Source organism: Rhamphochromis sp. 'chilingali' (assembly GCF_963969265.1).
Source record: "Rhamphochromis sp. 'chilingali' genome assembly, chromosome: 4".
In the NCBI taxonomy this organism is placed as follows: domain Eukaryota; kingdom Metazoa; phylum Chordata; class Actinopteri; order Cichliformes; family Cichlidae; genus Rhamphochromis; species Rhamphochromis sp. 'chilingali'.
The window spans coordinates 40,343,932-40,416,020 of record NC_137948.1 but is presented as its reverse complement, the minus strand read 5'-3'; the positions used below and the strand labels follow the sequence as shown (position 1 = coordinate 40,416,020).

The 72,089-nt window shown below is 42.1% G+C and overlaps 1 protein-coding gene across 2 annotated transcripts; it reads right to left on the bottom strand.

The window, feature by feature from the left end:
- Window positions 1–19,385: 19,385 nt before the first annotated feature.
- LOC308396046 (heterogeneous nuclear ribonucleoprotein L-like) lies at window positions 19,386–66,937 on the bottom strand. 2 transcript variants are annotated; one of them, XM_080881106.1, is made up of 13 exons: window positions 66,405–66,937; window positions 37,110–37,228; window positions 34,982–35,219; window positions 34,400–34,485; window positions 33,981–34,077; window positions 33,818–33,890; window positions 29,333–29,392; window positions 28,969–29,204; window positions 27,039–27,160; window positions 24,458–24,656; window positions 23,802–23,859; window positions 23,566–23,664; window positions 19,386–20,906 (listed from the first exon to the last, which is right to left on the bottom strand). In XM_080881106.1, exons 1-13 carry the CDS (start codon window positions 66,576–66,578, stop codon window positions 20,851–20,853), a joined length of 1,617 nt encoding a protein of 538 aa, XP_080737232.1. In that variant the 5' UTR covers window positions 66,579–66,937; the 3' UTR covers window positions 19,386–20,850. The 2 variants fall into 2 exon arrangements, with proteins under 2 accessions (XP_080737232.1, XP_080737233.1); XM_080881107.1 differs by having other exon boundaries at window positions 29,336–29,392; window positions 66,405–66,935.
- Between the last annotated feature and the right edge of the window lie 5,152 nt (window positions 66,938–72,089).

Genomic DNA, 72,089 nt, shown 5'->3' with positions numbered 1-72,089 from the left:
CCGCTGTAATTACCCCCTTCGGCTTGTTCGAGTTTTTGCGCATGCCGTTTGGCCTGAAAGGTGCCGCCCAGACCTTTCAGCGGCTGATGGACTTTTGCGTGGGCTGCCATTCGTTTTTGTTTATCTAGACGATATATTGGTGGCCAGCTGCTCAGCGAACCAGCACGAGTCCCATCTGCGCCAGGTTTTCCAGCGTTTGGCAGCACATGGCCTGATCATCAACCCTTCCAAGTGCCAGTTTGGGTTGCCTGTTCTGGATTTCCTCGGGCACCGCATTTCCGCTGAAGGTGTGGTTCTGTTGCCCGACAGAGTCCAGGCCGTTTCGGCTTTTCCGCGTCCCACGTCGGTTAAAGCGTTGCAGGAGTTCTTGGGGATGATAAATTTTTACAACCGCTTTCTCCCCAGAGCTGCCCACCTGCTACAGCCACTCTATGCTGCCTTAAAAGGTAAAACAGCCAAAGATCCGGTTGACTGGCTGCCGGAACGCGTTCGTGCGTTTTCCGCAGCCAAGTCTGCGCTGGCTGACGCCGCCCTGCTGGCCCACCCGCTTCCGTCGGCGGAGATCGCGTTGACCACCGACGCCTCTGACGTGGCAGTGGGTGGGGTGTAGGAACAGCGGGTTTCAGGTCTCTGGCAACCGCTCGCCTTTTTCAGTCGTACGCTCCGGGATGCTGAACGCAAGTACAGTGTTTTTGACAGGGAGTTCCTGGCCCTGCACCTAGCGTTTTTTCCTCGAGGGTCGCAACTTTACTGCGTACGTTGACCACAAACCTTTGACGTTTGCGATGTCCAAGGTCTCTGACCCATGGAGTGCACGCCAGCAGCGCCAGTTGGTGGCCATTTCAGAGTTTACCACAGACATTCAGCATGTGGCTGGTAAGTCCAATCACGTTGCTGACTGTCTCTCACGTGTGTTGGTTTCTCCGGTGTATGTCGGCATCGACTACGCTGCCATGGCCGCCGAGCAACGTGCTGACCCGGACGTCCTTGCCCTTCAGTCAACAAAAACGGGCCTTGCGCTGGAGGACAGCCCGGTGTGGGACGGCGGTCCACACCTTCTTTGCGACGTTTCCACCAGCCGCCCGGTGGTTCCCCTTTCGTGGCGTCGTCGTGTTTTTGACTCGGTGCATGCCCTCTCTCATCCCGGCGTCCGGGCCTCAGTCAAGCTGGTCAGCGCCAGGTTTGTTTGGCCGGGTCTTCGCAAGACGGTGAAAGAATGGGCGGCGGTTTGTATCCCATGCCAACGCTCGAAAATCCACCGGCACACACAGGCACCCCTCGAACCTTTCCGTGTCCCGGGTAGGCGTTTTCGATCACGTGGACCTGGTTGGTCCCTTGCTGCAGTCACAGGGTTTCACGCACCTTTTGACTGTGGTGGACCGCACAACCAGGTGGCCGGAGGTGGTACCCCTGGCGTCCACGACAGCGGCGACGGTGGCCAGGGCATTTTTGTCAACGTGGGTTTCACATTTCGGCCCCCCTGCTGACATTACCTCGGACAGGGGCCCCCAGTTTGTTTCCGAGCTTTGGTCTGCTATGGCTGACGGCCTGGGAGTCAAGGTCCACCGCACCACAGCATACCACCCGCAAGCTAATGGGATGTGCAAACAGTTTCACCGGTCACTTAAGGCCGCGCTCCGGGCTTCCTTAACAAGTGGCGACTGGGTCGACCATCTTCCGTGGGTTTTGCTGGGATTGCGTAGCGCGGTTAAAGAAGACCTCGGGGTTTCCCCGGCTGAACTGGTCCTCGGCCAGCCTCTCCGGGTCCCCGGGGAATTCTTACCTGAGAGCCCTCCCCCATGTTTCGATACCTCTTTGTTGCCTTTTCGCCCCCGAAGAGACTCATTTCCTGTTCCTGGTCCTGTGCACCACTGCCTGCCTGACACTTTTGTTCCGAGTTCGTTGGACTCTGCTCGTTTCGTTTTCGTCAGGCACGATGCCCATAGGACTCTGCTGCGTCCACCATATGAGGGGCCATACAGGGTTCTTAAACCAGGCAACAAACATTTCATTTTGGACTTTGGCGGTCGGCAGGAAGTTGTCTCTGTTGACAGACTTAAGCCTGCACGTGTTATGCAAGAGGATCAGGTGGTCCCGGCCCAGGCCCCTCGCCGCGGCCGCCCACCTGCCACCGGGCTGATGGATTCTGTTTTTTCCCCCAGGAGCGACCCAAAATCAACGGAGTCCGAGTCGTCTGCAGCTTTTTCTGACCGCCAGTGCCAGCCTCGCTCCCGGGCTGGGTTGCCCTCTGTCAGTTCCCCACCCCCCCAGTTCAGCCGTTCCGGCCGTTTGCTTAAGCCCCAGGTCCTGGACTAGTTCTGCTGGGTGTTCGGGGGGGGGGGGGGGGGGGGGGCATGTGTGGTGGACCACTAGAGGGCTCCACTCACACCCAGTGTATAGGAAGTGTGTCCCTGTGTTTTGTGGCGCGATATGCGCAGTTGATGTTGGAGACAAATAAAGGAGTGAGGACTGAGAGCTCTGTGTCGTTGATGCTTACCGCCACAGTCTAAACAAAGCGCAAGCGAAAAGGGAGCGAAGGCACACACAACAGCCACCATTCATATTTGCTGTGTGGTCGGCTGCAGTGTTCGATCGCTCGACCGGCAAGAGAATAAGCTTGAAAAGGGTTTGTCTTTTCATTCTTTCCCAACCTGGAAGCAACATGAGGCAGCTTGTGTATCAATGTTACCAAACGAAGGCGTGTAGCCTGGATAGCAGCTGTGAGACGAGCTGATATCCAGTTCTCTTCCATCTCCAGATATCTGTTGGTGCTCCAGACATTTTCATTCCGGTAAGTTCTAAATATGTTCATATCACTCTTTATAGCCTATTCGTTTTATTTTCGATGCGCTCTGAGCTCATAGCAAATTAGAACAAACATCCTAATGAGTGATTTTGCAGAACTACCTTCTATTTATAGAGTTGCTAATTATTTGGCATTATTGCAGCAAACCAGCCTATGAAATGGATGAAACATCATGACTGGGTTCCAGCACTACACAAGGGACCTGCTTCAAACATACTACCATGCCAATCAGATTACTTCTTCCATGTAAGAGTGAAGAGGTGACCCTTCTGGATAAGATGGTGAAGGTTTGCTGCGTTTGGTGAACAGTGTGATAATAAAACCAGGGAAAATGAAACCTGCTCCTGTTAAATATTCTTAAGTCTTTTGCTGTATAAATAGCGATTTTTTTTCTCTCCAAAAGATACAGTAAATAAAGTAATGTTAGTAGTGGGTGATATCATGTAAACACTGTCATGATTTTATGTAAACATTTTGTCATTTGTAAACTATAAATGACATGGATTCTACACTGTAACGGATGTGATGTTCTATAAAGTGGTTTTAATAATAAAAAAAAAAAAAGAGGCAAAAATTAGTTTGTTTCTTTATTTAACTTTTGAACAGTGGGACTCAGTCAGTACATATTCAGTAAATGCAAATTATTTACACGGCAGTGCACTACAGGCATAAATCTAGACCCCTAGATAAAACATTATGTCATTATAGCAGTGACAACTCCTCCACAGTAGCAGGTGGGATTTTTCTGTTTTGAGGACGGCTCCTTTTACCTTTCATTATGGATGTTCTGTTTATGTTTTGATCAAAAGCTTTTTTTTTGGGTAGCTGAAGAGGAGAAGTCTATCTTATGGCCAACCACTGACTGTATCTTGGTCACATTACCCAGCAAAACCCAGTATGCAGGTTCATCTGTAACAGTCCTTGTGCCACGATCAACACTGTTGCTCCTACATTAAACCGAAGAGCAGGTACATGGGTGCAGGTCTCCGCGACTCCGGCCATACAGGTGCAGTGGGCGGCTTCAAACTTCCCTGTGATGCTCACCATGACCCAAGGCTGCAATGCTGGTTCATTCAGTCTTTGAGAGTGCAGGACCTGAAACACACACAGGCAAAGTGAATTTACAGACAAGAACTATGAGCCAAGGCCGACATAAATGTGTTTAATCGACTTTATCATAAATGTAACAAAGTGTTTAGAAAGTTAGCACATACATGTAATTTTTCATTTCTTTATGTGTCCATCTATAGAATGCTGCATGTTATAGTGTAAATCTGCCTGTTCTCTGTCATCACTTTAGAGATAGAGAAAGCATAAAGTGACAATTATGAATCACTTAATATGATAAGGAGATTCTGCAGGTCATTAATCATTGTATAAAACTAAAATAAAATGTCAAGCTCCTTTGACTATAATAAATATGAATAAATCATTGCAATTTCTTTAACCATAAAGAATAACTAAATCCTTCAGGACAAGGACGCGCTGACTCCACAGATAAGGTACAAAAATATGTCAGGCTACGTCAATAGCGGTTGGTCTTCAGGGTTTCTACTCCACGGCCGTATTTCATACGGGTCCACATTTCCAATGCACGCTATTTTCTGCAAGTACCGCCGCTTCGCCTCTGAACGAAATCGGTCTCTATGCAGTCCATTCTCTTTTGAGCTGCTTTTAAGCATCTTGTAATCGTCGTTCCAACACAGTGTGTTTGTTTTGATTCGTAGACCCCGAAAATGGTGCCGCGCTCCCACAATGCATTGCGGCGTGACGTCAACTCCAAAGCCCTAGCTCACGCTAGCTAACCAGCGAGCAGTTAAAAAGACAGCCGAAGCTGCACAAAACACCCACAAACTTATCTCACTACAACGTAGCGCGGAAAATATGACTCGCAGCTCGAGCTCTAGACAGCTGCTGTAACATAAGACTGACATCCAGCTAACCACAGCTAAAAAGATATTTAGAGAAAACTTACCGTTTCCTCAGGTTACACGAGCTGAGTTTTTTCACGCTGAAAAGTTGGTTTGTTTTGGCTCTCACTGAAGACACCGACGCTGAAGACATAGTTGTTCTTTTGTGCTGCTTTTAAGCGAAACATTCTTTGTATGTGAGGCCAAGGGTGTTCATCCTCTTCAGCTCTAGCGTAGACTCATGTTTTCATGTTCCTTCTTTCCGTGTGTCCGCTACTTTGAAACAGTGTTGCCAACTCCTCAGTAAGGAAAATCGCTATTGGTTGTCCTAAAAGTCGCTAGAAGTCGCTAAATGATGTCATCGCCTAATTTGCATAATTGGTCATGCTAATCTAATTGTAACTTATGTTGTTGGAGAGAGAAATAACATCGTGGAAGAGACATAAAGTGAGTTAAAAACGTCCTAAATGCATTTAGAGTTTATTTAGAACTACAAATTAAATTTCTTTTAGCAATTGTTTTTTTTTTTAATGTCACAATTCCAACCCTGCTCCTTTATCCGGGCTTGGACCGGTAAAAGTGACCCGAAATAGGCACTCTGGTGGAGTTACTTTGTGTGTGTGTGTTTATAAGTAGTTTTAAACCTTGTGATCCACAAAACAGCATAAGAGTAAAAGAGTAAAAGAAGAACTGACTGCGTTACAGCACCCGCTGCTTGTTGAGAGTAAAAGCGATACGCGCTATCACATCTTTTTTTAGCGACTTTTTTTAGAAAAAAAGTTGCTAAGGGGTCTGAAAACTCGCTAAATATAGCGACAAAGTCGCTAAGTTGGCAACACTGCTTTGAAACGCTTGGGCCGCTCTGCCCGCCACAGTTTCAAACTGGTCATGTGACTGCATGGCCACATCTGATTGGTAAAAAAGTTACCGGAAACTCCACTGGCGGCATGTTATCTAATGTGTTAAACTAATTATTTTTTAAAAAGTAATGAGTCAAATCTTCCAAATGTAGCGGAGTAAAAGTACCGTTTCTTCTTCACAAATGTACTCAAGTAAAAGTAAAAAGTATCGTGCAAAAAAGGTACTTTAAAAGTAAATTTTTTTCAAAAACTTACTCAAGTAAATGTAACGGAGTAAATGTAACTCGTTACTACCCACCTCTGTCCAAAAAGTGATCAAGCAACATTGAATGTCATTATTAGAAACTTAATAGCAAAAATTAACTTGTTTAGATCCTGATTTTTTTAATAGCTATCTTCAATTTTGAAGACCCTTTGAATGACATTCAGTTGTTGTTTCTTCTTGGTTAGCTGTTTAATTAAAATGTCTAAACTCTTTACAGGTTTTAAATTGTAATGCAGTGCTTTTCTGTTTTACGCGTACTATCAACCCTGTTTCTGAGTCTATGCTGCTACAGCATTCATTGAGGCCATTTTCTTTTTAAAGTGTTGTAATGCTTCGTATCTTGTCTTTTTAATATAAGCAAGCCCCTAAAAATAATCAGTGGTCACAGTCATCCTCTCTTTTTTGGGGCGGGGGGACTCACATGAACCAAAACATAACAAACTGGCGGGGACAGAAATACGTAGAAATGTACAGATTATGGACATTTTAATTTTAAAACTGTTTCAGAAGGTAGAGCTGATACAACTGAAGTCATTGCAAAGTTGAGTTTTCTTATCACTAGAGTACTTCAAATACGCCCAAATCATCCAAGCTTCAGCAGACTACATTGGATGCAGCTTGAAGAAGTGTACAAAAGCAGGACAAAGAACAACAAACCCCATAGTCAAGTGGATAGCTACAAACTGCATTGCTGAAGATGTCAGTGTGAGGAATGTTCTTAGAATAGTAACAAATGAAAGCATGTATGAGCCTCTCTCAAGACACACCATCACAATAAGAGTGTATACGTTGTATAAAAAGTGGAGCACTATGAAAGTGTCTGCTTTACAATGTGCACCAGCTGTTGCTCTCTCTGGAGATCAGTGGATGTTACTGGGTAACCATAATTACCCCGGAATTACAGTACAGTGGAACCCCGACTTACGAAAGGAAATCGTTCCAGAGGGTCTTTCATAAGTCAAAATTTTTGTAAATCAAAGCACCTTTTTCCATTTCCTTTTGAGTGAGGCGATGTTGGCTACATTATATTGATGAACAGTAGGGGTAAATGGACTGAATAAATGGACAACTGGTTTGGTGCTGGATAGCTCAGTAGGTAGAGTGGTGGCCCCATGATCGGAAGGTTGGGGTTCGAATCCACTGAACGGCTACTCTGAGGTACCCCTGAACAAGGTACCAACCCTACGCTCCACATTGACAGCCCATCCTCAACTTCTTTCACCGTGGCCTTAACTCCATTAATTTCAGCGTGCGCTGCTGCCGTGCTGTTAGTGATGTCATTTCTCACTTCTTGCACGTCAGCCCTAATCTTATCAAAATCTTCTTAAAGTGCATTTCTGAGTTCTTCTTTTAACACCGCACAGATATCCTCTTTGATGGATTGAAGAAGCTCCAATTTTAGGGCATCAGTATCCACAAAACGCCCATCGCTCTGCTGAGTCTGTTCCTCAGTGGCCTCAGAGCTGGGCGCTGCCCTTGGGTCATCATTGGTACTCTCGCCCGAGGGTGCGCCGGGCCTAGTTGCCGTTCCTCCTGTGTACTTATATTTTCTTAGGTTAGATGCCATTTTGTCTCGAATAAAGCTGTAATATGATATATAAAACTGTTAACTTCCCCTGTAACACAAAATAAGACTTTGTAGGTTGAAAAAAATCTATTTTTGAAACTCGGTTAGCGGTTAGCCTTCAGAAACACGTCTTACTCCAATGCTGGCTTCGAATTAATAAGTAAATTTAATATAACAAACTTGTTTTTAAAAACCTCTGACTTTTGGAGAAAATGCGTTTGCAAGTTCCCCTTGCCTCGCTCTGGATACTGTCTATTGGGAATCCTTTCTCTGTAAGTTATTTTATCTTCACTCAGTAGGGCTTTTACACTATAATCATGAAAGGTTGTGGTCAGGCACACTGCAGGCTCCCCCTGACCTGCTTTCATGTTTGTTGTGTGTCTTTAAAGTTGGTTTTGCTCACAATTTCCTCTGTCTTCACACCTGGATGGCAGTGTGGTTGACTCTTACATTATCTGATTTTCATTCTGTAAAAGAGAACAGGCTGAAATTAATGAGTTACAGTTGTCATACAAACAGACAGCTGCAACTGAAACCTGCCGCAAAACTGTTAACTGCCACTTACTTCCAGTTTTGAAATTAAGCTACATGTTTTCTTTGGTTTGCTGATCACATTATCGCCACTCAAAATTATAAAAAAAAAAAAAAAAAAGGAAATTAAGCATAATTGTACTCTCCATAAAGGGACCTGTTTTTACATTGAATTACAGCTCAGCTAAATGACAGTTCCACTGTAACTTATTATTTGCAGACAAAGAAAGGTAAAAATGTTTATCTTGTGTATGTGGATAGTCACAATTTTTACGGTCTGAATTACTGATGAAAACTTAATCAGCTTCAGAGTCTTGAGTGATCAAATTCAAATTCAAATTTTATTTGTCACGTACACAGTCATACACAGTACGATATGCAGTGAAATGCTTGGACAACTGCTCGTGACCTAAAGAAAACAAAAAAAGGAAAAGGCTATGAATAAGATAAATATGAAAAATTGAAAAGGGAAATAAATATGAAAAATTAAAAAGGGTAAATTTTACTAGGAAGGAATAAAATATAAATTAAGGTTAAAAAGGAAATAACTGTACAACACAAATTAGAATGAAGGGTAAATTTAACTGGGAAAGAATAAGATAAAATATATAAATTAAAGTTGAAAATAAAATAACTGTACAACAAAATACACAATATAGAACTATATAAGAATGTATGAAGAAATATAAATAAATATATACACAATAACAGCAGCTGTACAAGTATTAACTGGAAATGAAGAATATAATGTCCAGTGTTGTGCAATCCACATTATGTCTTCTGCAGTGCAAATATGCTTAAAGTGATTTAAGTGATGAAGTGAAAACAATGTCCAGAAAGTCCAGTGTGTGTGTAAGAACTGTATGTGTGGGTCAGTACTGTGTGGTGGTGTGATTGAGAGACCGTATCGCCTGCGGGAAGAAGCTCCTCCTCAGTCTCTCTGTGTTGGTCTTCAGGGAGCGGAATCGCTTTCCTGACCTCAACAGAGAGAACAGTCCGTTGTTGGGATGGCTGAGGTCCTTCACGATCTTCCTGGCCTTGGTCCAGCACCGCCTGCTGTAGATTGAGTGCAGGTCAGGGAGCTCGGAGCGGATGGTGCGCTCAGCTGATCGCACAACCCTCTGTAGAGCTCGTCTGTCCTGCATGGTGCTGTTCCCGAACCAGGTTAAGATGTTTCCCGCCAGGATGCTCTCTATGGTGCACGAGTAAAAGTTCCTGAGCACCTTGGAGGGCAGTTGGAAGTCTCTCAAGCGTCTGAGGTGGTAGAGACGCTGACAGGCCTTTTTCACCACGGTGTTGATGTGACAGGACCATGACAAGTCCTGCGTGATGTGAACTCCGAGGTATTTGAAGCTGTCCACTCTCTCCACTGGGCACTCGTTGATGACGGGGGTCTGGTAGTTCCTCTCCTGCTTAGTGCTGAAGTCCACTATCAGCTCCTTTGTCTTACTGACGTTTAGAAGGAGGTTGTTCCTCTGGCACCAGTTCTCCAGATTCCTAATCTCCTTCAGGTAGGCCGTCTCGTTGTTATCAGAGATCAGGCCCACCACGACGGTGTCGTCAGCAAACTTGATGATGGTGGTGGAGCTGGTAGTGGCCACACAGTCATATGTGTACAAAGAGTACAGCAGGGGGCTCAGAACACACCCCTGGGGGGCTCCAGTGCTGAGAGTGGTGGAGGCTGAGACGTGTCCGCCCATCCTTACTGCCTGTTGGAGATCCACTGACACATAGATGAGCTGAGTCCCAGATGCTCCAGCTTGGTGGTGAGTGTGGAGGGAATTATGGTGTTAAATGCAGAGCTGTAGTCTATGAAGAGCATTTTAACATAATTCCCCCTTCTAGTGTCCAAGTGAGTGAGTGATGTGTGGAGGAGATGAGAGATGGCATCGTCTGTGGAACGATTTGGACGGTAAGCAAACTGTAGTGGGTCCAGTGTGTCTGGTAGTGAAGAAATGATGAAGTCTCTGACCAGGCGTTCAAAGCACTTCATCACTACTGAGGTGAGGGCTACAGGGCGATAGTCATTGAGAGAAGCAGGGTGGGGTTTCTTCGGGACAGGAACAATGATGGACTCTTTGAAGCATGTGGGGATCACCGACTAAAGAGATGTTGAATATCTCAGTGAACACAGGAGCTAGCTGGTATGCGCAGTCTCTTAGGATACGACCTGGGATGCCGTCTGGTCCTGCTGCTTTCCTGGTGTTCACTCTTTTGAAGGCTCTCCTTACTTCGTGCTCGGAGATGACGAGCACGTTTCCGGTGCTGGCAGTATCTATCTGTCTGCAGCCGTTAGCGCCGCTAACACTGGCATTGTTGGAGTCCTTAGCTGCAGCCTCGAAGCGAGCATAGAAAGTGTTCAGCTCGTCTGCCAGAGTCACGGCCGCGTTCGTCATACCAGTTGTTGGTGCTTTATAGTCCGTTATTGTCCTTAGTCCCCGCCACAGGCTCCTAGAGTCACTCTGTTGGAGTTGTGACTCTAGTTTCCTCCCGTAGCGCTGCTTCGCCTCTTTCACCGCCCTCCGCACGTTATATGACGCGGCTTTGTACGGGTCCATGTCCCCCGTCATGAGTCCCGTGTTGTAGGCAGCGGTGCGGGATCTCAGAGCGTCGCGGATGGTTTTATCCACCCACGGCTTCTGGTTGGGAAACGTTGTGATAGTCTTTGTCTCCACGGTATCATCCGCTAGTTTCCCGATGAATCCCACAACCGCTTCCGTAAACACGTTGACATCATCATCGGAGCTGTTTCTGAACATGCCCCAGTCTGCGTCATCGAGTGCGTCCTTTAACACGGCCACCGATTGATCAGTCCAGCGCGCGATCTTCCTCTGAACCGGAACTTCCTGTTTCAGCCTTTGTTTGTATTTTGGCATGAGGAAGATGGCGGCGTGATCAGATTTGCCAAACGGGGGGCGGGGTTGTGCCTTGTAGCCGTCCTTGACCGTAGTGTAGCAGTGGTCCAGTGTCCTTTCACCTCTGGTGGGGCAGGTGATGTGTTGATAAAAGTTCGGCGCTGCGCGTTTGAGGTTGGCGCTATTAAAGTCCCCCGTCACAATAAGCGCAGCGTCCCGGTGTTGTCTGGTGCTGTGTGAGTGCCTCATGCAGCTCGCATAAGGCGGTGACCATGTCCGCTTGTGGTGGAATATAAACGGCACTTATAATGACCGATGTAAATTCCCAAGGTAGATAAAAAGGACGACACATGATGGACAGTAGTTCCAGATTTGGTGTGCAGGAGCGTGTGAGAGGAACAACGTTCGCACTGTTGCACCAGTTGTTGTTCACCATTAAACACACGCCGCCTCCCCTTGACTTCCCCGAGTCCCGTGTCCTGTCCATGCGGTGAACCGAGAAGAACTCGGCCGGCTGGATGGCGTGGTCCGGCACCGCTGGGTTCAGCCATGTCTCGGTGAAGCAGAGGAGATTGCAGTCCCGAATGTCTCTCTGGAACTTTATCCTGGCCCTGAGGTCGTCAAGCTTGTTCTCCAGTGACTGGACGTTGGCGAGCAGGATGCTAGGCAGAGGTGTGCGGTGTGCACAAGCTCTCAGCCTGTTCCTGACGCCGGCTCGCTTCCCTCTAGGCCGCCGCCGCTTCCCTTTGTTCTCCCTCAAGATCTCACTCGGCCAGCTCGGATCCGGAGTTAAAAACTTTGAATTGTGAGTATAATGTAGCACATCACCAATATGCAGCAGCATCCAGCTCACAGAAACTCTCAGGAGGTTCAAGTAGCCAGTCTGCTTGCACAACTCAATTGCTTATATATGATAAAAAAAAAAAATGAGGAAAACCTTTTTCATTCTGGATATAAATTTTTTCTCATTAGTGAATATTTTAGAAAATGTTGTGACGATTTTAACCAAAATTAACACTATTTCAGCAACTCTAACTGATGATGCAATTTGAAGAATTAAGAAAGCAAAAGAAAAAACAAAACAAACAACAACCATAGTTTTCATTAGGCCAGCTCTGTCATTGGCCTAATGAAAGCTGTGAGCCTTGTTTGTAAACTCTGTTTAATGTGTGGAATTTATTTGGGTAGTGTTTAGTCGTGTTACTGCCCGTGAGGCTAGCTTTAACATCTACTCATACATGAGCAAGTTATTTTCATATTGGTTATTTGCCTAGTGGTTCACTATCGCTTTCTGAGTTCTGAGTTTTTTCCTTTTTTCCTCCTTTTCCTTAACTGATCTCCCTTGTGAGCAATGTTCCCTCTAAGCTGCGCACGTGCGCAATTGTGCACTGCTGGCACGGTCTCTGCGCACAGAAAATCTGTGTTGCGCACAAAAAAAAAATCTAACCTGAATTGAAATTAAAATAAATACGTTAACAATTCTGTTTTGCAGTGTTAGTCAGTAAGTGACTGGCTGCTCCCGTATGGGATTAGAACGATGCCACCTTATCCCATAGCAATAATGCGATTCACATTTGTATATACGCAGCTAATCAACGTCGACAGGCTATGACAGCGTCCTTATGTGCCGACACCGGTGTTTTAGCTAGCAAAGCGGCGTGGCTGATGTGGAGTGAAGCCACGTTAATGACAACGTGTACAACCATTGAAGATGTGAGCAGGACAGACGGAACAATTGTGTTGCTAGGCCATGTAAAACCAGAGTTGTGATAAAAAATATATGCAATGTTTGTTTTTTTCCTGAATACTATCGTTGTTTATATTTACTGCGGGAAGAAATGGTAAAAACGGCATTTTATAAGGAAAACGCTCGAAAGCACTCTCCGCATGTGAGCAAACCCCCCCCAGCCTTTCCTATTGGTGGAAAAATGTACTATGTGGACCAATCAAAAAATGATATGGCAACATGGCATTTAGTTGTTTAGGAAGAGGGAAGTTTTAGGCGTTGCAGCAGTGTTTTGAGATGTGAGAGATTTGCGACGTTTAGCGCAAATCTTGTGTAGTGTGTAGTGTAGTCAATAGTTTTGTTGTGTGTGTCAGAACAATGAGGCGACTGCTGAATGTTACAGGTGTTACAGCAGTGATACATCTCCTGTTGTCAGGCCTGCAGGTATCATAATGGACAGAAATTACTTTTTGGAGTGGAACAAATAATTTGTGTGGCATCAAATTTGATGCAGAACAGCTGATTGTTCTGTAAATAGTTTGAAATGTTTATTTTAAAAAAATGCCTTTGCTGCATTTGTAGGTAAACAGCTGCAAAAAACTTTGTTGTTTGCATAACTCAGTTACTTTTTTGAAGAAGTAACTATATAATTAATTGCCCAACATTGGTCATTATATACTGTATTTTGCAGACAGAGTTACAGGACTCTCTCCCAGACCACAGACTCATACTCATAATACAAGTCAGAGCTTTATAAAATAAAAAGAAAGTTGTGTTTTCAAAATCGGAGTTCAAGTTATTTTTACTTCCAACAGTGTTAACATACTACACAGGTCATGAACAAGGTTTTTTTACATTTTCATTGTAAGTGGGATAAAGCAGTTAATTAAAAGTAGTCTAACATAAATGTAAATGCTGTAATTTGATTATTTTAATAAAACACGTAACCTGGATGGATTTGATGCTGGCGTGACCACAGTGCACACAACTGCTGTTGGTCCAAGGGACCGCTCAGGGAGTTTGTGTGTTCGCTCAGACACATGAAAAATTAGAGGGAACATTGCTTGTGAGGCTCTCGTTTATGTTACGTCCCATGTCCCCTGGCAGATCTGGGTCGTAACATAAGTGGGGGCTCGTCCAGGATACCTTTCGCAAAGTGATTCCCTGTTTCTAGAAATGTGAAAGTGTGTTTGCTTTAAAGTAGCCTTTTCCGTTAGAGGTTAAGCGCTATGTTGGCTGCATTTTGTTTGGAGCACTTAAGCACTAGTTGCTGCAAGTGTGATTTGCTGCAAATTGTAGACCACTTTAAGCTGCTGGTCCCAAAAACAGTTTGTAAAAGTGAGTTAAAAGCCCTAGTAGTAGATAAGTTGGTGGAAGCTGGCCTGATTCAAGTACCTGATCTGGCTGAGGTCTCTGTTGGGCTGAGCCAAGCTGCTTGAGGAGGATCATAAGGATGGTTCCAGTATGGATGGTGAGGGCATGAGTGGGGGTAGATGCCGTGCAAGCTTCCTCTCTATGATCCACTCTCTTCTGGGAGAGGCTTCTGGGAAGGCCCAGGCCAGCAGAAGGCTGGAGATAGAGGCAGAAAAAGCTGGTATAAGCTTGAGCTGGAGTCCCAGCTACAAGCCTTATCTGCCTCTGCTGACTTTCCAGGTTCCATCTCCACGTCTGCTATAGCATTCGATGTCAGTAAGTGTATTTCTCTAGTGCTCGCTTTTAGGGAAGCTGAAGTTGATTCATACTTTGCACCATTTGAACGCCTTGCTAGTGCTTTGCAGTGGCCTATTGATATTTGGCCCCTTTTGTTGCAGTGCAAACTGTCTGGCAAAGCTCAAGAGGTGGTGGCCGCACTTCCTTTAAAGGAAAGCCTAATCCGAGTGTTAAAGCAGCTTTCTTGCAAGCTTATGAATTGGTCCCTTATAGGCAGAAGTTTCGACAGCAGAGGAAACTTTCAAACCTATGTGGAGTTTGCCAGAGAGAAGGGGATTCTCTTTGATAACTGGTGTCTTGCGTCGAAAGCCAGTGATTATGACTGCCTGCGAGAGGTAGTGTTGCTGGAAGACTTTAGAAAGCATTCCTGAATGTGTAGTTTTGTATTTAAATGATGTGATGTGCTCACCTATAAGTCATCATTCCATGTCAATGAGAAGCACGTGTTAGCTCTGTGCAAGAGCTCCACGTGGCTAATACATCTGTAATTGTTTCAAGCATGTGGTAAGTGCTGATCAAGCCAGTAAAGAACAGCAAGCCTATTTTGTAGAACAGGATGTTTTAATGTCTCAGTGGTCTCCATCAAGTTTGGAAAGGGCAGACTGGAGTAAAGTTAGGCAGATTGTTATACCAACCATGTATAGACATAAAGTCCTGTCTCTTGCTCATGAAAGCCAGTGGTCTGGACACTTAGGTGTCACAAAAACATAACAGATTTTGTTAAAGCATTTGTGTGTGTGTGTGTGTGTGTGTGTTTATAATGTACAGGGCCTCAAATGGGTATTCTGCAATTGATACACCATTATTTTTACATATTCACTGGTATTTAGCCCACATGGGATGAATGTGCCACAGGGCTGTGGTACATCGAATAACCAGCAGATATCAGTACTTCCAAATCAGCTGTTGAACAGGGCTTCATGTAATCTGCCTTTTAGCAAAGCAATTAGCAAGGGCCCCTGGAGCATCGGTGAGGGGGTGGGGGAAAACGTTGGTGAGTCCTGAACAATTGCCTGGACGCCGAAACTCCTGGTAGCCAGGAGGATGCGATCCGTCTCTTCCGCAAGGGAGCGGTAATCCTTCGTGGCCAATAGCGGGGAGTTGGCAAGGCCAGCGCGCACTAGAGCCGGCAGCTGTCGGAGAAGGAGGTGGGTGAAGAGAAATCCTCCGTCAGCCGCGCCCGGGCCTGTTCGACGTGACCTGCATGGCACGTTTTACACTGCCATGCAGGTCACGTTTGTCCAATCTCGTCTTATTGTGGAGTTATGAACACTGACCTTAAGTAAGCAAGTAAGGCCTGCAGTTCTTTGGATGTTGTTCTGGGGTCTGTTGTGACCTCTTGGATGAGATGTCGCTGCACTCTTGGGGTAAGTTTGGTTGGCAGGCCACTCCTGCAAAGGTTCACCACTGTTTCTTGTTTTCGCCATTTTTATGGATCTTGTGCTCAGAGCTTGTTCTTGTGCTGCCATGATTAGTACCTCTGTGCTGTCTTTTAGTCCAGCTTTATCCAGCCACTGGTAGGACTTCTGGATGTCAGCCACTTCCTCTCTCTTCATTCTCTTGCTCCTCCTCCTGCTGCCCAAGGTATTCACTGAGGATGCGGTCCGTTCGGGCCATTTTCCTGATGTATTCGTTGATGTTTGTTGTCTCCTCCTGAACTGTGGTACTGACACTCACTACTCTCCGGCTTCCTTCCTTCCACTTAACATATTGTCTCAGGGTGCTGGACTTGGAGTGAAACCCTCCATACATGGTAAGGAGCTTCCTCGTCTTAGATTTCAGTGGCTTCGATCTCCTCCTTTGGCCAGCTTATTATTCCAGCAGGGTACATGATCACAGGCAGGGCATAGGGGCTGATAGCCTGGATCTTGTTCTTACCATTCAGCTGACTCCTCAGGACTTTCCTGACCTTCTGCAGGTCCTTGGTGGTTGCTGCTTTCCTGGCAGCCTCTTCATGGTTTCCATTTGCCTGTGTTGTTCGCCACAACACTAGTGTCGCTTCTGATGAAGGCTCTTAGGGTCCTGTTGATCTTGCACAGTTCTAAGCATTCATAGGCCTTCTTGTAATCCATCCAGCAGTGCACAGTCTTAGCTGGTATTCTTGCCATTTTTTTTGTAACCCCGCTCATGTATTGAGCCATGTGCATGCTCATCCTAGGTGATATGATGCCTGACAGGAGCTTCCATGTTCCAGCAGGTTATTGGGTGGATGGGACTGGTTCTATTCTGGCTGCTCGTGGAGTACAGTCAGCTTCTTCAGCCAGTAGGCATGAAACATGTTTTGGCCTGGTGATTTCCAACTCTTCATACTGGAGAATATCTCCCACTTGATGGTTACTGGAGCCTGTTCAGGGAGGTTGTTGTGGTCTGCACTTAGATCCACTAGCCACTAAGCATCCTGGGTTGCGTCCTTCTCAACCAGTTAGGGGGTTGCGTCCTTCTCCCATATGCTTCCAGTCCTTTTCCAGTCCAACCTTAGTGGTGCTGTTCTCATATTGTTCCCCACTGAGAGTACACCTTGGAACGATCATTGTTCTATCGCACTTGGGACTTGGTACCCAATCTCTGGTGGGCGTGATAAAATTTCCCCCCTGACCTGTAGTTCTGGCTGCTCGTTGCTGTAGCATTTGTGTTGTACCCCATCAATCTCTAGCCGTGAGAGCAGTTCCTTCTTCCGAATGTTGAAACACTGAGCTACTAGTTGTTGCGCCTTCAATCTGAATGTTTCAAAGATTCCATCGGGCCCTCATCCTATTCGTGTAACCCCTTCCGCTGGGGTTACTTGCGTAGCAGCTTCCAACAGAATGTTCAACAATATGATACAGCAGAAAGCAAAAATATTCAGTTCAACCACTAAGGGTTTACAAAATGCGTGTAAAAAAAAAAAAGCACACTCTATACAGATTTTAAAAAAAGAACAAAAAGACAAAAGATTAGAAAAAGAAAAAATATTAAAAAAATAGAAAAATAAATTGACCAATATTACAGGAAAATACTGGACAATAGCAAACACAATATTAAGGGAATATGGGTGTGGCGGGGCGTGGCCTGCGGTGCCGTGCAGAGGAGGCGGACGCACCTGCACGGCATCCGCAATCACGCCCCGCCGAATTAAATATTGTACTGGGTCTGCCGTGGTCGTTTACAGTGGTGCCGAAACCCAGGACGGGAGGCACGGCAGATCCAGGAGTGGGCCAGCAGAGGGAGGAGCTGGCGAGAATGGTGGCCGAGCTGGCGGCCACGCAGCAGGAGCAGGCGGCGGTGTGGCGCCGCAGGCAGGAAGAGCTGCAGGACCAGACCGAACGCCACCTGCAGAGGATGGAGAATCTGGCGGCGCTGATCCGGTCCTGCCCGACACCACCGCCACCCCCACCGGCGCTTCCCAAAGGCGCTGGAGTGGAGGAGATCCAGTCCGTGCAGGCGCCCGTGCCGGCCCCCGGGTTGCGACCAACTAGCACGCAGCCTGCCACAGCGCCTGTCCCCACACCTCGCGTGGGAGCCGCTGGGGCTCTGCAGGGCCCGGTGCCCGTTCCTGCGCCCCGGAAGAAGGCGGCGGAGCTGGCAGCGGTGGAGGCGGCGCCCGAGGAGCCGCTCCAGCCGGGAGAGACAGCGGCGATGGCGGCGCCCGAGGAGCCGCTCCAGCCGGGAGAGACAGCGGCGATGGCGGCGCCCGAGGAGCCGCTCCAGCCGGGAGAGACAACAGTGGAGGCGGCGCCCGAGGAGCCGCTCCAGCCGGTAGAGGGAGCGCCGGAGGCGCAGCGAGGGGAGCTGCTCCCACCGGGAGGGGCGGAGAAGCCGCGGGATAAGTCGGTGGTGCCCGTGCTAGGGGAGTCCGCGCCACCGAAGCCCGAGGTTAGCGGGGTGAGCAGAGCGGCCTCACCTCCACCAGAGGCCGGTGCCTGCCGGACATCTGCCCAGCCGCCTGCGAGCTGGGGCGCACGACCGTACCAACAGCGCTGCGTCCACCTGCCACGCGGCCGACCTCCGGACCAGCTTCGCCGACGCTGCTGGGTTCGCAGGCGGCCACCTGAACTCACAACTCCCCGTCGCTTGGCCAGGGCCCGGGGGCGCCGACGGTCCGGGCTGATCCCCTCTCCCGCTCGCGGTGGGGGGGAGTACGTTCGGCCGGATGGTTCCCCGGCCTCAGTCGGGCGATGGGGGTATGTGGCGGGGCGTGGCCTGCGGTGCCGTGCAGAGGAGGCGGACGCACCTGCACGGCATCCGCAATCACGCCCCGCCGAATTAAATATTGTACTGGGTCCTGTGGTTGGGTTGCTGGTGTTATGTTGAGCTGGAAGCGGGAGAGCTGCAGCTCTGAGTGCGAATGTACAGCAACCGTGTAGGGATTAATAAAAGCAGCAAAATGCCACTGGGTCTGCCGTGGTCGTTTACAATGGGGTATATTGAATATTATTATTAAACATATTTCTGCACAACAAAGTTATCCTCAGTATTTTATTGATAATGGCATCATAGAGGACAATGCTGCTGATGTAGTCAAGAGCTTCAACAGTTATTTTGTAAATGTTGGACCAAATCTGGCATAAAGAATTGCAGAGCCTCTGTTGACTCTATCTAAAGCCTGATTGATAGGAATCCTAACTCAATGTTCCTTACAGCATGGGAAGAATAAGAAATAACTCCTGTCATAAATAAGTGTAAATACAAATCCAAAATACTAAAATTCACTTATCTAGTTCATTTTCACACTGCACAAGTTGAATTGAAAGCCTTTCTTGTTATTATACATAGTATAACAAGATTTAAAACAGCTCTATAAAATTATGTTTAAAGCAATAACCAACCTACTTCCAGACAATATTCTAAAAGGGATGGGAAAATACAATCTGAGGAGGAAAATAAATGTAAAACATCCCTTTATCTGTACGGTTTTAAAAAGTTATTGCATCTTGTATGTGGAGTATACCTGTGGAAAAGACTGGGTAAAAAGATGAAGCAAAATCCCAGTATGACTGTTTAAAAAGAGCCACAAAAATATGTTTTTCACAAAGAAGAGGGAGTATGTAGGCTTGGACCTGGTGCTGTCACCCACTATTCGTGTGTGTGTGTGTGTGTGTGTGTGTGTGTAAACATATGTGTGTATACATATATGTATATATGAGCATGTATGTATTAAATATTTGTAAATATGCATAACTCTTAACAGTATATTGGGATAATAAAACCATGTAACAAATTGGAAGGATTTATGAAAGGATAGGGCATAAACAAGGAGAAAAAGGGATTGATTATTAGTAGAAATATTAGTGGGATTAAATAAGCTTATGCTTCTTCCTAGTCCTTTTTCAACATGTTATTTATTATGATTATCTTGTTTTCACTATGTTTTGTTTTGATTGTGTTCTTCATTGCTGTTATATTATTTTTTAACATGTACAAAAAAATCAGACATTTGGCTAAGTGGTAAAGTTAGCCTGATCCAGACATGTAGCAAAAATTATGTATGTATTTACATTGTGGGTTAGGTTTTTTAAAAACTTAGTTCATCAATCTTTAAATCTTCTGCCTGCTTTGGTGTCTTTGGTTTCAAACGATGCAGGAACGTAGAAACAAAATAAAAATTCATGTTCAACGCATTTTTAATGATTCTATCTTGCTGGTTGATTTCTGTTAGTTAACAGAAATCAATAGTTTTATTAACTCTGTTGCTGTTCAGCGTCCTTTCATAACACAAATACATCACAGCAAAAATTAATTAGTTTTGTTTAAGCAGTGTATTTAAGGTTTGATTCAAAAAGTTTGGAAGGCAGCATTAGACAACATTATCCAGGAAAAAGAAGGTATGCTATATAATCCAACAACTGGAAGTGCGAGCAGTACTCATCAACAACTATAAAGTGCATAAATGTTCCTGGGGTTAATGTTTTACTTATAGTGAACATAACACACAGTACTTTACAGCAGTTACACCCAGCACCTTCTTTACAAAATATTATTTACATTTTGATGATGGGAAGAGTAAATACAACATCAGGGCGCTCACAGTAATAGTAAAGCAGATATTTGTTTTTTTAAACAGACATGAATTTATTAGTTGAAGTTGCTGTTTAGCTTTAAAGAACTACCAAATGAGTTCAGCAGTGGTTTAGTGGTTTTGGAACAAACTGTATTTTTGATTTAATATAAGTTTATTAAAAGGCTTTTTTCATATTTTTAAGTTGAGGCAAAAGTTTGATGCAGGTGGGCTTTAATAATGATATAAGCTCTCTATATTTTCTCTTTAATTACACAAATAAAACAAGGTTGTTATCATCATTTGTCTTTGGACTGAACACAGAACTAAGACAAATGTTTCTAATTGCTTCCCATTAGATTTTTCCTAGTGTACTCCATTTTAAGCCCCTGTAAGGAATTTAACTAATTCAAACACTTTACATTCAAACAAATTACACCGAAACTATGAGATGAAATATTAACAAATGTTAACAAAGAAAAGTCTGGCTCGATTATCTAATTTTCAAGAGTGTCACTTATTTAGTTTATTGCTAAAATCTTTTTTTCTACATTGACCACACAGCAATCATCCATTGAAAAAGTAGAATTGTTTCAAGGAACAAATAAACTCTTTTCCAGTTTGTCCGGGCCATCTTGTTTCTGGGTCACAGATGGGAGGAGGTGGAGAAGCAGAGCTTCAGGGTGAAAGGGCTGGAGCTATCTGCAGGTTGGAGAAAAGATGTTGACTTTATTGTGAAAGACCACTCCTGACATTCAGTTTAACATCACAAACATATGAGACACTTTGTCCTGAAGTTTGAATAATGCTTATCTGTTTGATGGCGTTCTAATTTCTTTACTTAATTTTTTTTACCCAACCTATGTAAAGCCTCATATAATAGTGAACACAAGCTGTTGCTTGTCCAATCTCATATGAGAGGCTGCACTCTGCACTGACCATGCTGAAAGAAAGGGGAACTGAACAAAACATTATACCTTATGTTAGAGTGATTAGGACCTTGAAACCCATTCATCTTGTCTGTTAAAGTCATCCTTCGTTCTAGGTAACTAGTCTTAATTTGTCTTATCTATTTTTTCTAACTTGAAGACAAAATAATTAATTCTGATTGTTGTAATTATCCTATTTCAGTAATTATTTTATATTATATGTATGTATATATATATATATATATATATATATATATATATATAAATATATATATATATATATATGTGTATGTATGTATGTATGTATATATATATATATATATATATATATATATATATATATATATATTAGGGGTGCAACGATATTCGTATCGATATTGAACCGTTCGATACAGTGCTTTCGGTTCGGTACGCATATGTATCGAACAATACAACATTTGTAATTTATTTTATCAACTTTCCTTCTGACGATGCTGTCTGTGTTGAGCGCTCAGTGAATCTGCGTTCAACTACTCCGCCTAGGCTGCACTGTCGAGCGCAGATCCACTGAGCGCTCCACACAGACAGCATAGTCAGAAGGAAGAGCGCAGGGCACCTCCCCCACCCTCCCCCACCCTCATTCAGATCTGGCGTTTGGAATTATTTTGGTTTTCATGTGACGTATGACCCTGAAGGTAAGCGAGTCATGGACTAAAGTAAAACAGTATGTTGGCTGTGCCATGCAATGCTCAATTACATGGGTGGGAACTAGTGTGTTAGCGCAGTTAGCTCGTTAACGTGTTGGCCGTCTAGCCCCATGCACGGGGCGATCGGCGGTAGCTCGTTAACGGAGATTTGCCGTGTTGTGGCGTTAACGTCATTTCAACGAGATTAACCTGAAAGCACTAGTGGGAACACAACGAATATGACTGCACATTTACGCCGACATCATCCTAGTGCAAAGACAAAAACAACAAGCATGCTACTAACTTTAGCCGAGTCATTTAGACAGCTGTTAGCACATGATTCTCCTTATGCTGCTGAGAATATAGCCCAGAAGAAGCGGATAGTATAGCTTTTATTTTGGAAAGAGACATTTCTCTGTAATAAACTATTTTTTCCAAAGATGAGTGATTCCTCAATCAGATACAGGGCTTGCAATATCGCTAGCCCGACGTCCCGGAGCTAGCGATTTTTTTCAGTCGGGCTACCAAAATCTATCTCTGCCCTGCCCGTCGGGCTATTGTAGGAAAAATATATGTCAATGCTTTTGCATTCTTTCAGAAATGTAGCTGGGTAATTATGTCATTGGCATCGGTGAGCCACTGTCAATATGTGACATATTGAAATCGCGTTTGAATTTGCGCTTGTTTTTTTGCTTTCACTTTGCAATCGTGCGAACTGTGTATAGAGAGCGACAGCACTGATCTGTGAGTGATGATAATTTGTGCACCAATTCCTCTGACATCGTCTTATTAATCGTTAGCTTACTATGCAAACATGACAAGTGAAATCTCCCGCAGCAAGCTTAAACATGTGAGAGGTTGATCGCGCAGAGAATCGCTGAGCTTATGTGAGTGCGTGTGTAAAAGCAGCAGGATATATATTTGACTACGATGACCTGGATGACTGAGAACCTTCACAGACAGATATATATTTTAGTTCTGCTGAGCCAAATAAGACAGGTCAGGGTGAAGAAGTGACAGCCAAAGAAAAGCTTACCACAAAACGGAGAAGTTATGACAAATCAGACTATAAGGCAAAAAGAAAGTGCAGCTTTATGGTTTCATGGACAAAAGAATTTCTGTGGCTGCAATATGACGAGCTAAATAACCAGGGCTGCACATAAGTGGTCCGCAGGTGCGCATTCGCTGTCAAAATAAAAAACACGCACAAGGGTTAGGGTTAAATTTAAAAACTGTACTTTTGAGTTAAAATATATATTTATAATTTTAATAAATGACAAATTAAAAAGGCATGAACATTTTTTTTGTATCGAAAAAATATCGAACCGTGACACCAAAGTATCGAACCGTGAATTTTGTGTATCGTTGCACCCCTAATATATATATATATATATATATATATATATATATATATTTTTTTTTTTTTTTTACTATAATAAGCTGTGTCTTGTCATCCTCTTTCCCCTTGTCCTGTGTCACAACAGAGTGTGACACAGGACACTGACAGTGTGGTTTTCCTAGTAACTCTAGTGATCTTCCTTGTGGTTAATAATTTTCAGTTTACCCTTTTGAATTTATGTTTCTTCTTGATTATTGGTACCAGCCGATAAACATTCTGCTTTAAGTCTGACTCAGTCATCCTCTGCATGTCTTGGACCCTCTTTCTCACTTTCTGAAGCAATATCAGAACATGTCTTTAGCAACTGGTTTCACAGGGACTGCCAGCAACCTGCTGTCAGCAGTTCTGAGAATCATTTGAATACTTACTGGGTATTCGGATCTGGTGGTGGTTGAGGACTGTCAGAGCCTCCACAGCTTCAGTCTTACTGTCAAACTCCAACAGACCAGACAGAGTCTTTGAGCTGGCTGCTTAGAGGAAGAGGAAGATGGGGGAAAGACGGAAATGTTTATAACAACAAAAACCACACGTGTACACACTGAATGATATCTCCTGATACCTGGACCTGAGGAGTTATTATCGCTGCTTAATTGGTTAAACTTACGTTTGGCATCAAAAACCTTGAACTTAGAGAATGCTGAAATGTTGTATTCAGTACAGAGCTGTTGGCAAGAAAGATAGAAAAGCATTTTTAAAAGCAATTCCTGCATTTTCTTTTGTTAATATAAAACCAAACTAAAACTTGACAAAAAGTGTTGGTTTTCAATGTTGGTTGTCACTGCTAAAAATAAGTTTACAGTAGTGATCTTAAGACCACAGGCAAAACTGAGTAACTTGAAGATTAAATCTCCCTGAACAAGGTTATTATGATGGTATACTAGGTTTATTGACACCTTAAAATGTCAAGATGTACCGTGTGTAAAATCAAAACATTTACAAAGTTTAATTTACTGTTTATTTTATTTTATATAGTAACAAGTCTATTCCATCTATTTATTCCATAGTAATTATTTGTTGTCTATTCTGTTACGTACACTGAGCAGAAAGAAAATAACTTGAGCCCATTTCTTTCTATGTGTGAATAAAGATGCTTCCAAACAAACAACCAACATACCACTCCTTATCTTTGATCTACTTAGAAAGTTCAAGGCGTGCCACAGTGGAGCGCATACTTGTCTACTTAGAAAGCTCACTTGGAGTAGACATTCAGTCTAGCATTTCTCCATTGAAATAATAAGTCTCATGCAGGTGTGGCCTTGCCTTTTGCAACTGGTGTTGATTGAGGTTTGGTGGGGCATTGTAGAAGTGCAGCACAGTGGCGGGTGGCTGGATGATGTTCCTGCTGCTCTGTGCACTGCTGAAGCGGTTGTTCCTTGTTAGACTAAAGTCCTGGTAGCTGCAGGTGCCGTCACCCAGCTCAAAGACCTGACTGGGAATCACAGCCTGTTGCTTGGACACACTGAGCAGGGTCAGATAAAGGGATGTGTGATAGACAAAGTATTGTAAGGACATGTTATCAGTGTGAGCCAAAATCCTATGCGTCAGTCTGCTTGTTAAGGCTTTTTCTACTTTCTGTACAGTATGATTTCATGGAGGGGGGATACCTTACCAATCAGAAGAGAGTTGGCTTAACATTAAAAAAGTGAACTCAAGTGGCTTGTTTCAGGTAATGGATAAAATAGATCTCCTTTAAGTTCTGGGCAGATAGTCACTGACTGAAGTAATGAAAAAATACAATAATGCAGTATTTCTACAAATTTGCAAAGGCTGGAACAGCCCAACATATTTTATAAAAAAAAAATAGAGGCTAACTGCTGTTATTTATGTAAAATACAAGTGACAGCTTGTAGGAATTTTCAGTCCTTGGAGAGTTCTTGGATATCAGGTCTTAAAAAAAAATGTGTTCCTTTCCTTTATTTAAACATGCACGTTTCTTCTCAGTTTTGACCTATGATCATGACATGAATATCACTAGAGCCAATGTCAGCGTCATGTACTTTTAGGTAGCAGTTAAGATATTTTGTTATCCGGTCGTTAAGTCTGACGTCACTAGCCGTGTCTGGGCCTAAACTCCGCTGCAGGTCCATATATCAAACGATCACTGTGGCATTACTGAGAGTTGAAAAACTGTCTAAAGTCTTTCATCTTTAATAAAAATGATCAGCGTTCTGCTCTACCAGGTGTAACAATTGAGTTTAACATCCAGGCATCCATGAAAACGGAATTTATGACATTTAACGGAGTTAGAAGTTAGCAGGGAGTTAGCTCGCTAGCTTCTATCTAAATACAATATAGCATGTCCTGACCAGAGATGGGCAGGACATGAGATGATTACAGGATATGTAATCCAATTACTTTTTTCAAGTAACGAGTAGAAAAAGGGATTACTATTGCAAAAACGGTAATTAGATTACCGTTACTTTGCCGTAGGAACTCTGCGTTACTGCGTTACTAAAACCGTGACTTTTTTGCGAGAATGTCTCATGACAGTGACGTAAGCAAGTGCGTCGTTCGTGACAACAGCTGTGTGCAGATCAACAATATCGAGTGCGGGAGAGAGTATGAGCGTGCAGCGTTTAAAGCGTGGAAGTACTGACCTTACTTTAAGTTTGATTCCATAAAAAGTGACAAAAACATTAGTGTCCGTTGTGCGTGGGAAGAAAACTTCTTTTTACAGCGAAAAAAACCCTAAACTTCCAAGTGAGCACCGAGTGCGCTACAACGTAATGGGAAATTCACAGAGTAACTCACGGATTCTTCAACTGACCGCTGCGGCACACCTGCACCAGAGCACACCTCCGCCTACCCCACTCCTGCTATACAGGTGAAAATAGAGCAAAAGGACCGCTAGTCTTTGACTTTATTTATTTTCTGCTGTGTTTTACTTGCATCTATTTGAAAGAGTGAGTTTAAACACAAAATTTTTTTTGCTTGATGCATGAAGTTAAAAGATTAAAACTAATAAAACAAGTTTTAAAAAGGAACTTTTCCATTTGATTACATTTTGTATGATGGATTATGTAGAAAAAGTAGAATTGGGCTGAAAGATCTATCGCTTTATTACCTATTCAGGTTGTAAATCGTGTTTTTAAAAAGTAACTAAGTAACTATGTAATGAATTACTTTTGAAAATAAGTAATCAGTAAAGTAACGGTATTACTTTTTTGGGGAGTAATCAGTAATTAGTTACTGATTACTTTTTTCAAGTAACTTGACCAACACTGGTCCTGACTGCGGGGTTTTGGAAACAAATTAAAACATACAGCTCTGTTATCACTTCCAACATAAATGAAGAAGATATACTAGCTGGTATATAATGATGTGTTACGTGACCGCTAGCGACACAGCTATGTTAGCCTAATATAAACAAGCTAACTTTTTTTCCACTCGATAAAAGTTAACGTGAGTGTTCTCGGTGGTCAGGAACAAATGTAAACGCATGGCAGGATGCTGTAAAAGGACCAAACTTCAGCCAGGAGAACAACTGAGATAATCCATCCACAATACGAGGTTAGTCATTCATATACTGCTGCATGGGCTGGGCTGTAGTTACATCGTAAGGTTTTAAAAACTGAGCTTAAATAAATGATTAGCGGTAATAAAAGCCGAGGGAGGTCAACAGTGATCACTGACTGTTTTAGGAGTTTTTTGAGATTAAATAGAAGAAAATACAAAACATTAAACATGTTAACAACACAAAAGCCATATTAAACGCAGACTACTTTAGGCCCGGAAGTAGGATTCGTCACGTCATCACTTAACGACCGGATAGACTACATCAGACTCCCTACCACAAACCCCAAGTGTCTTCAAGTCTGAAGCATGCATATTTAGTGCTTACCAGACGTTGAATTTCTTGCCAAATACTTTGATACCATTTAGGTGAGTCACAGCTCGGTCCACAGCATACTCATCACCCATCTCTACCAATGCTGTGCCTGGAATGCTTTTCATGAACTTCACCTGCAAACACAGAAGATATTTTCTTTAGCTGAAGAGCTACCATTTTGCAGCATGGTAGCTGCCGATAACTGCAGTATTTATTTATTTTGCATGAGTGTCACCATCCCATTAACCCTGCCCCTACTCTCTCTACTGCAATTTTTAAAATCATTAATATTGAAACTAAAATATATTCACTTGCTCTGAATATAAAAAGCCATGGGTCACAGGAGAGATGAGATGTTGATTAGCGCAGGCTTGAAATTACATGCTATTGATGCCCAAATCACCCACCCAAACAAACAGTGGATGCAGCTTGAAGGAGAAGCACAGTGAAGTGGATAGCTACAAACTGCAGGCTAATTAGTGTTGTTGAAGACGTGTAAGAAATCAGTACTTCAACTTTTACTCGAGTAGTTTTTAACAGTAGTATTTGCATAGTACAGAATGTCTGTACTTTTGCCAACTCTGCAAAAGACCTTTTAAGATAGAAGCTACTCGCTTTTCTTTAAATGGCAGGTCAGTTGCTCTTTTTTTTTTTTTTTAAAGTAGTCCATTTCCATTTTAACTGCCTTACTAATTCATACAATTACAGAGCACCATTCCTCCTTAGCAAACCATTTATGAATGCAGATATTATTATGATAATGATAATAAATATGATTGTGATTATAAACAGCAATGATGCTGTTGCAGTGATAGCTGTACATAGTGAGCAGTGAGTATAGCAGTGACAGTAGTACATGGTGTAACAGTAACAGATGGATAAACATATGTACATTTATAAATGACATACTGAGGAGGTGTAAAGAAATATGTACATGATGACTTAAGGACTTTCTAATACCGTACTAATGCTTAATAGTGGGACATTTTTATAAAGTGCCACCAATACAGTAAATGAACTTCGTAGACAGCTAATCTGTGGCTGTAAAAAAAATTTGAATGCATACCTTATTTCTCAGTACACCATCTGGGGGAACACCTCTTTAATGAATGAATGAATTAATACATGCATGGTTAAGGCATACATGAGAAGTTAATACAGATTGATGATGGTCCATGAGATTTGGCTTGTTTGTTTTTTCTTTTTTTATTAAGTTCGAACTGGCCCTGTGTTCACTGCCTGGCACTGAGGAACCCAACTTGCATTTGATCTCTACAGTCTAGGCAAAGGCACCCTGACTATCCATAGGTATTGAAATTAAATCCTTCACCCATTGTTGGACCCTACACTGGAGTATGGGTCGTAGGTTGGTCTTGGTTCAAAACAATGCCTGCTCTCATATGGCCAGAGTAAACAGGGAGTTCCTAAAGGACACCTCTGTGGCATTATGTTTTGGTCCATTTGACACGTCCCAGGTTGCACCTCAGACTGTTCAGAAGCTCAATGATGTCCTGGTCCAAACGTGGGAGGAGATTCCCCAGGACAACATCCATTGTCTCTTTAGGAGAATGCTCCAACATTGTCAGGCATGTATACAAGCACATGGGGGTCATACAAACTACTGAGTGCCATTTTGAGTTGCTACAAAATGGACTAGTGTGCTGCATCTTTTTTCACATTTTCATTCTGTAAGCTGCTAATTTTCATTTCCATCCAATGATGTGGCATCCTTTTGTTTTAGTATAGCTATCCAGAATTATTTTTTTCCATTGAGATCTGATGTTTTCTTTTTTTGAGCACTGTAAAAATAAACTAAATCATACATACCTAGAACATAAGTTATGATTAAGATTTATTAAAAGAAAATTATAGGAACTATTGTACAATATATGTATTTTCATATCAACATGACCTCTAAAAGTCAGAGAGGATCCTTACACACCTTCTCGACATTGCCGTAGAGACAGAAGAGGTTGAAAATACGGCTGCAGTTCATCTTAACAGGATGGAGACCGCTCACCATGGTGACAGAGCTAGTAATGCTTTTGCCAAGGAAAGAGGAAGAGAATGTGGGGGAGGTCTTCTGGAGTAGCGGGTAAGAGATCCTCTCCTGCACCTCCTCGCTGTACCTCCAGTTCTGGCTTTTAGCAGGTAGAGGCAAGAGGGGCCAGTGTGTACCTGCAAAGATACGCACAGATACTCAGGGGATATTATGTGGTACAGTGGACTCACAGTAATTGCAGTGGAACAAGTGGAAGAGATAACATATTGGCAGCTAGACAGGGAGGGATGAAGACAGACAGTACCACCTCCGTTAGATGGATGCTCTCCCAATATGGCATGACGTTGTCTCCCCTTCCCCCGCTCTGTAACAAACAAACAAAGTGCTCAAATGGGGTGATACAGTACTATTAGGTCTTTAAGATAAGATAGGGCCAGATTATTCAAGAACTTGTATGTGAGGACAAGGATTTTAAGTTTGATTGCAGTTCAAAGAGGGAGCCAGTGAAGAGAAGGAAGTATGAGAGAAAGAATATGTTATCTCTTTCTGGCACCTGTCAGTACTCTTGCTGCAGCATTTTGGATCCACTGAAGGCTTTTCAGAGAGCCTTAAGCGCAGTTGGATAATAATGAATTAGAGTAGTCCAGCCTAGAAGTAATAAATACATGAACTAGTTTTTCAGTGTCACTCTGAGAAAGGATGTTTCTAATTTTAGAGATATTGTACAAATGAAAGAAAACTGTCCTACATTTTTGTTTAATATGCACACTGAAGAACATATCCTCTGGTCAAAAACAATTTTCAAGATTCATCAGAGTGTTACTGGAGGACAGGGTAACGCCATCTAGAGGTTAGATAGCATACTAGTTAGATAACATACTTGTAAGGCCAAGTACAATATACCTTCAGTTTTATCTGAATTTAAAGGAACGAAATTAGTGAATGCTGCCTGGTTTTCAGTCCTAAATATTACTTAAGTCCCGGTACAAGCAGGATTCAGGATTCATTGCACTAATGTTAATGGTAACTTGGTTATTTTGCTGCCTCTTCTTGGTGCTGTTGAGCCAAATAGACTCAGTGTGCTAGTGTGCCAAATGGGATCTCAACTTATTTAATACCCCTAATAAGACAAAAAGTAAATGTGGAGAAACTACTGCTCTTATGTTATTTTTGTAGTGGTTCATACCACTTGAGTCTGTCACCATTTTGTGTATCCAGCCGTTTCCCCTGATTTTTTTCTCTCTCTGAATCTAAAGCACAACGTATGTACCTCCAAGTAAAAATGATGAAAAGCAGTGAAAAGTTTTATATTCAGAAACCTATAAGCACCAGAATGTAGCTGAAAATAGATGTCAATATTTCTTTTCTTTAGTTATTTGAAACATGGAGTATTTTAGTACTAATAGTACTGCTGTGTTTGCATTACAGCATTACATCACATCTATTCTATATGACTTAAAACGGTTAAGATATGGCATGATTTCCTCACCCAATAAAGGAATATTTAGTATATCAGTCTACTCTTCATTTTGACTTTTCTTTTTACCAATATAAGTAAGCCTTCAGACAAACGCAGTAGTGCCAATATAGTAAAAGAACAATATTTGTCTCATGTCCAAAACAGCCTTATACACTTGTCTTTGAGATGAAGATATGAAGTGATATAGAAATAGAAATAAATGCAACTTGAATCCTTGCTGAAGTTCAGTATTTAAAACTGAGCTAAATTTCACTAATGAGAATTTTAAATCTAATTTATTAATACAAGAATTTTATCTTTATGCATATTATATTTGCAAAGTAAGATGACACTAGTCCCATGAACATTAGCTGCTACTTACTAGCTAATCTTAAAATTAACAGTCACGTTTTCATGGTCTTGTGCGCTCTCATCCTCAGATACTTAAGAAACCAAAAAAATCGCATACACCAAATCCTCAAATGACCCAGCCTTCACGGTTTACATAGGCTGGGTTCTTTGAGGATGCAGCCCTTTAATTGGGACACACCTTATCAGTCTTTTGTCCTTTTAATGTCATCTTAGTGCATTGACATTTCCAAGCTCCTCCTGAGGTTTTCCAACTGAACTGGAGTAAATTTACTCTGTTTATATTTACTCAGATTGCAAACAAAATGTATTGTGCTTTATAAGACACATTCCTGCTGTGTAAAAAGAAGATAATAATGTTCACTAGAAGGAATAAGTAAAATGTCAACATATTAATTTTACTTGACGTGAACCATCCATCTTCTTCCGCTTATCCGGGCCGGATCGTGGGGACAGCAGCCTAAGCAGAGAAGCCCAGACGTCCCTCTCCACAGCCACTTCCTCCAGCTTGTCCGGTGGAACTCCCAGGCCAGCCGAGAGATATAATCTCTCCAGCATGTCCTGGGTCTGCCCTGGGGCCTCCTCCCAGTGGGACATGCCCGGAAAACCTCGCACAGAAGGCGCCTAGGAGGCATCCTTGTCAGATGCCCGAACCACCTCAGCTGGCTCCTTTCAATGTAAGGAACAGCGGCTCTACTCTGAGCCCCTCTGGCAGAACTTCTGAACCTATCTCTAAGGGAAAGGCCAGCCACCCTTCTGAGGAAGCCCATTTCTGCCGCTTGTATCCGCGATCTTGTTCTTTCGGTCACTACCTACTAGAGATGGACCGATCCGATATTACGTATCGGTATCGGTCCGATACTGACCTAAATTACTGGATCGGATATCGGAGAAAAATAAAAAATGTAATCCGATCCATTAAATATCACGAAAGCACCTCACAAAACTTGCAACACGCCGTAACTCGCCTCAGAACGTTAGCACGTCGGAGCAGTATGCATCACGTGATAGAGCGGCTGTGGCATGCGGGACCTGTTGGTGGTCTGGATAGCATGTGGAGCTTCGCTAGCAACCCGGCATTTCATCTCCGACAAAGTTATCCCCGAGAGAAGTAAAGCAAGTGTGTAAGTCCATCTCTGAATGTTTGTAAAGCATTCCTGCGTTAAGCTTAACAAACGATATATGGAGCTACTGCCTCTTCTTGCTGCTACTTCAATCATGAAACTGCTTAACGATCAGCTGATCGGCTTTTCTGTTGCGAGTCGTGTCTCTAGTTTGCTTTTGGCCCACTTTGCACCAGAAAGAGGAAACCAGCAGCTGAACAACAGCAGCACGTTTAAGCTTGATCAGCTGTTGTTAGAATGTATTTAATATTACTTTCTACTCGAGGATCTTTTTCTACGTAGCTGACGGCTGGTAACTGTGCAGGGGCGGATCTAGCAAAGTTTAGCCAGGGGGGCCGATAGGGCATTAACAGGGAAAAGGGGGCACAAAGACACACTTTTCTTTCTTATTCTCATTTAAAATGTCTAGCTTTTAATAAATAATTATCTGACACCCAAAGTTTTAATTTGATGTAAAATGAATAGAAGTCAATTACTGTATATAGTAACTATTAAGTCTAATATACCCTAGTAAGCTATAGTACCTTTTCCTTTGGGAAGGTACCATCTGTGCAGTCTGAAATTTTGTTGAAGAAAGATGTTGAATCTATTTAATATTTCTTGAAAAATAATTGATTTCTGTGCATTTTTTTTCACACTGCATCAAATTAAGGTTGATTACGTCGATTAAGCATCATGAGGTGGAGCGTGAGGGGTGGTTCCCTATTTTTTATTTATTTATTTTTGTTGTTGCTGGGAGTTGGAACCCTATTAGTTAGGTTGCTTAATATTTATGCTAAGTACTCTTTAAAATACCAGAATAGGGAGGATGGTGTAGGTCTAAGTTTATTAGATTGATCAGTATTGCTGAACTATGAAATATTTTTTTTTGCATACAGGTATAACAGAATAGCTTTAGTGTAGTTGTTGTTTTAAACTTGAGTATGAACTTATACAAAATGCAGCAAGATATTTAAAAAACAGTTTTGTTGATTAAAAAACACTATATCGGATTCATATCGGTATCGGCAGATATTCAAATTTATGATATCGGTATCGGACATAAAAAAGTGGTATCGTGCCATCTCTACTACCTACAGCTTGTGACCATAGGTGAGGGTAGGGACGTAGATCAAGCAGTCAATTGAGAGCTTTGCTTTTACACTCAGCTCTCTCTTCTCCATGATGGAACGGTACACTGTCCGCATCCCTGCAGCCGCAGCACCAATCTGTCTGTCGATCTCCCGCTCTCTTCTCCCAACTCACTTATGAACAAGACCCCGAGATACTTAAACTCCTCAACCTAATCAAATTCAGCACCAGGTGGTGAGTTGGATGAGGTGGCGGGGGAGAACGCTGGACAGACCTGGTGCACCTAAACGTATAGTGAGGGTGTGCTGGGAATGTCTGGCAGAGGCCCCAGTCTGTGAGATTTACAACGCACACCTCCGGCAGAGCTTCACCAGCATTCCGAGAGAGACTGCGGACATTGAGTCCGAATGGACCATGTTCAGCACTTCCATTGCCGAAGCCGCTGCACTGAGCTGCAGCCGCAAGGTGGTTGGTGCCTGTCGTTGGTTAACCCCCAAACCAAATGGTGGACACCAGAGGTGAAGGGAGCCACAAGGCTAAGAAGGAGTCCTATCAGGCTTGGTTAGCCTGTGTGGCTTCAGAGGTAGCTGATATGTACTGACAGTCCAAGCGTGAAGTGGCTCGGGCAGTGGCTGAAGCAAAAACTCAGGTGTGGGAGGAGTTCTGAGTGGCCATGGAAAAAGACTTTCGGACTGCCTCGAAGTAAACTTTAAAGAATATGCTTAAAGTGCTTTCATTGATCGGAGATTAAAAGAGGGAACGCTACCTCGGTGCAGGAGGAAGGGTTTGGTGTAATCCCAGCTGGTGTTGTTGTTGCAGATGACGTTCAGTCTGTTGGGCTGCAAGGGGCAACAGAGCACAGCACCTCTTTTTAGATGTGTGTTCATGTGCATGGGCATGACTGTGTGAGTGTATGTGCATGTGTTTACCCGAGCGTATTCAATCTTGAGTGTGCAGCAGCCAGCATAGATGTCAGCTCCATTCAGAGCCAGTTTGGCCTTCTGAGCATCCTTTACTGACTCAAATGTTAACAAGCTTGTTAAGGTTGACTCATCAGGATCAGCAGAGAAAAACAAGACTACCACAGCCCTCAGGATGATGCACTGTCAGGTTTAATGAAGTGAACTTTGATCTGGCATCAACAAAACACATCCAGTTAGCTATAATCCTCTTCTACCATCCTGTGTTCATTATTTTGTATCCAAACGAGTCTATTAAGCTCTGAACTGGAGCTTAGAAAAATGAAAACGCATGTTGGCATTTCTCTGCTAATCTGTGATATACCCCAAGCACACATGCAATTGTGTGCGCACACACACACATACACACACACACACAGTCAGGATATTCAACCATGGCCTGGATGCCGTTGCGTTTGAAGATGACAATACGTAGGACGTTACCAACTGGGTTGCACACAGTGTACAACACATCCTGAGAGAAAGACAGAGACCACACTGTAAAAACTGCAACGTACCTACTGGTCACCAAGAAAATGGACTTAAGAAAACAGAAATGGAAAATGGGCTTTAACGCTTAAAACCTTTACATTTATGAGCTAATTTTGACTAAAAGTTAAAAGCTTACATTATTTTACAAATAAGCAGTGAGACATTAGCACTAATCTAAATTACAAAGATATTGTTGAGGATGTATACACAGATAAAGAATGTATACACAGAGCAAAGGCACAGAGGGTTTGTTAATAATAGATGTCTGACAATGTAAGCTTGTATCTCTGTATCTGTATTCCTGAGGCAAACATTTTAAGTAATGTACAATGACTGTAATCATTATTAACGCAGGAGCAGGCGTCCTTGAAGGGTAAAAAGAGACCTGGTTAAAGAGTTTTAGCTCAGATAGCAAAAAGTTTCTTTTCTAACACAAGTTGAAGATATGGCAAGAGTCTTAGGTGGGGTAAAGGACTTACAGTGGTAATGGGATACACAGGGTTCTGTATGGACAACAGGAGGACTTTGTTTCCACTGGAGGGGTCGTCTGTGTTGGTGGGTCTGGTGATTCTCTGGCTGGTAGAGAAGTTAAAAAAAGCCTGCTGCTCAGCGACGTAGACAGCATCACGGGTTCCGAATGACACGCAGCGCTCAGCACTCTCCACGCTGTCAAATTCCACCAGAGCCTGACGCTTGAAAGGCATCATCATTACATAACTGCCGATAGCGGAGACAAATGTGAAGGTTAGAGAAGGTGAGCAAGTAAAGTAAAAGTATGCACATTTTTATTTCTATAGCATCTTTCAACATAAACAACAAGTGCTTCACAAGAAATTACCATAGTGTGCCAGAAGAGTTAATGAAATCCAAGTCGAAAATGATGACTACTGGCACAAGCTGCACTTTGAAATCATTTCAGCGGGTCACGCAGCTATCAACTTTTGTAACCTTGCATGTTTCGCCATTGCTGCAAAAGCAGGTATGAACTGATGTGACTGTGCGATCAGTCACATCAGTGAATATAGATCCAATCAAGAACACTTATTCTATACTGTAATTTCTGTCGTTATTATCTGTGATTAAGGTAAATCACAAAATCTCATGCACATGTGCCAACTGGAAGGCAGCCTGTTTCAGTTATTACCTTTTTTCCCTCTATTCTTTAAACTTTTGTTCTTAGTTTTTTGTCTTTTACTTATTAGTAGCGTGTTAGTGTGTTTCAAATTGTTTTCTCTCAAACATGTGGGTTGAGAAAGCTTTTTTTCACCTTATCGCTGTGGACTGGGGGTACGCATTTTGGAGGACTATAAATACCTTGGACTAAGCACAGATAATAAACTGGACTGGGTAAACAACCCAGTCCAGTTTACCCAATGGTGTCAGACAGGGTGGGATTTTGTCTCCAATTTTAATTAATTTATATGTTGATGATTTCTCCATGTAGCTGAGAGCCTGTAACACTGGGCGTATATTAGGTAAAACATGGATAAATCATCTTATGTATGCAGATGGCCTGGTTGTTTTTAGTCCCAGTAGTGCTGGATTACAGGAGCTTAATATCTGTACTGAATATGGTCTGCATTATGATATAAAGTACAATGCTATTAAAAGTGCTATTTTGATATGTAGAACCAAGCAGGATAAACAGCTAGATTTCTCTGTGTTTAACTGTCCCAAAATAATATTGGGGTTCATAAAAAGGTGAAATACCTCGGTGACTTTATTGTTGATCAAATGAATGATGATGATGACATATACAGACAACGATGCAAGCTCTATTTGCAGGCAAATACCATTGCACGCAAATTCAGCTTTTGTTCAGTTCCAGTTAAAGTGACTTTGTTCAAAGCGTGTTGCACACTGCTATATACTGCCCCCTTGTGGTCATCTTAGAAGCAAAGTAACACGCTGCATGTTACATATACATGATGCAATGAGGAAATGTTCAGTGCATAGTAAGCATTGGAATCCCTAGTCACATTTGGTGCTGCGCACCTGTAGATGAAAGAGCAGCCAGGCATGTGACTGTAATTAAGTTCCCCGCCACAGGGTGTCATTGCTACACATCCCAATTGTATGTGTGCACATAGTCTACAGCAACATTTTGATGTTTGTTTCTTGCCAAAAGAAAAACTGCCCAAATGTCAAGACCCAAGGTTAATAACAGTGCATTAGCTAGTATATCCTACTTCACTCATTCCCAGGTAAATATAAAGAAACTGATTCACTGGCTGCCTCCTTCCACTTGTCAAAGTTGCTCAGATGTTTGACCATTTTTTTGTCATGAACTTTAGGAATTTACTGTTTATTTGGTACCTAATATATCCCACCATTTGACAGTCAGGGATGTTTCCAATTTTTAATGGGTCTTTCTAGTCATTTAACACTAGGAAGAAGGCATTTGTTTCATACAGTTTAGGGTTGCAGCTTGCTAAACAAGCTTTCTAGCACAAGCTCAAAATCATGTCATGCCTGTACATTGCAAGGTGTGCACTAAAAAAAGTCCATGATACCAAAGTCAATGTGCAATGCAATTCCAAGCTAAATGAAAGTGTGTTAATATTTTTTAAATGGCCTCAACAGTATTTAGAGTTAAACCAGGACTACCAGATGTTGCCAAACTTGTCAAGTGCCTCCACTAGGTCCCCTTCCACCACAGCATCGCAAAGTCCTCGAACATGGACAACTGGAGATGGGGGGATGCGACGACTGTCATCCAAACAATCCTGTAGAGAAAATAAAAATGAACTCAGATGTTTTCTTAATTTTACTTTGCACAAAGAAAATGTTTGCTTACTTGCGTAACCGGGGTTCTTTGAAAAGTGAGTTCAGTATCCCACTATGGTAAGCAACCTCTGGCATGACCAGTCACTTCAAGGACTTGCTGACAGGTGTCCTCTACATAAACATTCCTAAAAAGGTCCCATGAGGCAGTCATTCATCTGATGGAATGTGCACACAGCTGCACAAAAGGCTGTGGTCCACCTTGTTGGAAAACTGGACCTCTACCACCCAGTCGGACAACCCCTGGCGAGACATAGACTTACCTTTAAAGAAGGAGTTAAAGCTACAAAGATTTGGTTGCTTTTCCTAAACCCCTCAGTCCTGTCTAGATAATTGCTTAATGTATCGATAAGGCATAGTGAATTAAAGTGGTTCTGGCTCTCATCTGCAAATGGCAAGTAGAGAAAAGCTAATAAATGGAATGGACTGGTTCTTACATAGTGCTTTTCTACTCTACCTGAGCACTCAAACCACTTACAACTCTCATTCATACAAATACCTTTTCTATATGTAGGTGTGTTCTATCTAGCACTCACACAAATCATACTCCAATGGATGTATCAGAGATCAACTTGGGGTTACTATCTTGCCCAAAGATTTTTGGCATGCAGGCTGGAGTTGCCAGGGATCAAACCACCAACCATCTGATTGGGAAAATAGCAGGCAGTACCTCACTGACCCTTTTGGCTGATGCCAAAGTTAGCAATAGGATACTTTACTCAATATACTCTACAGGTGCAAAAGGTAGCTCTGAGTGTGCCTCTAGAACTTTGTGTAAATCTCAGGAGGGAACATAAACCTCATTAGAAGAGGAGTAGCCACAATCTTAGTCTTAATCAGTAATGCTCAGTATTGACATCTATCAATGATCACTGATAGCTATCAGTGAAATTGTTTGTTGCACAGTGTCTAGCACACTGTTGTTGTGGTAGACAGGCAGGTCTGCAACAATATATATTCTTGCGATAAAAGCTACATAATTACTGTGTTACAACAGTTATTTCTATAATCAGTAAAAACCCATGTTTAGGGAAATTTTGCAGTTATTATTTAAGTCCATAAATGAACATGAATTCCCAAAAGAGGGTCTTCGCTCAAAATCACTGGAAAATGAGAAAGTGAATACAAGTTAAAGATGAATGAATTAAAATGCAAAGAAAGAAAAACTGTGCATAGGCAAGGCACAAAAAAAGATATCAATTGAGTGTCATCATCAACAAAGTTGCCCAGCTCACACCAGAAAGTGGTGCATTGCATGATCTCTCTCTCCCTATATCACCAAATCAGGAAAAAAATGTAATGATGACAACCATAATGCCCATGGTTGAAGTCATGGGCCCGGATAGAAATATAACTTTGGTTCAATGACTGTGGCCTGAAAATGACAAGAGAGAAGTTACAAACATCTGCCAGACCCAAAGAGGACAGCAAGGACTTTATTGCCCAATTCCAGTATAATTTATTCAATTCAATTCAATTTTATTTATATAGCACCAAATCACAACAAAGGTCGCCTCAAGGCTCTTCATAGATACAGAGAAAAACCCAACAATCATATGACACCCTATGAGCAAGCACTTTGGCGACAGTGGGAAGGAAAAACTCCCTTTTAACAGGAAGAAACCTCCGGCGGCCATCTGCTGTGACCGGTTGGGGTGAGAGAAGAAAGACAGGATAAAAGACATGCTGTGGAAGAGAGACAGAGGTTAATAACAGATATGATTCAATGCAGAGAGGTCTATTAACCCTTTAAGACCTACCATAGAACCAAGTCCGCCAGAGCTTATATTATATTTCTACATGCTGTGGAGCCATTTTTGGGAGCATTTCAAGTTGCTATACATCAATACAACCATTATAGCCCAGATTTTAATAATATGTATTCATTAAGTGCATAGTAATTACATAAATTGCAAAAAAGTGCAATAAACTACAAAAAAATTGAAAATCGTTTTTGATTTTTTAACATATATTTGTAGTTAGAGAAATTTAAGAGGCTTATCCCTCAAAACTGTAAATACAAAAAAGTTGCACAAAATAGTTTCCCACCACAGGAAATTTATTTTGAGTGTCTTCATAGTTTTATTTTTGAAATACACCAATTTTTATACACTGCAGGAAAAACGAAAATAAATATTATACTGCAAATTTGCAAAAAAGCAGCATATGCATCAAAATAAACTATTTCCAGCAGTGCAATATGAGTCCTAAGCTTCCCAGAAACGACACAGAAAGTCATAAAGTCAAAGATAACTTTTAAAAAGAGCAGTATAGGCCCTGAGGCCCTGATCGCAAAAAAGACTACATTTCCGCGAAAATGACGTCACTTCCGGTTTCGGGCAGGTAATGGCGGAAATGCAAAAGTTCGCGCTGACGTCTATTCCAACGTAGGAAGTGTTATGAACAGCTGATCGGATCGGTAAAGCCTGTTTCTGGAATATTATGTTTTTGTTCCTGCAAGCGCTTTTTATGCAGTTTTTGCAAAGCTTTATGTGGAAAGAAACCGTGACCTAGGACAAGCTGATGGCATAAGATGTAAGTACAACTCCTCCGGTTTCATATGCAAAAAAAATTTTTGCGCTAGCTTACGTGGTTGCAGTGCTACTGGGATTTAAAAATAGTTACGCATAACAGAGCGTTCCCGCTCCGATCGGCTCTAAAGGGTTAATACATAGTCAGTGAGAAAGGTAACTGGAAAGGAAAAACTCAATGCATCATGGGAATCCCCGGCAGCCTACGTCTATTGGAGCATAACTAAGGGAGGATTCAGGGTCACCTGGTCCAGCCCTAACTATATGCTTTAGCAAAAAGGAAAGTTTTAAGCCTAATCTTGAAAGTAGGGATAGTGTCTGTCTCCCGAATCCAAACTGGAAGCTGGTTCCACAGAAGAGGGGCCTGAAAACTGAAGGCTCTGCCTCCCATTCTACTTTTAAATACTCTAGGAACAACAAGTAGGCCTGCAGAGCGAGAGCAAAGTGCTCTAATAGGGTGATATGGTACTACAAGGTCATTAAGATAAGATGGGGCCTGATTATTTAAGACCTTGTATGTGAGGAGCAGGATTTTGAATTCAATTCTGGATTTAACAGGAAGCCAATGAAGGGAAGCCAAAACAGGAGAAATATGCTCTCTCTTTCTAGTCCCTGTCAGGACTCTTGCTGCAGCATTTTGGATTAGCTGAAGGCTTTTCATCGAGTTTTTTGGACATCCTGATAATAATGAATTACAGTAGTCCAGCCTGGAAGTAATAAATGCATGAACTAGTTTTTCAGCGTCACTCTGAGACAGGATATTTCTAACTTTAGAGATGTTGCGCAAATGGAAGAAAGCAGTCTTACATATTTGTTTAATATGTGCGTTGAAGGACATATCCTGGTCAAAAATGACTCCAAGGTTCCTCACAGCATTACTGGAGGCCAAGGTAATGCCATCCAGAGTAAGAATCTGGTTAGATACCATATTTCTAAGATTTTCAGGGCCGAGTACAATGACCTCAGTTTTATCTGAATTAAGAAGCAGAAAGTTAGCGGCCATCCAGGTCTTTATGTCTTTAAGACATTCCTGTAGTTTAACTAATTGGTGTGTGTTATCTGGCTTCATAGATATATAGAGGTGGGTATCATCTGCATAGCAGTGAAAATTTATGCTATGTCTTCTAATGATGCTGCCTAGGGGAAGCATGTATAATGTAAACAGAATTGGTCCTGGCACTGAACCCTGTGGAACTCTATAATTAACCTCAGTGTGTGAAGAGGACTCTCCATTTACATGTACAAATTGGAGTCTATTAGATATGATACAAACCACTGCAGCACAGTACCTGTAATACCTACAGCATGTTCTAATCGCTCTAATAGGATATTATGGTCAACAGTATCGAACGCTGCACTGAGGTCTAGCAGGACAAGCACAGAGATGAGTCCACTGTCAGAGGCCATAAGAAGATCATTTGTAACCTTCACTAAAGCTGTTTCTGTGCTGTGATGAGCTCTGAAACCTGACTGAAACTCTTCAAATAAGCCATTCCTCTGCAGATGATCAGTTAGCTGTTTGACAACTACTCTTTCAAGGATTTTTGATATGAAAGGAAGGTTGGAGCTAAGACTGCTGGGTCTAGAGATGGCTGTTTGAGTAAAGGTTTAACTACAGCCACCTTGAAGGCCTGTGGTACATAGCCGATTATTAAAGATAGTTTGATCATATTTAAGATCGAAGAATTAATTAATGGCAGGACTTCTTTGAGCAGTTTTGTAGGAATGGGGTCTAAAAGACACGTTGATGGTTTGGAGGAAGTAATTATTGAAGTTAACTCAGAAAAAACAATTGGAGAAAAAGAGTCTAACTTAACATCAATGGTACTAAGAGTTGCTGTAGATAATATTACATCTGTGAGATGATTATTGGTCATTTTTTTCTCTAATGACAAAAATTTTATTTGTGAAGAAGTTCATGAAGTCATTACTAGTTAACGTTAAAGGGATGGTTGGCTCAAGAGAGCTCTGACCTTTTGTCAGCCTGGCTACAGTGCTGAAGAGAAACCTGGGGTTGTTCTTATTTTCTTCAATCAGTGACGAATAGTAAGATGTTCTGGCTTTGCAGAGGGCTTTCTTATAAAGCAGCAAACTATTTCTCAAGGCTAAATGATGATCCTCTAAATTTGTGACATGCCATATCCTCTCCAGCTTACGAGTCATCTGCTTTAGGCTACGTGTTTGAGAATTATACCACGGAGTCAGGTACTTCTGATTTGAGACCTTAGTTTTCACAGGAGCTACAGTATCCAGAGTCATACGTAGTGAGGAGGTAAAATTATTAACAAGATAATCGACCTCTGTTGGAGTAGTGTTCAGGTAGCTGCTCTGCTCTATGTTGGTACAGGGCATTGAAGATGATAACAGTGGGTGGATTGTATTCTTAAACTTAGTTACAGCGCTTTCAGAAAGACATCTACTTTGACAAAGTCTACTCTCCACTGCTGTGTAATCAATTATTGTAAATGTAAATGTTATCAGGAAATGATCAGACAGGAGAGGGTTTTCAGGAAAAACTGTTAAATGTTCAGTTTCTATGCCATATGTTAAAACAAGATCTAGAGTGTGATTAAAGTGGTGGGTGGGTTCTTTTACATTTTGAGAGAAACCAATTGAGTCTAATAACAGATTAAATGCCATGTTGAGGCTGTCATTTTTAGCATCTACATGGATGTTAAAATCACCCACAATAATTATTTTATCTGAGCTGAGAACTAAATCAGATAAAAAGTCTGAGAAATCAGACAGAAACTCTGTGTAAGGCCCAGGTGGACGATAGATGATAACAAGTAAGACTGGTTTCTGAGTTTTACAACTGGGGTGGATAGGGATGGGTATCGAAAACCGGTTCTTGTTGAGAACCGGTTCCCACTGTTTCAATTCCTTGGAATCGTTTGCCACTTTTAAAAACGATTCCCTTATCGATTCCAGTCGCCCCGAATGACGTCATCACGTTGAGTAGCGTCTTTTACCCAGTAGGAAACACGGCGCCTGAGCGGCACAAACGCTCAAAAGTTTGGTTACACTTTATGAGAAAGGATGACAACAGGGCAACGTTCAATACTTGCAAAGTAGAGATTTCATCAAAGGGAGGAAACACTACGAATATGCAAAAGCATTTGCTCAAAAAACACGCGATTGCTTTCAACGAATGTCGTGTTTTTGATCCGCTCCGGACTAGCGAAGCTCAACCCAGCAGCAGCGGTAGCATTTCCACGTCCTCTCCCGTTAATACTGCAGGTAACTAATCAATTAGCATTGCATATTATGTTAGCGCGATTTACCTTATTACAAAACCTGCTATTACTGTGCATCTAGATAACCATGATGAGAGAGACAGATTCTGGCTCAGATGCTGGCAGTTCTCGCTGCAGTCTACCGGTAGCGTCTCCTTTCAGGCCAGGATAGACGAATGTCACCCAGCAGTGTCTAAGTTTGTGGTCAAAGGCTTGCACCCATTTGCCACAGCAGATGCCCCCGATTTCACTTTGGTAAGTGAATGTGTTTAATTGTAGGCAGGACATTACTGGATATTCTTGTGTAATTGCTACAGAATAATTTATGTTAAACTTTGTTATTGCTACAGAAGAATATTTATTTTATTATTTTACATATACATTTTTTTTTCCTGGGGACCCTGTGACACCCCATTGAAGAGCCATAGGCTGTGGATCTCTTAAGATCTCACTGTTGGGTTTGTAAGGCCATGTTACTTCTAAATTTCTATCTTGTTCAAAGAGAAGATATAAAACACAGTTCTAAGCTAATCGACTTTAGTGTTCTCCTTTTTAAAAAAAAAGAATCGATAAGAGAATCGATAAGGAATCGAATCGTTAAACAGAATCGAAAATGGAATCGGAATCGTTAAAATCTTATCAATACCCATCCCTAGGGGTGGACAAGGCTAAGTATCAGGCTTTCAAATAAATTAAAAGTCTGTCTGGGTCTTTGGTTGATTAATAGGCTGGTGTGAAAAATTGCTGCCACACCGCCCCCTCTGCCTGTGCTTCGAGATTTCTGGTAGTTAGAATGACTCGGGGGTGTGGGTTCATTTAAACTAACATAATCATCCGGCTGCAACCAGGTTTCTGTAAGGCAGAGTAAATCGATTTGTTGATCAATTATTAAGTCGTGTACTAACAGAGACTTGGAGGAGAGAGACCTAATATTTAATAATCCACATTTCACTGTTTTACTCTTTGGTTCTGATGTGGATATTGTATTGTTCTTTCTTTGTGATTGTTTATGTTTAAGTTGTTTATTGCTGGTTTTTAGTTTGTTTTTTGTCTGTTTGGGAGCTGACACAGTCTCTATGGAGATGGGTTTTTGGGGGGGTAGCAGGAGGAGAGAAGCTGCAGAGAGGCGTGTAAGACTGCGACTCTGCTTCCTGGTCCCAACTCTGGATAGTCATATTTTGGGGGGTTTAATAAATTTGTCCATATTTTTAGAAATGAGAGCTGCTCCATCCAAATTGGGATGGATGCCGTCTCTCCTAACAAGACCAGGTTTCCTCCAGAAGGTTTGCCAATTATCTATGAAGCCCACATCGTTTCTGGGACACCACTCAGACAGCCAGCAATTTAAGGAGAACATGTGGCTAAACATGTCACTCCTGGTCTGATTGGGGAGGGGACCAGAAAAAACTACAGAGTCTGACATTGTTTTGGCAAAGTTACACACAATTCAATATTGATTTTAGTGACCTCCGATTGGCGTAACCGGGTGTCATTGATGCCGACGTGAATTATGAGTTTACTGAATTTACGTTTACCCTTAGCCAGCAGTTTTAAATTTCCATCAATGTCGCCTGCTCTGGCCCCTGGAAGACAATTGACTATGGTTGCCAGTGTCTCTAGCTTCACATGTCTGAGAACAGAATCACCAATTACCAGAGTTTGAGCCCCGGCGGGTGTGTCGCCGAGTGGGGAAAAACGGTTAGACACATGCACAGGTTGGTGGTGTACCTGGGGCTTCTGTTTAGGACTATGCTTCCTCCTCACGGTCACCCAGCCGCCCTCTTTCCACAGCTGCTTGGGGTCTGCCGGGGAACAGCTAGCGGAGCCTACGCTATCTTCGGCTGCACCAGCTACAGGGGCCTGGCTAGCTACGGGTGAATGAAGGGTGCGAAGTCAAGTCTCCAATTCAGTAATCCTGGTCTCCAGAGCTGCAAATATGCTACATTTGTTACAGATATCATTACTGCTAAAGGAGGCCGAGGAGTAACTAAACATCTGACACAATGAGCAAGAAAGTGCAGGAGGGACAGGTGAAGTAGCCATGGTGCTAACGAGTCGGCTACGAGCTAAGCTAAGCTAGCAAAACAGTACAGAGACAGTGAGTGAATACTTTGGCTATAAATTAGGTAGTGAGTACACAGAAATTGGAAGAAGGCGGCTGTCATTCCTATCCTAAAGACAGGCGACAACCGAGAATGTAAAAACTACCGGGGCATCAGCTTACTGTCCATCATCGGCAAGGTCCTTATGAAAATAATTCAATCACGCCTTCAAAAGCACCGTGAGATGACCAGCCGGGAAGAACAGGCCGGGTTCCGACCCGGACGAGGCTGCAGCGACCAGATCTTCACCCTACGTCGACTCATGGAAGAACGAACCTACGATGGCTCGACCAGCCAGGTACGTATTCATGACCAAGTGTCCGAAGAATTCCCCATCATGACAGGGGTCCGGCAGGGCGATGTGGTGTCACCGCTGTTGTTCAACATCGTCATCGATGCGATAATGCGCAAAGCATTCGAGGGCCGCCGCGGAGTCCAAGCCTCGACCGATCGATTTATCACCGATCTAATGTTCGCTGATGATAGCGCCATTTTTGCCGAAGACGACACCGAGGCAACTCACATCCTCTATGACATCGCCCGGCACTCCAAACTGTACGGCCTCAAGGTTAACGCCGAGAAGACCAAAGTCCTGACCACCGACGGCTCACCAACGATCGTCCACCTTGATGGTGTGCAGATCAAACAAGTCCAACAATTTCAATATCTGGGGTCCCTCGTCGAGGAGAAGAAAGTGGCATCATCAGCGGAGATACGCTCCAGAATTGGGCAGGCGGCGGCAGCATTCGCCTCCCTGCGCTGGTGCGTCTGGAAGAAGAACAACATCTCATTGGCGACAAAGATCCGCCTTTACCGAACCCTGATCCTGCCCATTCTACTTTACAGCGCAGAGATGTGGACAATGCTCAAACACGACCTGAGCAAGCTCGAAGTTTTCCAAATGCGTTTCCTTAGATGCATTCTCGGCGTGGCATGGCCCTGTATTCAACAAGAGGATGAGACAGCTGTACATTATTAAAACTGTCTCTTGGATGGAGAGATGCCCCCAAATCACAAACTGGGAAGTACATCTGTGGGATTGCTTTGTGTTTAAACCTGTACAAGTACAAGACTAAGTGTAAGCATATGTGTACAATGGGATAGCAAGAATGTCTGAGGTGGAAGAATTTGCCATACATGGAGAATAAAATGGCAAGAAAAATAATAACAAGAAAGCCAAGACTGAAGAAAAAGTCCAAATGACAGAGCTTAAAATGTACAAGTGCCAAACACAGACTACTGCAGAACAAGTGAGAGGCCAGGGAAGGAGGATAAGGTTAGACAGAGACAGAGCTGTTTTCAGTGGAGAGCCACATGTCACTGGGCTAAGGATTGTCCTGAAAAGTAGGAAACTGAGGCTGCTTACTCGTGTGAGAAGGGGAGGGGTGATAAGACACTGCAACAAAAGGTAAAAAAGTAAAACAAGAGACACAGATGCAATAAAAACAAGACAGACATTTGCGCAATGAAACCCAGATTAATGACACACACAATTATTGTGTGCAATGAAGATGAAATGAAGACCAGCTTACACTTATAAACATGGCCATATCTCAGATTGCGGCTAAAAAATGCCTGACAGACACACCTGTTATCAAATGCTAAGCCTACTACTTATAAAAACTTGATACAATTTCTGCTCTGGGGTGCAGGAGAACAGGTTGACTTTTGGAAATATGTGATGCTATAGAATCAGTGATCAGACAAGCAGACTGGAATCAAAAACCAAAACTTTTTATTAAAACTGTAGGAACGGAAGATATTCCAGTGACTAAACAATATACAAAAGATTTACAATGCAAAGAAATTGAATGTGGATCTTTTAAACAAACATTCCTGTTGTCGCCATATTGTCCAGTCAACTTGTTGGGTTGAGAGTCTATGTGTTAACTTCAATTTACAACACAATTGTCAGTGTGTCAGGGAAAGATGACTTGATAATAACACAGTGAGCAAAATGTTGCAGATGGTTAAATATCATGCTGATCTGCTGCTGTAAGCGTATGAGTAGAGACTCCAACAGATTGCTGCGTTTCCTGTTTGTGATGAACTGGTGAGGCTTGTACAACAACACACACACATTCATCAGACTACACAGTAACAAGCTGACCTCATGTAACACCACGTGTGTTTAAGGGGGGTTGATGAACAGTTTTTTTAAATATATTTTTTTAATATTTTATTTTTGGCTTTTTTTGCACAGAGCAGTGAACATTAAAGCAGAGGGAGAGAGAGAAAGGGGAAGACATGCGACAAAGCCCTGCAGCATATCGTTCATCCCAGTGAGCTAAACCGGTACCCGGGTTAATGAACAGTTTGAGAAAGTACAGAGAGAAACAGGAAACTGAGAGAGTACAAACAGGCAGTGTATACTGGAAAATACATAAGTGTAATTCTCACTGATGAACAAAACTATTTTTACAGAACAAAAACTGAACAAGATGATTGTCAAGATATGTTGCCACGGTTAAAACCAGTACAACAGTACAAACAATGGGAAGAAACTGACATTCCAGGGGTAAAGCACTGTAATGGGGTGTTTGGGAAGCATCTAACAGCATATGATTGTGTTGTAAGAACTGTTCACCTGCTGAAAAAAAGTTCTCTGTATACCCAGTTGGAGCTATGCCAGTTGGCCCCTGACTCTCCAGAATTGTGTGATATTGCGTAGCACTTATGGGCAAATAGTAAATATGATATGGGGGGAAATGAAAGGCGCTCTTTCATTGGTGGTGACTGGTAAGTCTGAGTTAAGACCATGTAAGCATCACTAGAAGCAGTTAATGTCATGGACTGTGTGTGAGGCAGGCAGGATTGGACCCAAAAAGCAGACTTGGCAGGCAGGACTTAACACAAAAACAGAGCTTTATTGCTGGAATGTTGAAGCAACAAAACTGAACTGGAGAATACAGGAAACTAAACCAACACAGCTGGGTATGAGGAAGATCACGACCCAGGACAGAGGGAGACGCAGACATAAATACACATGAGGGAACAAACCACAGGAGGGAACACAGCTGAACATGAACTAATGAGAGTGAGGAAACAAAACTGAAATGCACTGAACATGGAACGCAAGACTGTCACAATAAAACAAGAAACAAAGAGACGCAGACTGACATGAGCTTGACAATAGAGCATGGATGTGTGGCCCAGGCCCATAGAAAACAGGTCTGGCCCAGAACTGGCACCAAGCTGGCACTTCTGACTGACTGGTGTCAGAAGTTGCAAGGTCTGGCAATGATGGCACTATTTATGTTCCTATTTTAGTTAGAAGACCCAAATCCCATGTTGCAATACTATACTGCTATGGTAGCCAATGTTTCAAATGCAGGTTTGACAGGTTTGTGAGTGTACACTTTATCCAAAACCTAGTAACAGTTTAGTCATCTTTGCCAGTGGGTGGCAATAGCTGAGGCGGTAGAGCAGGTCACCTACTGATCAGAAGGTTAGTGGTTTGATCCCTGGTTCCTCCAGTTTGCATGTCAAGAGTGTGAATGTGTATCAATGTAGTTAGGAAGCACTCAGTTAAAAGAAAGTGTGTGATTGGGTGAGTGTGGTATGTTGTATAGAGCACTTTGAGTAATCCGGGAAACTCGAAAAGCACTATAATCAGTCCATTCACTGTCTGAACAGAGTTTTGTCATGTTACTTTTGCACTGTTTTGCATGTTCTGGCACATGTTGTTATTACATGCCTTGATTAAGGTACACATTAGGCTGACATCTGGGGCCAGAGCTGAAACTGTTCTGGGCCAGCACAGGGCCTGCAGTGTGTCTACAACTGGCCCGTGGCTCCACACCACTTACAGATGGCCCACATACCGCAAAGAATGACGGCCCTTTGGTGGCCCAGATCAGGTTTGCCAGAGGTAATCCACACATGGACCAGCACAGGACCACCAGTGTGTATACAACTGGCTTTGTGCTGGCCCATGTGTGGGCCACCTCTGGCAAACCAGGTCTGTCCACCAAAGGGCCGCCATTCTTTGCGGTATGTGGGCCATGTGTAAGCACATTGTGTGGGCAAGATCCGGGCCATACCAATTTTGCTATGTGGGTATGTGCTGATTCCACTCAGGTGTGCCAACCTCCCCCATAGCCCCGCCACAGTCACCTATCTGAGACATATGATCACGTCCAACAGTAAGTCACTGTCTCTGAAAAGGATTACTGGGAATCAATCCATTCCAAAACCTCAAAAACTGACAAATCATTCATTGTGGACCACTCTACCACATTCTGTATCTCTGATCCTTCTGCAAAAAACAACTAACTTGACATTTCCAGTAGCACAGTCTGGTATTAGCTACTTAAAAGATGCACTGTGCTACACCATGCTGGGTTTAACACAGTAGGTGTTTTAACCTTGACATTTGACACTACTCCCCACAGAAGCAGATGGTAAACCACATGATTGCATAGTAGCTATATCTGAAATCCGTTCGCCTAGATCTACAGGACACACCACTGGCTAATTCTGATCAGGTGGTCATTGTGTATGGTTTGACATCATGCAACCCAATCACTGGTAAAAATCGAGTAGGATGAGTGTGCGTTGATGGGAAAACAACTAACTGTAAGCTGTGTTTAATGCCATGATGCACCTCATTATCAGACTGATGCTTACATGACACATGAGGATTTAAACTCCTGACTGCTTAATAGACACAGATTGTCCACACAATCTGTGTTTTTTTTGTTTTTGGTTAACGCTTGTGCAAAGACTGTCCATGCAATACTTATCCCTTTGCAAAAGTTTTAACTTTCTTTTAATAAAACAGTTTTGATGCTCAGTTTTTTTTCCACAACAGAACACAAACACATACACATGCGCATAAAAAAACCAAAAACAACAAAGGAGTCAGGACAGGAAGCCAGATAGTGGTCTTAAACCACGAGAAAAACAGACAAAAAGAGCGTTCCTATACCCCTACCCCCACCCCATGTTAAAACTTATCATTTAATCTTCTCTGTGCAGCCGTTAGTCCATAGCAAACCAAGATGCAGTAAGAAGCAGCAGAAATCACGTTTGTCACATTGCAGGAGTGTGGCATGTAGCCAGAAAAGATAAGACAAAATGAATGCATTATTTTCTTCTGTATATCACAGCAGTGTGATATGAATCAAGATATCTAAAATTATCACAAGATTCAAGGTCAATAAGTGAAAACAAAACAAAGATACTGCTAAAGTTCGTAAGTGGTCCTGTTGCTCATACTGCTAATAGAAGAAAAATAAATGTTTTGCAGTTTAGCTTATATGAAATTGGAAGTGCATTCTTGTCATGTTTCACACAATATATATATTGTTAGCTTGGCCGTCAAAGAGAAATTTGCCTTTTAAATTTCCCAAATAGTTTTAATTTGATTAACACAGCACAAAACATACATATACTGATAGCAATGTAATCGAAACAAGCTCCACCTCAACGGATTATTTCAGAAGGGTATTTTAGATTTGTCAGAAGAAGTCTTAGCACAGTTGAGTGCAGTTGCAACCCCCCCCCCCCAAAAAAAAAACAAAAAACCTGATGCCTACTGTCGGAAAATCTCTCAGTACAGCTTTCTGTCTCAGGAAGAGGTTGAGCAAGCATCACACTTTTTGCAACCTGACCTTTTTTATACTGCAGGTTGAGGCGGTAAGTTTACTGTGCAGGAAACGCACTCAAGGTCTGACTGGCCGCAAGCTGTTTTTAAGTCTCTGAGGGGATGACGTCTAGAAGGTATGATAACAGCATCAGTGCAGCACTTTGCATGCATGGACATGCAGATCTGCTGACATAAAGTCCTTTTCATGTCAGACATGCTACAGCAACAACCTCTCTTGGTCGCCCACATAACACATCATTTATATAAAATCATTCACATATTTCCAACATGATTAGGACATGATTAATCTTCTGAAGACTATTCAAAATGGAATTTCAGACAAATTTATTGCTAACCTATTGGTTTATTTTGCTGAATTCATACTGCATTAGAACTTTCTGACAAGAATTCAGCTACTTTCAGTGTTAAAGCATTTACCTTTAAACTGTAGTGCTTCACTAAAAAGACCAGTAGATTTTACTGTTAACTTTGATTGCTGATCAGTTTTACTTGTTGAACATCTTGATGCTTGCTCAATCATCCAAGTAAGCACATCCCAGAAAGTTGATTCTGTACTTCTGGACAAAGTGAAAATACTACGTCCAGATGAATAGAATCAACTTCTGTGATATCTGTTGATTCATTTTTAAAACTTTTTAAGCTATGCTCATTTTGCCTAACAAACAAAACCCAGGATAACAATATAAAAGTCTCTAATTAGCTCTTTATCATGTACTTGAGGAAAAGGTTTGTCATCACTGATACAGAAGTAGGCACAATGTGTGAAATCCTCACAGCTCATTAGCCTTCAGCCCCTGACATCAAAAACAGTTGATGTCAGAAATATTTAAGACTGTGGTCTCAAAATGATGAGTATATGCTCCACTACACCTACAAAGGAATCCGTTGCTCTAGCAACATTGAACAAGAGGCAGGTGGTTGAATTATGGATGGTGTTGGTGAAGTAGGAGAGGTGTTACCAATGTACTCACAAGCTTTACTTTGTGCTGGTAAGAGCACTGGAATGTGGTTACCATGGTGACATTATAGTTAAGATAGTGACAACATAAAGCTGATGACTTCCCTAATGCCGTGGAAACCATACATTTGTTTTTTTGGTGAGTGCATGTGTCTTTATCTAGTGTACGAGAGAGAGAGTGTGAGAGAGAGTCTGAGGCTGAACAGTGAGTGACATGTTGCTTTCCTGCAACAGACTGCTGCATCATTACAGTTCTATGTGACATTGTGCTTGACGTCTCTTAAGCCTCCCCCACCTTTGAGTCCCTCTTCATCACCTCTTCTCTCTTCATTTTCCTCATTTCCTCATTTCCTGTTCTTATTCTTCCTTTATATGATAAAGTATATAAAATATATTATCTTGGTCAGTGTTTAACAAAGCTAAAAAGGTCACGGTGATAGATCATTTATATTTGCCATCACACAATCAAGTACAACCTGGATTTACCACAGGAAAGATTTTTGAATATTTTATTATATATTGTTTTCATTTTATCCAATGATGTATCGTTTTAACCACAAAAAAAGAGTTTAAAGTGGATTATTTTTCTCAAAATCAACATTAGATCATATGTTAAAAAAATGCTCTTGCTCTTAGATCTGGTAGCATTCAGGATATGACTTGAACATCGTCACCAGCACAATAATATCAAGCTTCCTGTACATGTGTTTAATTGCTAGATATATAAAGCTGTAACTCTCTGAAGTGTGGTTTAAAGTTTGAACTTTGCTCCAAATACTTGTCACATCTCCATAATAACTTTTTTAACCCAGAAAAATATGAGATTAAAAGTCTTGTTTGCAAAAGTCTCCTGGCCAAGACAGATATCAGCTGAATCAGCAACATGCGACAAAGAGTGAAAATCCATAATTACTACCACATTTTTAACTAATGCATAATCATGGGAAAGAAATGTAAGAGTGTTCATCTATAAAATGCTGACATAGGAAGCAAGCAACATTTGCAGTGTCTATATAAGGAGTGCCCGTTTACCGCTTTTGTTACAGCGGATACTTCTCTGTAGTCTTTGATAATATGTTGCTGAAGTGTGGTTTCTATTAGAGTACTCTAAATAGCATACCTAGGTGCACAGCCGTCACGCTACACCAGGCAGGAAAACTAAGTACTTTGCTCCAGATAAATAAAAAAGTAGGATCTGACAAAGTAAGAAAAAGGACTATAATATACACATGGAAGGATAATTCAGAAACAGATCAGAGGTGACGGCAGAACAAAGGGGGAAGCAATTAACAACAGCTGAAAATGCTATATGGATGTAGCACTATTACATTGCTCATTGGTTTTGGACTCAACTGGCATTTTGAATATTAATGTTTTGTCTATCATGTTGTTTTTGGATCCAGAATTTATCTTATATGGATGAAAGAAAGGCATCCTAATTTTGCAGCTAATGCTAGTTACCTAGAAAGATACATTCATAAACTGTCACAGACCCGGCTCTGGAGGACTCAGGGGTCCATGAGCAGTGGTTATTATTATTGTTATTATTATTATTATGACTATTATTTGGGGTCTGTGTCGTCTACTGTTTTGTCCACGTTTGTATGTAGAGTGCGTGTGTCTGCTTCTCTCTCTCTCTCCCCCCGTCCTCGGGGCTGTTGACGGAAGCGCGCGTCGTGGGAGAGGCGTGTCCGGGCGACTGTCGTCATCGGGAGTCCCTCTTTGCTCTTGCAGCTGATTACCTGACCAGCTGGTGGTAATCATCCCTCCCGGCTAGGAAGAGGTATTTAACCTGGACTCGTGGCGACAGTCGACGTGGGATTATTACTCTTGACCGGTATAGTCCGTGCTAGGCGTGTGGTCTTGATAGTCGGCTAGCGTGTGTGGCTAATTGTGGTTTTCCCTTCTTCCTCCAGGAAAGTCGAGCGAAGAAGCGAGTTGGGGAGCACACAAACTAAGGGAGCTACAGCACGGGACGCACTGGGAGCAAGGGATGAGCACCATTGGCAAATTACATCTCTGAGTTAATTGTTGGACTTACCTGTCTATTCACTGTAAATAAAGTGTTTTGGGTCCTACTTTCCTCATCCCCGTGGTCTGCCAGCCAGACCGTGACATAAACTGTATTAGTACAACATGGAAACACAAATATCAACTCATCCTTGAATCTTGAACCTTGAACCATCAGTGAAAAATAATGGATAACAAAACACTAGAATTGCCTTCATTAAAACTGAAGCATAAACGTCTTGGATCATCTGTATTACAAAGAAAATCCACAACCATAAACTATAAAAAAAATGCTCCAAAATATGGCGACAACAGGCACACAGTGATGAGGTCTAGCAAATTTCATTCAAAACATCTGTCAACCAAACCCCTAGCTCAATTATCCAGGAGGATGACTTAGAAAAAAATCAGCCCACTTGGAGTTGTTATGAGGGTCAAGCTACCGCTATATATTGTGTCACAGGCCAGGTGGAAGAAAAGCAAAGCCAAGAGAACTAAAGGTCAATTCAAGCTGTTCTACCATGGTGTAGATATAAAGAAAAATGGAGAAGGGATAATCTTGAAGAAAGAGTATGTGAATTCCATTGTGGAGGTAAAGAGTGTCAGACAGGATGATGAGTTTGAAGCTGGAAATTAAAAGTGTGATGGTAATTCTTCTCCACAAAACAACTGGATTAAGAAACAAACCAAAGGAAAAGATTCTGGAGTGAGTAGGATGGAGTGGTAGAGAGTGTCCTCAGGGGGGAGAGACTGGTGATTGGAGACTTTAATGGACAGGTAGGTGAAAATGAGATGATAAGGAGGTGTTGGGTACACCTGATGCTGTTAAGAAGAAGAAATAAGTGAAGACAGAGCCAAGGACTAAGTAGCAAAAGTTGAAGAAGGAAGAATGTTGCACATACTTCAGTTAGACTCTGGGTGGTAGGAAACAGCTACCAAATCAGTTACCATATCTCACAAACAGCTTCTTCCCTTGGGCCATTGTCAACAAAAACTATCCCCCCATATCCCACCTTACCCCTGGCCACTCATCTCACCAATCGGAGCCATGCTATGAATAACCCCGCTCACAAATTGACTTTATTCAGATTGTCTTCTCTTTGCACTACTTCCAAGCATGTTGCACCTTGTTCTCCAATGTGTGCCTTTCTCTTATTTTTGTATATATTTCTCATTTTGTATGTATACCTCTTGATTGTATATATTTCTCCTGTTTCCTATTTATTCCTGCTGTCTTTCAACACAGTTGGTGTGGAGCACCCACAATGTTACAGTACATGATCAATGACAATAGCTATTCAATTCAATTCAGATAAATTCAATTCAATTTTATTTATACAGCACCAAATCACAACAACAGTCACCTCAAGGTGCTTTATATTGTAAGGTAGTCCCTACAATAATACATAAAGAGATAAACCAACAATCATATGACCCCCCTATGACCAAGCACTTTGGAGACAGTGGAAAGGAAAAAACAGGAGGAAACCTCCAGCAGAACCAGGCTCATGGAGGGGCGGCCATCTGCCATGACCGGTTGGAGTGAGAGAAGGAAGACAAGACAAAAGACATGCTGTGGAAGAGAGACAGAGATTAGAATCTAAAGACACCCTGGTGGTTTGGAAGAAGTAATTACTGAAGTTAACTTAGGAAGATCAACTGGAGAAAAAAAAGTGAAGAGCTAAAATTATTAACAAGATAATCGACCTCTGTGGGAGTAGTGTTCAGGTAGCTGCTCTGCTCTGTGTTGGTACAGGGTATTGAAGATGATAACAGTGGGTGGATTATATTCTTAGACTTAGTTACAGCACTTTCAGAAAGACGTCTACTGTGATGAAGTCTACTCTCCACTGCTGTGTAATCAATTATTGTAAATGTAAATGTTATCAGGAAATGATCAGACAGGAGAGGGTTAAATGTTCAGTTTCTATGCCGTATGTTAAAACAAGATCTAGAGTGTGATTAAAGTGGTGGGTGGGTTCTTTTATATTTTGAGAGAAGCCTAAGTCTAATAACGGATTAAATGCCATGTTGAGGTTGTCATTTTTAGCATCTAAATGGATGTTAAAATCACCCACAATAATTATTTTATCTGAGCTGGGAACTAAATCAGATAAAAAGTCTGAGAAATCAGACAGAAACTCTGTGTAAGGCCCAGGTGGATGATAGATGATAACAAGACTGGTTTCTGAGTTTTACAGCTAGGGCAAACAAGACTAAGGATCAGGCCCTGTGCTTCAAGGATGCTGGTAGTTAGAGTTATTCGGGGGTGTTGATTCATTTAAACTAAAGTAATCATCCTGCTGTAACCAGGTTTCTGTAAGGTAGAGTAAATCAATTTGTGGATCACTTATTAAGTCACAGTAGCATAACCACGACAGACCCGATGACCGCAGGTTCATGCTTTTGAGCATTTCACACATTTTATTCTTCTGGTTGCTGTTCACAAGCTCAGCTGCAGCTCAACAGCTGCAAACCACATACACCACAACAACAACCACACACTCAGGACCCAGTACTATTTATGCAGGGCAGCACGATGAGCCCATTGCAGTGTGTTGGCTTCTCCTGCAGCTGTGCCACAACCGTGCCCCCCACATTCATGTACTAACAGAGACTTGGAAGAGAGATACCTAATGTTTAATAATCCATATTCCACTGTTTTACTCTTTGATGCTGTTGAGGATACTCTATTTTTCTTTCTTTGCAATTTTTTATGTTTAAGTTGTTTTTTGTCAAAGGGGATGTGGTTTAGGGGGATAACGGGAGGACAGAATTTGCAGAGAGACGACGAAGACTTCAACTTTGCCTCCTGATCCCAACTCTGGATAGCCACATTTTAGGGGGGGGTTAATAAATTTGACTAGATTTCTAGAAATGAGAGCTGCTCCATCCAAAGTGGGATTGATGCCATCTCTTCTAACAAGACCAGGATTCCTCCAGAAAGTTTCCCAATTATCTATTCTATTCATTTCTATTCTATTCTATTCTATTCTATTCTATTCTATTCTATTCTATTCTATTGTACTCTATTCTATTCTATACTAGTCTAGTCTATGAATCATAAGTACATACAGTTGTAGCGCAGAGGGAAACGGCCAAGAAGAGGTACTCAGGTACTCACCGAATAACTAGTCAAAGATTTTGAGTTGGTGATGTGCGTCAAGTTAGGATGATTAAGGACAAAATGGAAGTGTGCTAACAAGCCAATAATGTGCTGAGAAGACTAGGGGTGTGTTTGAGGAGCTGATGAACATAGAAAATGAATGCGAAAGAAGGACAGTTGGTAAATCAAGAAGAGTACAGGTGTAATAGGATAGTTAGTAATAGGAAGTGAGGGCAGCTATGAAGAAGATGGAGAGTGGACAGGCAGCTGGTACTTACGATATACCTGTGGAGAAATAGAGATCTCTAGGAGACAGGACAGTGGAATCTTTGACTAGACTGTTTAACACAATCTTGGAGAGTGAGGGGATATCTTAGGAACAGAGATGTGCGGCAGTACCAATTTTCAAAATCAAGGGTTACAACTACAGAGGGATAAAGCTGATGAGCCATATCATGAGTGGAGAGGTGACAACAACAAGCAGTATACCCTTATGCCAAGAAAAAGCACTACAAATGCAAAGTTTGCCTTGATTGTGCTGATGGAGAAATATAGAGGTGGTCAGAAGAAGTTAAGACGTGTATTTGAGCATATAGACAAAACATATGAAAGGGTTTCAAGAAAGGATCTGTGCTACTGCATGAGAAAATTATTTTTGATGACAGAGAAATACACTATATTTCCAAAAGTATTTTGGTATTCAGCCATCAAAATAATTTAATTCGGGTGTTCCAATCACTTCCATGGGCACAGGTGTATAAAATGAAACACCTATTCCACAGTCATCTGTTAGTGGTGTTGTAACAAAGTGGAAATGATTAAAAAATGACAACAACTCAGCCACAAAGTGGTAGGCCATATAAAGCTATCAATAGCTAAAGACCTCCAAACTTCAAGTGATCTTCAGATTAGATCAAGAACAGTGTGCAGAGTGCTTCATGTAATAGGTCTTTTGCACTGATAAAACAAGGAAAGAATCTAGAATTAACATCTGACAAAACAAAATGCTGACATTGACAGGAAAGCACGTTCCTTGAAAAAACGGAAAATTCACAATACATGGACCACAAGCTGTAAAGTATTCATAAAATCAAAGGAACACTGGAACAAGCCAAAGTGTTGGTCATCAGAAACATTGAGGAGCTGGACAAATACTGATGTTCATCTTAAACTAGAGGTATGAATACACATGTGACGTGACACACAACACCCCATATGGCACAGTCTAAAAGATCTTCTTCTGCATCCAGCAACAAAAACAATATAATTCAATGGAATACTGTTTATGATAAACTGAAACTGAGAACATTTCAGTACACAGACTATAATGTTCTGGACTTGGAAAAGCATATAGGCCAGGAAATTATAATTAATAATATATATAATAAATACTTATCAATATACAATAGACACTAGAGTTCAAAGGTTCTCTGATGTCTGGAGAGATGTGCACCTTAATACACAGTCACCGCAAAAACACACTACAACCAGTGCAACACAGCAGGCAAATGAGCTGCCTTTCAATCCTTGCCTACAGATCATCAGAGGAGATTTTGGCTGTAAGATACACACCACAGAGAAGTCAGAAGCCATCAGAGAGCAGACTAATTAAAAAAACAAAACAAAAATAAAGTTGGTAGTAGTTGAAATGTGGACTAAAATTGTGTTTGTCATCAGGAAGAGGTCTATGACTTCATCCTTTACCTGTAAACCTATTAGGAAAAGTCAAAATTGTCTTTATATGCCCTCGCTACCTTGCTTGTCTTTTTATAAAGTGGAAGGAAGCTTCCAGTAGCAAACTCAAAATACAAAAACATGCAAAAGCAAATTTTGCCGAATGTACTGAAGAGTTAAAACATGTTCTGGATGTTTGATGAAAGGAAGGAGGGCCATAACAGGCACAGAAGTCTATTGCATTCATTTATGGTGACCAGGGCTCGCAAAATTTCAAAATCCCTGGTAGACCTTCGGGCAGGGACTCTTCAGTTTTTGGTAGCCCAAAATAAATTTAAGTAGCCCAAAAAAAAGAGCAATTTTTTGATTGATGTTTTGTTTCCTGCTTGGTTTCCTTTACAATATTATACATTAAAGTATAATATTGTAACGGAAACAAAACATTAATCAAAAAATTGTTGAAACACAAATATGGGCAGAAATCTGTACCATCAGAAACTGAATATGAATAAGTTAAATTTGAATTTGAATTGCTCAGATTGACTCTGAATTGTAACTTGAATAAATGTTTTTAAAAACTGAATATGAATTATCCTAATTTGAGGGTACAAGATGACAACTTTGGAATTCTACTAGAAACAGTCGATCATATTTGTTTGTCAAAGCTGAATCCAGGGCAAACTACGCTAAATTAGCGTTTTGAGCTAGCAGCTACAATAAGCATAAAAGTTACCGTACGGCTATCATTTGTTAACATGACGCTTGTTCTTATACCTGTGATACATTTATTACCAACCTGAGAGTTTATCCGCTGGTCATTCGACATGACGAATGACTTCTGAAATCTTAAATCAGCTCAAGACACTGTAGATTCCTGTCAGTAACACTTTCGGTCCGCTAGTAAAACGTAGTTCTATTAATCTGCGCTCATTACTCTTGAACCGGAACCGGATGTAAGTCCCAAAAAGCTGAATTTTGGAACTGAAACTGAATGGTGAGAAGTGAATCTGAAATTATTCGAGAGCTAAATTTTTAAAGGATAAAATACGGTTTCAAAGCAAATTAATTCATTTTCAAAATATAAAATTCAATTTCAATTTAGTGATGATCATTTTATTTATTATTATTTTATTTATTCTTATTGTATTCTAATTTTTGCCTCATAACTTTTGCACTGTCCACTTCCTGCTGTGACAAAACAAATTTCCCACGTGTGGGACTAATAAAGGTTATCTTATCTTATCTTATCTTATCTTATTTTCAGACCAATAAATTCAATTTCAAATTAGGATAATTCATATTCAGTTTTTAAAAGCATTTATTCAAGTTACAATTCAGATTCAATCTGAGCAATTCAAATTTAACTTATTCATATTCAGTTTCTGATGGTACAGATTTCTGCCCATACACAAATTACAACATTGAATAAAAATTACAATCATCAACTCAAATACTTGGTTCTAATTGAACAGAAATTTCTATGAACTTGTAAGAACTGTGTAGGACATGAATCAGCCTGTGTCAGATCCTGAATTTGAAATTTCCACTGAAGTCACGGGTAAGAGGCAAGTGGAACCAAGATCTAGGCCATTTGCTTTTTGAAGTTTGCAAAGACTGCTTTGAAATTTTGCCAGTGGTAGTTCACTCTTTGCAACATAGTACGCTGTTCTAAACAGATTTTTCAGGTTTATTTTTAGTATGTTATTTGCAATTGGTGTTTGTTCTGGGAAAGATATTGCAGACTGAGCAATAATGCATTTCTTGCATTTTTCATGGGTTCTAATGGGGGCCTTTCTTAAAATTACTGGTCCCAGTAACAAAGGCGCTTGTCGACTCAGAAATCGAGGGAGAACCAACAACACACCAGGCAGAACATTATGTTATTTACACGGGTGCACATAAGTGGTCCACATGTGCACATTCGCTGTCAAAATAAAAGACGCGCACCAGATAAGCCTACCACATAACTTTTCCGTTTTGTGGTAGGCTTTTCTTTTCCTGTCACTTCTTCACCAGGGTGAAGAAGATCTATGCCATTTGCTTTTTTGCAGGGTGAAGAAGTGGCTCAGCAGAACTAAAATATATATCCTGCTGCTTTTACACACACACTCACATAACGCTCAGCGATTCTCTGCACGATCAACCTCTCACATGTTTAAGCTTGCTGCGGGAGATTTCACTTGTCATGTTTGCATAGTAAGCTAACGATTGATAAGACGATGTCAGAGGAAATTATCGTCACTCACCAATCAGTACTGTCACTCTCTATCCGGTCGTTAAGCGATGACGTGACAAATCCTAGTCTGCGTTTAATATGGCTTTTGTGTTTGTTAACATGTTTAATATTTTGTATTTTCTTCTATTTCTAGAGTCACAGCTACGACAGTGCGACTCTAGGAGCCTGTGGAAAGGACTGCGGACTATAACGGACTATAAACGACCAGCTTCTTCAATGATGAATGCCGATGCTTCACTGGCTGATGAGCTGAACACGTTTTATGCTCGCTTCGACGCCGCAGCAATTAAAACAACAAACGGCTGCGCGCGCTCGGAGTGCACCAGTGAAGAAAATGCATTCGTCATCACAGAGCATGCCGTGAGGAACACCTTCAGGAGGGTGAACACCAGGAAGGCAGCAGGACCAGATGCAATCCCTGGCCGGGTCCTTAGAGCCTGCGCTGATCAACTAGCACCGGTGTTCACGGAGATCTTCAACCTCTCCCTGGCCCAAGCTGTGGTTCCCACGTGCTTCAAACGGTCCATTATTGTCCCTGTTCCAAAGAAACAACAGCCCGCTTGCCACAATGACTACCGTCCAGTAGCACTGACTTCAATTGTGATGAAGTGTTTTGAAAGACTGATGAGAGATCACATCACTTCTTCACTTCCTCCCACCATCGACTCACTTCAGTTTGCTTACCGGACTAATCGTTCCACAGACGATGCCATATCTCACCTGCTCCACACATCCCTGAGTCACCTGGACACTGGCAGAGGGAATTATGTTAGGATGCTGTTCGTGGACTACAGTTCAGCATTCAACACAATAATTCCCTCTAAGCTTTTCACCAAGTTGACGGATCTAGGACTCAGCTCATCACTGTGTCAGTGGATCCTCAACTTCCTCACAGACAGACCCCAATCAGTGAGGGTAGGAAAACAAGTCTCCCCCTCCATCTCACTCAGCACTGGAGTGCCTCAGGGCTGTGTTTTAAGCCCCCTGCTGTACTCACTGTACACTTATGACTGTGTAGCCACATCCGACACCACCTCCATTGTCAAGTTTGCTGACGACACTGCTGTTGTGGGCCTGATCTCCGACAACATCGAGACGGCCTACCTGGAGGAGATTAGGAACCTGGAGACCTGGTGCCAGGAGAATAACCTCCTCCTAAACGTCAGCAAGACTAAGGAGCTGATCGTGGACTTCACTACAAAGCAGGCGAGGAATTACAAACCCCTCATCATCAGTGGCACGCCAGTGGAGAGAGTGGACAGTTTCCGATACCTGGGTGTCCACATCACTCAGGACCTGTCATGGTCCTGTCACATCAACACCCTGGTTAAGAAAGCCCGTCAGCGTCTCTTCTTCCTCAGAAGACTTAGAGACTTCCATCTGCCACTGAAGGTGCTCAAGAACTTCTACTCCTGCACCATCGAGAGCGTCCTGACGTCAAACATCTGCACCTGGTTTGGGAACAGCACCAAGCAGGACAGACGAGATCTGCAAAGGGTGGTGCGCTCGGCAGAACGCATCATTCAATCAGAGCTCCCTGACCTGCTGTCCATCTACACCAAGCGGTGCAAGTCCAAAGCTAGGAAGATTATGATGGACCTCTCCCATCCCAACAATGGACTCTTCTCACTGTTGAGGTCTGGGAAGCGCTTCCGCTCCCTTAAGGCCAAAACAGAGAGAATGAGGAGGAGCTTCTTCCCCCAGGCTATTCGGGCCCTGAACCAGGTGTAGGACTGGACTCTCCCAAACACGTCACTATAAGACTGGACTCTCACACACGTCACCACACGCACCACCACACATTTCCTATAATCCTATAATTCCTATAATTTATAATCCTTATCTTTATAATCTCTTCTGCTATTTGCACATTCTTTACTGTAAATTCCTAAGTTAATTTGTAAATTTTTGTAGTAAATTGTAAATATTGTAAAACTTTTCTTCTGTCATTTAATGGTCGGGCATTGTACAGCTACAAGCATTTCACCCCCATGTCATACTGTGTATGGTTGTGTGTGTGTGACAAATAAAATTTGAATTTGAATTTGAATTTGAATATTTAATCTCAAAAAGCTCCTAAAACAGTCAGTGATCACTGTTGACCTCCCTCGGCTTTTATTACCGCTAATCATTTATTTAAGCTCAGTTTTTAAAACCTTACGATGTAACTACAGCCCAGCACATGCAGCAGTATATGAATGACTAACCTCGTATTGTTGATGGATTATCTCAGTTGTTCTCCTGGCTGAAGTTTGGTCCTTTTACAGCATCCTGCCATGCGATTACATTTGTTCCTGACCTGAACACTCACGTTAACTTTTATCGAGTGGAAAAAAAAAGTTAGCTTGTTTATATTATGCTAACATAGCTGTGTCGCTAGCGGTCACGTAGCACATCATTATATACCAGCTAGCCAAACTTCAGTAACCCTACAAACGTCACTGCTGTTTAGTTTTCTGTCTTCATTTATGCTGGGAGTGATAGCAGAGCTGTACGTTTTAATTTGTTTCCAAAACCCCGCAGTCAGGACATGCTATATTGTATTTAGATAGAAGCTAGCGAGCTAACTTCCTGCTAACTTCTAACTCCGTTAAATGTCATAAATTCCGTTTTCATGGATGCCTGGGTGTTAAACTGCAGGAATGTCTTAAAGACATAAAGACCTGGATGGCCGCTAACTTTCTGCTTCTTAATTCAGATAAAACTGAGGTTATTGTACTCGGCCCTGAAAATCTTAGAAATATGGTATCTAATCAGATTCTTACTCTGGATGGCATTACCTTGGCCTCCAGTAACGCGGTGAGGAACCTTGGAGTCATTTTTGACCAGGACATGTCCTTCAACGCACATATTAAACAAATATGTAAGACTGCGTTCTTCCATTTGCGCAACATCTCTAAAATTAGAAATATCCTGTCTCAGAGTGACGCTGAAAAACTAGTTCATGCATTTATTACTTCCAGGCTGGACTACTGTAATTCATTATTATCAGGATGTCCAAAAAACTCACTGAAAAGCCTTCAGCTAATCCAAAATGCTGCAGCAAGAGTCCTGACAGGGACTAGAAAGAGAGAGCAGATTTCTCCTGTTTTGGCTTCCCTTCATTGGCTTCCTGTTAAATCCAGAATTGAATTCAAAATCCTGCTCCTCACATACAAGGTCTTAAATAATCAGGCCCCATCTTATCTTAATGACCTTGTAGTACCATATCACCCTATTAGAGCGCTCCGCTCTCGCTCTGCAGGCCTACTTGTTGTTCCTAGAGTATTTAAAAGTAGAATGGGAGGGAGAGCCTTCAGTTTTCAGGCCCCTCTTCTGTGGAACCAGCTTCCAGTTTGGATTCGGGAGACAGACACTATCTCTACTTTTAAGATTAGGCTTAAAACTTTCCTTTTTTCTAAAGCATATAGTTAGGGCTGGACCAGGTGACCCTGAATCCTCCCTTTGTTATGCTGCAATAGATGTAGGCTGCCGGGGGATTCCCATGATGCATTGAGTTTTTCCTTTCCAGTCACCTTTCTCACTCACTATGTATTAATAGACCTCTCTGCATTGAATCATATCTGTTATTAACCTCTGTCTCTCTTCCACAGCATGTCTTTATCCTGTCTTCCTTCTCTCACCCCAACCGGTCGCAGCAGATGGCCGCCCCTCCCTGAGCCTGGTTCTGCTGGAGGTTTCTTCCTGTTAAAAGGGAGTTTTTCCTTCCCACTGTCGCCAAAGTGCTTGCTCATAGGGGGTCATATGATTGTTGGGTTTTTCTCTGTATCTATGAAGCGCCTTGAGGCGACTTTTGTTGTGATTTGGCGCTATATAAATAAAATTGAATTGAATTGAATTGAATTAAACTCAATTGTTACACCTGGTAGAGCAGAACGCTGATCATTTTATTAAAGATGAAAGACTTTAGACAGTTTTTCAACTCTCAGTAATGCCATAGTGATCGTTTGATATATGGACCTGCAGCGGAGTTTAGGCCCAGACACGGCAGACTTAACGACCGGATACATAGTTCGCGCGATTGCAAAGTGAAAGCAAAACACAAGCGCAAATTCAAACCCGATTTCAATATGTCACATATTGGCTCACTGATGCCAATGACATAATTACCCAGCTACATTTCCGAAAGAATGCAAAAGCACTGACATATGCTCCTGGCTGCATGCCAAATATCCTTGGGCAAGATACTAACCCCATGTTTGCCTACTGGTGGTGGTCAGAGGGCCTGATGGCGCCAGTGTCCGGCAGCCTCGCCTCTGTCAGTGCGCCCCAGGGTAGCTGTGGCTACAATGTAGCTTGCCATTGCCTGTGTGTGTGTGAATGGGTGAATGACTGAATGTAGTGTAAAGTGCTTTGGGGTCCTTAGGGACTGACTAAAGCGCTATACAAATGCAGGCCATTAACCATATATTTTACCTTCCTATGATAGTCCGACGGGCAGGGTAGAGATAGATTTTGGTAGCCCGACTGGAAAAATCGCTAGCCCCGGGACATCGGGTTAGCGATTTTGCGAGCCCTGGTGACTATATGCTGCTTATATCATCTGAATATAAGTACTCAATTAATGTGTTTTTTTACGGTATGAAGCCACAGCTTTGAGGTAGAACTCAATAACGGTATTTTGCTTGAGGAAAATAATGATCTGTCCAGACTAAGTTTGATAAACTGCTAAACAAATGTGTGTAATAAAAAATAGTAATAGTTCTTAGAACGATATGGTCTTCTTAAAAACAACATAGCTTAATATATGAGCAGGGCCCAGAAAGGAACTGACAGAAACACCAGGCGGGCAAAACACCAGCTACTGGTAGATAAAGCAGTCCCTCAAGTGACTGCTGAAAAAGCCGCTAGGAAAGCCTGGGGAGGCCACTAGAGTGGTGGAATATGTACACTACAGTGCAGATTCTATATCCAGGCTGAAACAGCAAAGATCCATGAGTAAATCAGGAATACGGACACTACTCATCATGTATGTTATGATGCAGAGTACACTTGCTGACTGGATGCACGTCTACAAGTTAACATATAAAGATCTCCATGGAGCTCAAAGGAAGGAAGAATGCGAACAAAAAGTTTTAACATATACATTCATCCATTCATTTTCTTGCACTTATTCAATTCAGTTAATTCAAAAAATGATTCATCTTTAAATAGTTTCTAACCACCAGTCTGGGACATGGTATGGCTGGTGTGCTCATCCTGTTAAAAGTTCTTCTCACTCTCCACATATGCTCATAGCGTACATCTGCGGGTTTTCTATAATATTGTTGGTTTTTAACCTTACAATACAAAGAGAGTGGACTGTTCTGAATTATAAAATCACAAATGAATTAAACTGAGTTAACACGAAGCTCCGGACTGGTTAACTTCCAACACATTTTTCTTAAGCACGTTAGTGATCGTCGTGACGATGAAAACGGGTTACTGCCACTTGTTCCAAAGTTACGCCGTTTATGTAAATAATGACTGATAATAATAAATGTAGAAACTCATTTATATTCCACTCTGACTTTGTACTCTTTCATTTCTCTTGCTGTCTATTTTAATCATTAACATAATTTTCAGACCCTTCCAGTTGTTTGTAAATCGTATGAAAAAATGTTAAATATTTACATTTTATTTAGATACAGAAGGATTAATATTGTGTGCCTCACCTTCCCTCCGCTCCTGCGGTTCTCAGTGCACCCGTTCCCCGCTGCCTCCTCAGCGGCAGAATCCTCCTCCTCCTTCCCGTCCTCTAGCTCTTTTACACCGGTCTCTTGTTCCGTCCGGAGCCGCTTGGCGACCTGGTAATATCCTTCTTTTCTGTCTTCGCTCTCTTCCATCATAGAAGAGAGGAGAAAGTCACAAATTTTCGGTAAAAAGGAAGAAGAGACGTTGCACCTGCTACTCTCGCTGTCTCTCGCTGTCTCTCAAGTCAGCTCCAAAGATCGCCAAAACAGGAAGACGTCTTACATTGCTCATTGCGTGTCATGGTTTGTGTTGTCTTGCAGGAACACTTATTTTCTTACAACACTGGGTGGCTTTTTGTTGTTCTTTTGTTCTGTTTTTTGTTTTTGTTTTTGTTTTTTTATTGAAACAAATTAGACTTACCATTTTTGTAGACTCACCTTCACATACCCAAGAGGTAGTGATGGGAAGTCTGGGTCTTTTCTAAGATTCGTCTCTTTTGGCTTGCCTGCCTTAAACGCAGATTAAGCGGGTTTATATGTGTCCGTCTTTTCGGTTGCACAGATGGGGGAGAGCGGTTTTCACACGTGCCTCCTGTGCAGTCCCCCAAGATCCTGCGTGTTGCTGGACGCGGATGACGTACACCAGATAACATGTTAATAAATAAATAGATGTTAATTTTTCTCAAGGTCTAAAACTTCATTATGATCAAGATTGAAATGTTAATGCTAAAGAAATCTTAAATAAACGTTAAAAAAGCCTACAGTGCGATAGTAATAACATTGGAATAATACTGATTTATAGTTATCCCGTTATTATTGCTTGTTGATCTATTTATAGTTGGCCAGATCACCACATCAGGTTGAAAAATCATTGATTTATAGTTGAACAAATTAAAGCTGCTATCATTTAGACTATTCTGTAGCACCCCTCTCACAGTGGTACAATCTATGTGGCCACAACTGAAAAGTCACTGATTTATAGTTGAGGGGAAATTATTAAGCATAAGCAATTGCCAAGTTGATTGGTCAGACAAGTGGCTGTATCATAGGCTAGTTCACAAGAACAGGATAACCGCAATAAAAACTTTAAACAATGATGATAATAATAATAATAATAAAAAAATAATAATAATAATAATAATAATAATAATAATAATACTTGAAAACCAGAGACTGTAGTTGGATATTTTTAATAGTTTTTAATATGGTTTCACCTCAGCTGATGGTATGTTAACTTCGCTCTCTTTTGGCTGGCTCACAAACCAACAAGAAGATGAGCACGAGTGGCCCACAGACCCGTTTTGTACATACTTTGCACACTACCTCCATCTGACAACAGAGCAGGCAGACGGACAAGACCCTGGAGTAGAGCAGACAGCGAATGCGCACCCTCTGCCTACGCTGCTCTGATATATTTATTCTTCTTCTTCTTTTTTTTTTTTACCAATTATGTACTCAACCTTTCTGTCTCCAATATCACAGAAATGCAGCCAGTTGCTGCTTCTTTTGTGATCGTCTGCCAAAAAGTGATTTCTGGCGGTTCTATGTGTTTGTGTTTTTTTTATGCCAAATATCTTTGCTTATGTTGATAAACAGTCTGCAGTCAACAGGATTTACAAAGGGACTACATATAAAAAAAATTTAAATGAACTGTTTTGCAAGGATTTTTATGCATCTGCATTGTTGTATTTACAACCGTTTAAATACCGACAATCAACATTTTGGCAAATATGATAAACCACTTTTCGGCACAACACCAAATCCCCATCACTCTTAGCTGCTGGTGTGGCAGTTCTTATACAAGGCCCACTATGTTGATCACATAGGCATACCTAAAGTGCTGAATGTCGTTCATTTATTCAATAAATAGATACATGGAATAATTTAAGATTTTACATTTGTTATATTTTCTGTAGTAAATTTCTGAAAAACCTATTAATCTGCATGTGTAAACACGGATGTTGCACATATGCATGATGGTAAATGGCCTGCATTTGTATAGCGCTTTTCTAGTCCCTAAGGACCCCAAAGCGCTTCACACTACATTCAGTCATTCACTCATTCACACACTGGCGATGGTAAGCACACTGTAGCCACAGCTGCCCTGGGGCACACTGACAGAGGCGAGGCTGCCGGACACTGGCGCCACCGGGCCCTCTGACCACCACCAGTAGGCAAACATGGGGTTAGTATCTTGCCCAAGGATATTTGGCATGCAGCCAGGAGGCAGCCTGGGATCGAACCACCGACCTTCTGATTAGTGGCTGACCTGCTCTGCCACCTGAGCTACAGCCACCCACACCATGATATAAAAGAAAAGTATAAAACTACTACTTTCACATATTTAAAAAAAAAAGATGGAGACAGCTCTGAGGGATATTACGGGGAAGCTTATTTAACTGTCCATATGTAATTTAAACAATTTTATAGTCGCATATAGTGCCCTGGCTCCCACCACCACCACACACATGCGTACTCAGGCAGACACAAACACACACATTCCCAGTTCAAATGGAATGCAGCATTAGATCATAAACTTTGCAAAAATCCATTGATCCAAATAGCCAATATCAATAGAGAAAAGCCCGCAGCCAAATAAAATAAGTAATATATATTGTTGAAAAAAACCCAACCTGGCCTGTACCGCTACACTTGCTAGCTGTGTCCCAATTTAGGCCCACTTCCTTTGCAGGCCGTGTTTAAAGGGTGATTACGTCACAGCGAGGCTACGAAGGCTGTTTTAAAAGTACTGTGGTTAATCTCGCTTATTTATTTAGCAATGCAAATTTAGCTCTACAATTAAGAACAATAAAACCTTTGGCGACATATCTGCAAAGTTTCTTAACATTAGTAATGGTAAGGTGCAAATATACCCTCCACACTGGTCTCTTCGCTCACGGCTGCACCATTATTGTCACACAGATGCAGCCATTTATATCCGCTGTTGCAGTATTCTCCTAAACCATAAGTGCTGCCACTCGGACAATATCGTGTCACAAAAACAACAACAACAAAAATGAAAAATACAGAAGAGTTAGTATTACAAGATACACAAAGAGGGTGCACCTTTAAGACCTGTATGACCTGTATGATCACCTATAACATCTCCAAGATTGTGGCTTTGATCCTCAACCCGCTGGTAGGCAGCTCTGAACACCACAACTAGAGCACCCTGGATTTTGTTGAGAAGGTGAGAGATGTCATTATGGAGGCAGATGAAACTATGGTCTCGTACAATGTTACGTCTCTCTTCACTTGCATCCCAGTCACGGAAGCGTTGGAGATAGTTCGTAAGAGATTACACGATGACCCCAACCTCAGCAACAGGACCACCTTCAGCATCAACCTACTTCACATACAAGGGTCAGTACTACAGGCAGAAACATGGGTGTGCCATGGGTTCCCCAGTTTCACCCATTGTGGCCAACTTGTACATGGAAGAAGTGGAAAAGAAGGGTTTGCTATCCTACCCTGGAACACCACCAAGCCATTGGTTCAGGTATGTGGATGACTCCTGGGTGAAAATCAAATCTCAGGACATACCACAATTCACGGATCACATTAACTCAGTGGACCGACACATCAAATTCACCAGGGAGGATATGAACAGTGGCAGGTTAGCCTTCTTAGACTATGAGACTTCCATCAGTAATGGGGGACATCTAAAAGCTGATGTGTACCATAAACCTACACATACGGATCAGTATTTAAGGTTTGACTCTCATCATCCACTGGAGCATAAACTGGGTGTCATCAGGATGCTACAACACAGAGCAAACACCATCCCCACTGACACAGCGGCCAGGGAGGCAGAAGAACATCACATCAAGAAGGCCCTGAGTAAATGTGGTTATCCCAGCTGGACTTTTGTCAAAGCTGGGAAGGCTCCTAAAGAAAGCTCCAGCCGATCCAGGAGAGAAGGACAACCGCTGCCTATGTGAAAACCTGTAGTGATCCTGTACGTGTCAGGAGTATCGGAACAGCTGAGACGCATTTTATCTAAACACCAGGTCTCTGTGGCTTTTAAACCCCAAAACACGCTGTGCCAAAAATTGGTCCACCCCAAGGATCGGGTCCCCCGACACAAATGGAGTAACATAGTGTACGCTGTTAAGTGCCAGGAGGATTGCCAGGATTTATACATCGGGGAAACCAAACAACCTTGGAAGAAGCAGATAGCACAACACAGAAGACCTACCTCGTCAGGCCAGGACTTTCAATGATGAGGACACATCCTGGACAGGAAGGAACGCTGGTTTGAGCGCAGAGTCAAGGAGGACATTTACGTGAAAAGGGAAAGACCATCTCTGAATCGGAAAGAAAAGAGCTCTAATTTCTTTATTGCAAATTTGACAACAGAAATAAAGAAATAAAGAAATAAAATCAAACATTCAGCGGCACTAAGTTCTGTAACTCTTACGTCTATTTTCACCTGTTCAGCAGGCGTGGGACTCCGGTTCTGCGATAGGACCAAAATCTCATAACCATCTCATATAAGACATTTCTCATCCCGATAACCATATATATCACAAAATAGTGTTTTTTCTCTAAATTCTGTGAATCTTGGGCAACTCGAGTTGTGTGAATTTTTTTGAGCTATCGTGTACCTGGAGTCGAGTGTTTTGACCGATGCATGAAACTATATATTTTTAGATACAAGTTGTAAGGGCTGCCATTTTTTGTGAGTATTTATTACGTGGCGTGCGGCGAGGAAAACACTGTTCTAACGTTTGAGTCGAAAGTTTATTTTGAGCACCTGACGGCTCTTTTTTGCTTCTGATCTGTAAACACTCTCCATACTCTTTCACGTAACTCTTGCATAGGTGGTAGAAGAGGTTTGCCATGTTTGAGTCTGTGGTGGGGACCGGTTTGCGGCAACAATAGATGTTTTCATTTTGTTATCCGATATATTTCATCATATCACACAGCCCTAAGTGTGATAGCCCTAAGTGTTGGAGGTCATGTCAGTGGGGGGATCCACGGGTTTCTCTGTGAATTTCACATTCCTGTGCCAGCTTGTTAGGTGCTCCTTCAGAATTTAAGTTTCATTTCAAAGAAGAAAGAAGTTTTCTTCCCACTCAGAGTGTACACCGGATAGGGTTGCCAACCGTCCCTTAAAAAACGGAATCGTCCCGTATTTCGAAACAAAAGTACACGTCCCGTATTGAGCTAATAAGGGACGCACTTTGTCCCGTAATACAGTGAGAATCAAAAGTAGTCTATAACTTTTAATGGAATTAACGCTTTGTTTGAAAACATAATTCCCAGCCCCTCTCCTGCTTTGTGACCAATGAGCTGACAGCACACTTATGACAATTCGAGTATGACAATTCAGATTACCGCTCATCTCATTGGTCGAGGAAAGGTCGCTTACAGAGAAAATACCGGAAGACAACAGATGACCACAACAAGAAGCATGGCCAACAGGGAAACAAACGCCGACACTGCGGTGCAAGTCTCGGACGACAGTACACCTAATGCTGGGCAGACACTGTGCGATTTTCAGTCACGTTATTCAGCTCCTGCTCAAACTGCACGATTGACTCGCAGAGGTTAGAAGTTGGTCGGTCACGATGCAGGTCTCACACTATACCGCCCGATGCTCTGATGCGACCTGAGTGCTCACACTGTGCCAACATAACATGAAGGTTATAACAGAAAATCTGT

What these genes read in the sequence shown, in the direction of transcription:
- LOC308396046 (XM_080881106.1), bottom strand. Translation starts at nt 66,578, where the DNA reads ATGATGGAAGAGAGCGAAGACAGAAAAGAAGGATATTACCAGGTCGCC. An exon ending in ACCCTTCCTCCTGCACCGAG is followed by an intron (nt 29,393 to 33,817) that starts GTAGCGTTCCCT and finishes TGTTTGTTACAG; the next exon opens with AGCGGGGGAAGGGGAGACAA. An exon ending in GCATCCATCTAACGGAGGTG is followed by an intron (nt 29,205 to 29,332) that starts GTACTGTCTGTC and finishes GTATCTTTGCAG; the next exon opens with GTACACACTGGCCCCTCTTG.